General features: G+C 56.3%; 1 protein-coding gene across 1 annotated transcript; it reads right to left on the reverse strand.

Annotated features, from left to right (window-relative positions):
- Window positions 1–28,378: 28,378 nt before the first annotated feature.
- PPRC1 (PPARG related coactivator 1) lies at window positions 28,379–42,486 on the reverse strand. The gene is given in 16 exon segments (XM_059821346.1): window positions 28,379–28,612; window positions 28,939–29,090; window positions 29,227–29,348; window positions 29,588–29,651; window positions 29,820–29,993; window positions 31,543–32,341; window positions 32,502–32,569; window positions 32,952–33,012; window positions 33,421–33,474; window positions 33,889–35,599; window positions 35,726–36,790; window positions 37,168–37,284; window positions 37,727–37,879; window positions 38,006–38,149; window positions 42,098–42,346; window positions 42,349–42,486. Coding segments are annotated over 16 exon segments (5,175 nt in total). The 3' UTR covers window positions 28,379–28,508.
- Between the last annotated feature and the right edge of the window lie 13,235 nt (window positions 42,487–55,721).

The raw sequence follows: 55,721 nt of genomic DNA on the forward strand, positions 1-55,721 counted from the left end.
TGAGGGGTTGAGAAAATTTAAAGTCCTGTCTGCTGTTCTTATTTGGAGCACAGAATTCAGTTCAAAGTACAAGCAGCAGGAAGATACGAATTCAAGATTAGTCACAGGCAAACAGATGATTTCGGAACAAGAACCAATCTGTTTGTTACAGGCAAGGCATGCAGCCTCCATGGCAAAGTAGACTACAGTTCTGCAACATCTTTAACTTACTAAGTCAATTTTTAATCTACTTTGAAACTGAGTAACTTGTTGAGCAGAGTAACCTCTGAACTCTATATTCAATTTTGTACTGTTAGTGCACTCAGTCTGTGACTTCAGCTATGGTTCTAGTAAAATACAGTGAGCTAGAAGAGTGGTCAGGATGGAGACTATTTGGGCTTTGATATCCAGAACAGCAGTGCACCTAGGAATTACCAAACAGCTTAGTGCCCATGCCATATTCTAAATACCTTCTAGTCATTAAAATAAATAAATCCATGTCCTCTTGAGGCCAGAAAGTCAGTTTACCTGTTGTTTCAGGGTATCTGCCAATGCACAGCATAGAGACTCGATCAGTCTACGCTCAAGCCTGTGTATTCAGTTCCCTTCACAACCATGTAAGGGAGGAGTGCTAATGAAATCTTTAGATACAACACAAAGTCTGTAACAGGAGTTTGGCCTTCACAGCAAGGTTCTTGGAAGGGCAAACACAAACGGCCTGAGTATAGGGAGTACCGCACTTAAAAATAGACCTACTTAACGCCACTCTAACCTTTTTCCAGAAGTTAGCTTTCAAGTTGAAGTTTTTAGGGGTTAGTCTCCTCCATGACACCCATTTTCGGATAAAATATACTTTTAAATAGTTAGGTATGAGAAGAGAAAGGAAAGATAAAACTCAATCCTAATCTAATAGATGACTAAATATCAGCTCATACTCCTTAACACCTACAGCCACTTTGGAAAGGAAAAACAGCCCTTTGTTTACAAATCATTTAGAGCAGTACTTTTCAAACTGTAGGCTCCTGAAAAGCATAAAAGACCCCACACAATTTAAACTATTGGCAATAGGGTTGTTTTTCCGCAGTTGCTTCTTGACAACTCCAGGTTGAAAACTACTGATTTAAGAGAACCCTGGCAAAACAAAGTTCTTCTCTCAACAGTTTAGGCTTGTTCAAGAGATAAATACAGCATTTGTGCTGAATTCAAAAGATCATATGCAAAATGGAACTGTCAACTAAGCACTGAAGCCGTTCACCCCCAAATCACAGAATCACTAAGGTTGGAAAAGACCTGCAAGATCATCAAGTCCAACCATCAACCCACCACCACCACACCCACTAAACCATGTCCCGCAATGCCACATCCACACGTTCCTTGAACACCTCCAGTGATGGTGACTCCACCACCTCCCTGGGCAGCCTGTTCCAGTGTTTCACCACTCTCCCAGTAAAGAAATTTTTCCTAATATCCAGCCTGAACCTCCCCTGGCACAACCTGAGGCCATTTCCTCTTGTCCTGTCACTAGTCACTTGGGAGAAGGGAACAACACCCACCTCTCTGCAACCTCCTTTCAGGTAATTGTAGAGAGCGATAAGGTCTCCCCTCAGCATCCTCTTCTGCAGACTAAACAACCCCAGCTCCCTCAGCTACTCCTCATAAGAGACTTTTACACTTCATTTTTACAAAGACTCCATACACCTGTCTTACACAACACATTTTGAAGTATGGATACTCATCTAAACCTACACATAACCAACATTTCACACTTAGTTTTTCCCCTCACACTTTTCAGTCCTTCCCTCAATCTTGTAAGATTGTAAGCTACAGTATATGCAGATAAATGATAACCACTAAGGTCAGTGAAACATTCCACTTCCAGCTGAACAGGAGTACAACCTTTCCAAAAGACATTTAAAACCAGCAAGGAGCACTCCCCTTTCTTGATATAACTGACCTCACTGCTAAGTAACTATCATCGAAACAAAAGTGCAGAAGTTTTTTCTAAGAGAAGTTTTCTTTGCTGCCTGTTTCGGAAGTGAAGACTATCAGATGGCCAGTTTTTTCCATAAGAAATAAATAAGACCCTTGTGAGAAACCCTAGAAGAGATATTATAGTATCATATAAACTTAAGTTTCACTAATCACTTCAAAATATAAAAGGGAAAGCTAGGGATAAGGTAGCTATGCTCCTCCTTTTCTAAAAGATGTAAATTGAATCACTGCTTCAAGAAGACTGCTTTTAAGTTTTCTTAGGTCAGAAAAAGAAGTTACCTCCATGCTTTTCTATTGCTTTTGCAGAGCAAAATGGAAGTTATTAAGTGTTCACCTCTGCAAAAAAATTTTGCTTCACATAAACGATACTACAGCATGTTTTCAGAGATGCATCTAGAGATCATGATGAAGCACCGCCTAGAAAGCAGCTTTCATCACTTTTGCCACAATTATGAATCTTAACCAGGAGATGACCAAACTTGAGACAAGGTCTGCTTTAACACTAGCTTATCTTCAACTTGTTCATGAAAAGGACATAATAACTGCCAAAGAATCCAAGAGCTATCAAGCCAGTTTGCTATGAGCATTTAAACAACGCCAATCCATTTTGTGTATTCCAATATATTTATACATTTCTTAAGAAGCCCAAGACTGCAGGACACAAAGCACAGGCTAAGAGAGCGTTCTTCTGGCCACAAGACTCCCAGGCTGAAGCACAGAAGCACATTACTCTGACAAATCTGTAGCTATCCCACGACAAAGCTTCAAAACTGACCCAAATGGTTACCCACACATTAAGCACAGGCAGAATATGTAAGAACTTTGTGCATATGAATTGCTGTGGAGAGTTTAACAGTTGCAGGACTAGCCTGGCCTGGCAAGGCAGGAGGCCGAACTCAAAGTCTATGACACAGTTAACATAGTAAGCTGCTCCCCTGTAATATATACACAGTAGCAAAGGGAGCCAAACAGCACATTGCTGCAGCTTAATGACTGACACCACTACTTGTTCAGAACAGGGTGAAGAGCATTAGCATTATGTACTGCCCTGGAAATATCAGAGTGAGGAATTGCAGGCTGTGGGCTGAAACTTTCACATCCTTTTGTTGATGTAACCAATGCAAAAAGAAATCAAGAAATGAAGAACTCTGTAGCTTGACCACCTGTTCCTCTTCCTATTGTCGGTTACTCCACTTTTGAAACACAACCACCACCCTAACCTAGTAACAGCAGAGGGCAAAAGACCGCATCAGATAGACTCATCTACACAATTCTCTCCAGCTAGATATTGAAATGCCTGTACTATAAGTGTACGCAAAAAATGTTCAGAGAACCAGGAAACTTTTCATTAGTAAACTCAACTCAAGAGTTAAGATTGCCTGGTGGCCTCTGATGTCTTTCCACACTGCTGGATTCAGCTTCTGAAAGCTTCCTTTGTTGATGAATACTAAGCTCTTGTCCAGTCCTCTTTTCTCCCCCTCTTCTCCCTCCCATAAAGTATCATGGTCCTCAGGGCATAAGGAACATCCTTTGTCTCCCTGCAAGTCTTCCCTGTGCAGCCACTTTGCCATTGCTTCTGGAAAACGCAACAGGAATGCCATCTTTTCTCTTCTTTGTAAGAAGAGTGGAAAAAACAAATGGAGACACCATCTAATAGCAATTTTACTATGTAGGAAGTGGTGTCCTGCAGAAATGTTGAAACACCATAACCTCCACTTCATCTTTCATGTGCCAGCAGTGTTGATGTGTAACTTAAATCTACTCAGCTTTGAGAGCTGAATTTGTCAACTGAGCGTAAAAGAACACATGATACTACACAGCATACAAGGCAAACTAAATCTGAGGTAAAAGGTAAATGACTTGAAGATGTCCAGAGAAATAACAGTACAGCATTCTTCAAGAGAAAAAGAATGAAGCTGAAGCTCTCATTTCCCAAAAGAAGCTGAGGCCACATGGATTTATCAGAGAGAACTGAGGGACCCCAGAGGCCTGCAGAGATACTGGGGAGAGGTGGTGTAAAGCTGCAACTTATTAATGGAGGTACTGGATGAGAGCATCCAACATGGTTGGGAAAGCAAAGCCCACAGTTCATTATCAGGGAGAAAGCATGGTATAACCCACAGTGCTTTGAAGAGGGAGAATGAAGCAATCTTCCTGCTACTGTAAGTGAACACAATGCATGCAGAAATTAGCACTTATTCAGCAAAAGACAACTTGGATTTGTGCATGTGTGACAATACCAGCTGAACAGCCTCAACTCTTCATTCTCTGGCTCTCCATGCTCTGCAGATGTTGTAGCAAAAAAAAAAAAAAAAAAAAAAAAAGATTGTTTTCCAGTCAGATCTAGTCAGGGAACTGATTCACCAAGCTGCCACACATAGTTGTGCCAGCACAGAGGGGACTATTTAAACCAGCTTAGACAGCACTGCTGTCAAACATAACCACAGTCTGTAGTGCAGTTACAAGACAGAAGATGCAAACCAGATTCCTAGCTAGGACGACTCAGGTTACTAAGCATCACCAGAAGATTAGCTGGTTTTACAGTCTTCAGGCAGTTCAGTAAAAACAAGTACTACCACACCTTTGGGCCAGAGGTAGAGCCTAGATTGGCTCAGCCCATCCCGTCCAACCTTGCCCTCAGAAAATCCCAGAAGTTCTGTATTTCTCAGAGAATTAGAAATATCCATCCCAGTAACCTTCAAGAACCAAAGCTTCATCCTCTGAAGAGTGAAAACATACATACATAGGAGCATTAGGAAGAGGATTGGAAAGTCCCATGTAAAATACTGCAGTAGTGTCCCAATCAGTATGACAGCGCTACCTTTCTTTAACCCTATTAAATGCCTATTTTTCCTCAAACCTTGCCTAAACTGACTTTCAGGAAGTGTTCTCATTGTTATTTTACATTAACCATGAAACAACACAAGTTCTCAGACAAAAAAAAAAAAAAACAAAAAAACCCAACCAAAAAAAACCCCAACAAAACCCCACCAACAACACACATGACAGTACCTGTCTGGATGTAAGATAGCCTAAGATGGCAGAGCATTAAGCCATTTAAGTACTATGCAATAAGGATTTAAACAACTGAGCACAAGAATTGGGATTTTGTATCATCCATTCTTAATTAAAGTGCAGTTATTGTATTTCTGTACGTAACAGGATTTAGATTATCATCAATATACAGCACCAACTGTCAAAAAAGGCTTAAAAAAATGTGAACAGTGCTTCAGGTACTCTTTTAAAATGGTGCCATACCACAAAGCTGTAAATCTGTAGTATATATATCTCAATATAAATACTACAAAGATTTTATCTAGGTGGATTTGGACTATTTCCTGCATGCACAGAATGGATTACTGTAATTCATTTTAAGAAGTTCTATTAAAAGTGGATGAACTCTGAATGTCGTTAGCTCTTAGTTAAAAGTTAAGTCGAAAAACCCTATACTTCCTGCAGGTTGAACATATCCCAAGAAGGAAGCCTCCCACCTTGCAGTGACAGTTATTACTTCACACAAATTAAAATTTATTTTTGTTGAAACGCGAAACAAACCAAGTAATTTGGCCTAGTCCAAAATTTCATGTTGCAGCCACCAGAAGAAGAACTCAAGATGGTATAATACGAAGTGATTATCAAGATTTTTTTGAATATGCGTTTGTTTGGTTGACATTGTCCCTTTCAGGGTAGAAGTTATTCTTTATTTGCCAACAGGGAAACAAGGGCAAATCTGAAGTGATTTATGGTGAATCCAAAGAGATATTTGAAACAGATCTAGATTCGTCCCCCGCAGTTCAACTTCTACTGTTCTTCAGATGCATACCAGCCTTCCATGCACATTTAAAGTAAAGCTAAATATCAAGCTGTAAATTTCACTCCTTACAACTAAAGATTTTTATTTTTAAATGACAGCTGCTTCAATTTTTTTCCTGGCGTATTTTTCTTATAAAAGGGTAATTCTTCCTCCCTGTATCCATCCTGCCAACAGGCAAAAATGTTTGTGTGTAGACCAGATCTTCTTGAACAAGCCTTCAGCTACTATACTGTAAAGTTTCTGTACAATGGATTTATGTTAATAAAAAGTTGCAAGCTGCATCTACATTACATGCAGGTTGAAATAAGGCAAATAGTACCACTTGCACATTTGCTGGGGACATGGCTAAGGGCATATCTAAAAAAGATACCAGTGTAGAATAGTCCTACACTGGAACTTTTATTTTAGCACAATTCCAGCTAACTTGCTTTTTATTACTATTTTTCCATCAACATCAGGGCTATAATAAGCTTTCTCATTTTGGAACAAAGAAATACAATCTGCCCTTTGAACTAGAACTATGTTAAATGCTTGGAGACTCAAGCCTACTTCCAAAACAATGAGATAACACAACTAACTGTTTGGAAGCAGCAGCTAATTCATATCACATTCAGGCTGGAACTATACCCAAGCAATAATCAAGATAAGAAAATGTAATAAAGATTTCAGAATTATTCAACTGTTACACACCTTCTCTTGATTAATACTAGCTTCTAATACTTCCTGATGTATCATATTTCTTCCGCAGGGTCCACACTTCAGTCCTAAGTATCTAAGGTCATGGAAGACCACCACCATTTAACAAATTCGTACATAGAAACAGATCAGGTACTCAGGTTGCAGTTATTTCACCAGCAACGATCATTTTAAAAAAAAAGGAAATTACTTCAGCTTATTTTGACAGCTTAAGAGTAAAATCAACATCTAAGCAGCGCCTCAGTGAGACACTGACAGAGCTCAAGATGATTGGAAATCTTATGTGAATGTTACAGGTTTTCCCTTCAAATCATCATTTTGCTCCCAACACGAGGATCACTGCTGAAGAGAACTAATACATTCCCCCCCTGCCCCCACCCCCCAACACAGGCTGTAATTCAGTCAGGGAGTCTCTAAGAGTACAGCTAATATTTAACAAAGGACCAAGCATCATCAGCTAGTAGAAATGCATGCAACCACCTCAAACTATCACTCCAGTAACTACACAGCACTGCAGTGCTATTACTGCCTGTATAAAAGGTGTCAGGAGGGTTTCAGGGATCTATGGGTTCTCTCCTCCTTCAAACTCCCCATTCCTTAGCTGATCTGATCTCACCAAACATTTTCAATTCAGTAGGTGCCTGAACAGCAAGTGACTGGAGGCTGGGAGAGGAAAACAAAACAAAACAAAAAATCTAAAAAAATAAAATCACCACATACATTTGTCTCTAGGTATCTGCTTTTGGCCACTGAGAAAGACACTAACACTCAAGATTGGTACAGAGAGCACATATGTCAGCATCAAATAGTTATCATGTGTATTGTGTCTCTAGAATCAGAGTCCTACCAGGGTATCAAGCGTGCCACCCCTGGCTACCCTCCTGCGCTGTGGTTCAACAACTCAATGCATTTCACTGCAAAGAAAGCTTAGACACTCCTTCTCCACACCTCCCTCCACCTCTGGGCCACGGCATGCTGCTCCCTCAGTTGCACCACTGCATCAACAGAACTGTTTGCAGACCTGTCCCCCACCAGCTGCACCACCTCCCTCCCCCCAAAAAGAGACCTGAAATGCTCGACAAGGAAGGAAGATTTAAGCCGCATCAGTTCCTTGAGCTATCTCCCACAAAAAGCTGCGCTGGCACAACCAAAGGTGCAACTTTGTGACAGTTCAAGATGATCTACGTCTCTGCTGCTGCATTCTCACGCCTCCTTTCCACCAGCTATGCATTCTCACCCTCTCCCTTGTGCTGGCACTAGTATTTGCTTGACCCAACAGCGAGCCAGTTCAGGGAGCTATACTAGCAGAAAATTATTCTACTTCCTCCAAAAGATAATGATTTCTGCTAGCATACCTTCCCTGAATTGGCTCTCTGAGAGCAAAGGTGGTCCTTCAGTCCTCCTCTGTTTTTGCTCCCCTTGAGAGCACAAGCTTAGTTTGACAAACTGTCATGAAGCCACAGTCCAACAGAGCAGCTACTGCAGAGCAAGAAACAAGAGGGGAAAGTGAATTACTTAAGCCATTTTTATTGCCAAATGCACTAGTTCAAACCACAGGCTTTATTTTTTCTGACTACCTCACTGTGTGGTATTGGAATTACTTTTCAGGGAATGATGCTAACACAGAGAATCCCACACACCTCAGATTTACTTTCAGAACTAAATATGAATGGGTATTTCCGAAGTTACAAGAAGGATTTTCCCATACTCTGCTTCCCCATTTTTACCTATCAGTATTTATTACAGGAACAAATTATTAAAGACTTCTACAAATGGCCAAGGTGAAACAGAACATCACATCATTTAACAGGTCAACTACCAAATCTCAAGGAATACTGTCAAAACTCACTTAAAAAGACAACAGAGATGTATTTGGGGAAAGGGGTTAAGATCACAGCATAATTGCAGCTGCACATCTGGGGCTAATGCAATAAACCTTTCATAATTCTATGAAAAAAGTATCAGAATCAAAAAAAGGCGACAATTAACACTTTTATATGACCAAACAATTTATGCAAGATTCATACTAAGAACAGGGCAGGTCCTGAGATCTCATAAAGCCGATCAATTTGAGGTTGAAACTATTTATGACATAGTGCCATCAAGATAAAAGTCACATAGCACTGTTACACTTTGGACTTTATTTTTTTTTAAAAATGGTTTTGTACTTTACCTCCAAAAAATCCCAGTCAACCTCGCACTTAATAGCATTCACAATACCTTTTGTTAAATACACACAGAGGGACTTTCACAGAGCGAAATCTTTTGGAGGAACAAAACGTGTATCAAATTTAAGCACGAGGAAGAGATACAGAAAGGATAGAGGAGAAAACAACTTCTCCAGGAGGTGGCAATTTAAATGGCTTTAGGGAAGTGGAACAGGGTGTGTATAAATGGGGGTGGAGGGGCGGGTGGTGGTGTTTGTTTTAAGTTTTAGCACTTAGGGTTGCTAAGAAATTTAGTAACATAGTGTTTTCTAGTAACATAGTGTTTTCCTTGAGTCTGTAGATAACACAAACTTTTTTAGCTACCCAAGATTTTCCCAAAGAGCAGCATAATGAACAGACACAATTCTTGCATTTCACCCCAACACAAGATCTTCAACAGCAGCTTTAAAACTGTCCCTTTTTTAAATTTATTTATTTCTCCCCCCCTTCACTCCTCACAGCTATCTGGTTAAAGCCTGTGCAGCAAGACAGCTCCACCGGAGGACTGAAGGACCCAACCACAAAGCAGCAGGGACCGAGAGGAAGACAAGATGACATGCTGCAAGTAGGGAGTTTAGAAAGGACTAGAACAGGTGATCCCCAGCAGCCGAGTTAAGAGATGAGAAAAGGAGATAGGAGTAAAATAAATCTGGTTCAAGCAGAGGTGGAAGCCAATAAAATGTTCCTAAGGTAGCAAAGCTAGAATCAAAATAAAAGCCCATAAACTGGACCTAGAAGCATCAATAATTGGTTGGAAAGAAAACCCAGCACTTCCATGTAGAGGCCGAGTTTCTCAGCAATGTACTGCCCTTGAATCGCTTTATGCTTAAAACAAGTTAATTGCTCATATTAATCTGGAGTTAACAAGCATCTAGCGCACATTTTTGTATTACCGAAATTTAAATATTTAGATGAAGCCAAAAATATATATGCCAGCAGTTACAACTCCTTGTGTAACCAAAAACGGTGTTTCAAATCCCTGATAATGAACTAGGATGCTGAGCTAACTGACAATAAGAGGTTTAACTCTGCACACAAGGAACTAAAGTGAATCTGTGAATGTTATTACAGATTACCTACACTGAACAGTCACTGGCAGATTATGGCCATATTTGCATATTTAAAAATAAAATTAGGAGTTGTGCTCAATTAGAAGCAGGAGGCCAAACAAGGAAAGGCATACCAGTGTTCTGGTTAGAGATTTTTAAGATTATGCTGGAAGTTCATAGCCTACTGCTGTCAAACCTATTTTACTATTTTTGCAGACACCCACCAAATTCCTGGCCTAGAGCGGGCGTTTATGTGTATTTTGGGACGCATAGAAAAGGCCTCGATTTCTCACTAGGGAAAGAGAAAAGGGTGAAATTTGTATTTTGAAGAGAGAAAGTTACTCAAGATGAAAGGGCGCCGGGGACTTCTTTTTCAAAAACCCCAAATATTTGATAGCAAGGAGCCTGCATAACAACAAACGCGCACAAGAGAGGAGGAGGAAAAAAAAAGGGGGGGAGAAGAGCAAAGCAATCACACATCCTTTTAACCCCCGCGGCCCCGCTCCGGATTATTCACGGCGTCAATCCAGCACCCCGATCCACAACTTTCCGCCGGCCCCACCACCGTGCTCCCCCCCCCCCGCCCCCCCCAGCCTCCCCCCGCTGCTTCGCCCGCTGGGGCGCGGGGCGGGCGCGCCGCCGCCGGCTCCGCGGCCTCCCTCCCTCCCTCCCGCCTCGCCTCACGGCGAAGGGCCGGGGGCAGGCGGGCCGGGCCGGGCTCGCCTCGCCTCCCGCGGCGGCGGATGGGCAGTGACAGACGGGCCGCTCCCCGCCGGCGGGCGCGGCCGCGGCCCCGCCGTAAACAAGTTTGAAGGGGCCGCGGCCGGGCCGGGCGGGGAGGAGCGGGCGCGGCGCTGACAGGGGCCGCACAAAAGGGCAGGGCAGGACCCCCCTCCCGGCTCCCTCCCCGGCGAAGGGCGGGGCCCGGCCCGGCGCGGCGCCGCTCGCCTCACGGCGGCCCGCGGCGGCGGGGGGAGGGGGGCGGGCCCGCAGGCCGCGGCGCCGCTCGCCTCACGGCCCCCCCCGGCGGAGCCTCCCCCCCCCGCGGCCGCCGCCGCCGCAGGGCCCGGCCCGGCCTCCCCGCCGCGCCGCCGTCCCTCACCTACACAGTGAATGAGCTTGTGTCGCCACGAATCGAGCTGGTGGCGGACGCCGCGCCTCTCGATGGAGCACTGCTGCCGCCCGCACGGGCTCGCCATCTTCTGGGCGGCGGGCGGGGGTGGGGGCGGCGGCGGGCACGGCCAGGGGGGCAGGGACGGGAAGGAAGGGCCGCGCGCCGCGCCGCGCCACGCCCACCCGCCGTCAGCGCCCGCCTCGCCGCGCCACGCAGGCGCCGCCGGGCCGCGCCCCGCCCCGCCCCGCCCCGCCGCCGACCCCTTCCCGCCGCGCGCCTGCGCCCGCGCGGCCCTCTCCCCCCCGCCACCCGCCCGCACGTGCGGCGCCGCCGCACCCGGCCGCTGGGGGGCGCTGTCCCCTCCGCCGCCTCCCGTCAGGCAGCGGGGCAGCGGAGCCTGCCGCTGTGCCCCGGCGGTAGCCGCACCTCGGCCCGGCCGGAGGCTGCGGCCCAGCGGGGCCTGCTGCCCCTGAGCGGCCGTCCTGCCCCTGAGGGGACGTCGCAGCCCTGAGGGGTCAGTGTCGCTGAGGGGACATCCCTTCCCTGAGGGATCACCATGCCCCGAGGGAACATCCCACACCTGGGGGATCACTGTCCCTGAGGGAACATCCTGCCCCTGAGGGGTCACCGACCCCTGAGGGGACATGCTACCTCCAGGGGGGCACACAGTTTTCTGTCAGGAAGAGTTGAAATCTCCTCATTCACTCCTGGTGTAGGTAAAACACTGGGTCTATTGGCGGCCATGACGAAAAGGAAAGACTCGGCTGCAATGGCAGAGGCCTACTGGTACCACAGTGATGGCTCCCCGACACAACCACCTCCCGTGTTTTCACGGTGTCCATTTACCCTTCAGGTTTAGACTACAAGAACAAAGACTTTGCTCCAGCATGAACTCAGACATTGTAAGGGGGTTAATGATGCAATAACATCATTTCTGATGGCAAGCGGTAAGCGTGTTGATAGGCAAGGGACAGGCGTGGTACTGCCTGGTGCCTGTGCAGGAGGAAAACATCAGCACCAGCGTTCCGCAAGCTTGGGGGGTGAGCTGGGAAAGGTGAAATAAAGCAAGACCAGAGACAAAACGCAGGAGTCGTGGCCTTTATTCCCCCACTCTAGCCACCGGAGCCGTTACCCTCACCTTGCCAAGCCACACAGGATTAGGGAGTTTGAAAGGCAGAGAGGTCAAGCTGGCTGTATGCAGATGTGGTAGTGGGTTGCCCCAGATATTTCCTGTGGAGATAGAGAAGTGTTTAAGCCGCTGTTCAGCTGCAGTCACAGCTGCAGTAAGCCAGTTGTCCTATTCAAAGGGAACTCCAAGAGGCACGGAGCAGGCTCTTGGTGCATATAGGTAAGAGAGCAATCAGCCTGTCCTACAAAAAGAGACCAGGACAGCTCAGTTTGCGTAGTCCAGCAAAAGGAAAGCAAAACCGAGGTATTATTGCTCTGCCAGTGTACTGGAGAAGCCCCAGTGGGGAAAGGGTGTAAATTCCAGGGAGGGAACAGAGCTATCTGAAGCCCAATGGTAGCAAAAGGACAGATTATTAATTGGCTCTTAATAGCCTTGTGGAGAAAGTCAGAGGATGGTTTCTAACTGTAGGAGGTGGAACTTCCCCAGAGCAGACAGCAACTAGAGTAGCAAGAGGCAAAAGCCCATTTCAGGATGCATCTTGTGAAGAGGGCAACGTGAAGCTTATTTTCATGAGTGGAGCCAACAGGTTTAGTGACCAGGGAATCCCAGTCCTGGTTTGAAAGCCATTACCGGTGGAGAGAAGGAAAGCATGACCTGTGGAGAATTTTTCTGCCACAAACGGCGGGAAAGCTCTTTGGGCACCTCTACTCAGGAATGCTCCCCTTAGCTGCATCTCACTCCAGTTGTTGTTGATATCCTGGTCTTTGTTTCACCCCTTTTTCGGTGTGATGAGCCATTGGAGCCTACGTGTCTTCATTTCCAGAGTCCTTGTGTTGGCAGTGGGGAATCTTCCTTCCGCTCAAAGTCCAGACATGCGCTTGCTAGAGCCAGTTCAAAAGTCTGTTAGGCACTGTACTAACCAGAGAAGCACTTCTTCCTTGAGAGGTAGGTGATCTAAACAAAAGGATATGAATGCTCTAGACTAGACTCCATCAGGGAACTTCTGTCTGCAGTCTGGATGGTAGCTAGAACAGCAAGCGGACAAGCTGCTAAAGAGGCTAGTGATTGCTGACCTTGCATCTTATCAGTCCAGATACACCAGGACTAGTGCCTGCCCACGATGGTCTTCATGAGAGCCTTCCTGCAAATTCTTCCTTGCAAGATTCTTCTCTTGCTCCGATGCCCACAAAATAAACTTGGGGGCGGTGAGCTCGCTGGCAGCATGGCTATCGGCCATCAAACTGTTACTATCTCCTCGTTTCTTCTGCACTCAGTTCGCATCCCTGCTGTGACAGGCAACTGGGTCATATGATGCCAGTCTTAAATTTATCAATCTCTGTTTCAGAGCAAGTTTGCTTTCTTACTCCCAATAACTCCTTTCAGGAGGCTTTCCCCAAATTTCCCTTCCCTAGTGGCTGCAGACCCACTCCTAACATACCAGCGGCCCATGTTCCCCAATCCACTTACACCCAGGCAGTGCCGAAGTGCTCTTCTAAGCATCTTTTCCTCCCAGCCTTCCCCTAACACAATTCTGTGCACAGCCTCTATGTGGCCCTCCTTTTTTTAGGGTGGACAAGATAATTTTCCATAGTTCCTCCTTCTGTGGCAGTTTGACTATTGCCCGGATGGCATTAACTGTCCTTCAGTGCGCCTGATTGGTTTTGAACATACTTTTCTCGAGCAAGCATGAACAGAACTACGTATGCTTTTCCACAAAGCGCACCTGCCCTCTGGAGAAAGTACCTTGCCTGAAAGTCACATGCTACAACTTTGACTCATGAGCCTTGGTGGCTTCAGCTGTTTTGGCTGTGCCCTCCTGCTCTATCATCTGCCCTGTGGCTGGAGGTTAGCACTCCCATGGCAGAGCTAGCAGGAAGGAAGTGTGCGCTGGCTGGCACACCTCGCTGTGGTTATATTATCTCTAATCTTGACCCCCAGCACTTTATTAATAGAGAGTTCCAGTTTTGTTGTTCTCTTTTTTGCAATCCTCTGTTCCTAGGTTGATGTTTAGATAGCAAACTCTTCGAGATAGCCGCACGTTTCTATTCTGTGCTGGTGCAGCACCTACCAAAAAGCTTCTGATCTCTGACTGGGAGACATATGAGCTGTGGTAAAACAAGCAGTAGGCGAGTATGAAAATTAATTCATTTTCCAAACCCTGCTGTCCCCCAAGGTTAATCACAGATTGTCAGTGTGATAAATACCAACAGTTTGGATTTCTCACCCACCGCCAGAGCAGAGAGGAAGAGGAAAGCATGAACCAGAGAATCCAGTACATAAAGCAGGAGAAAGTGCTTCAGAGCTAGAAGAAGGGAATGGTCCTGTAATCTAAAATATGGTTTAATTCCACAGGCCTCCTGTGGGGAAGGGCAGACAGAGGGTCGTGGTCCACTTAAAAAAAAGGCCAGCAACATCTGGAATCACTAGCCAAAGCTTTTGTGTTCAGAGGGATGGAGAAGGGCGTAAAGAACAGCGGGGCTGGCCTCAGGAGACCCAACAAGAGCGACAGCTAAGTGAGCAATCATGAACGTACCAAGGTGATGGCAGATCTGACTTGATCCCAGAATTAGGCTGGACCGGGTCTGATACACCAGAGCCTGCACCATGCTGCCACCAACACCATCGGACGGTTTTGGTCAAACCAAAAGTGGACCTGCTATTTTCTTGGCCAACACTGTCAGCAGGCCCCAGCAGCCATTCCCTGTGCTCGCTCCTGCAAACATCTCAGCACAAAGTCTCTAGCTGGGACGGAGCTTTGGCCTCCCCCCACTTCCCCACCAGCCATGAGACTTGCTGCAGTGGGAGTGTTGTTTTTCCCCTGTTTCACAGTGGCTCCCCTTTGATGTTAATTGTTTGCAGGCAAAGCTTAGTGGAGAACGTAGCTGTTCTCTGGTTCATCTGCTGGTTACTACTGAGCTGCCCAGACCAGTGGAGAAAATGCTTTGATGTTAATGAGCTGCAGACAATTTCACTTAACACAGGGCAGGGCCTGACATCTTAGAGGTAAGACTTTCAAGCAGATCCTACAGCAAGTCTCTCCAACATCCGTTTTGCCATAGGAACAGAAAATATTCAGAAAGACATTAGAGCAGAAACCTGTCTTCTCACCCGGTCTTGCACCAAACCCGGTATCATTACAGCCCCAGCGATGCCAGAGGCCGGGAAGTAGTGGGAATAAAAAATGGCCCCATCGAATCACGTGGCCTTTATGGGATTCACTGGAACCAGGATTTACCCCGGCACACCCCCTGTAAACTGCCTGCCTCTCTGGTCGTGCAGTACAAATACACAGAAATGGGAGAAGAGGATGGACGGTAAATTGCTGATTTGCAAGAGTCTGGTTCCTGCGTGGCTGGTGCTCACAGCAACCCCGTTCTGAAAGTGGCACCTTCTCCATCAGCACAGCAGATGTTGGAATGAAATGGGCCAGCTGCAGTCAAGTGAGACTTGCACAGGCAGCCTTGGACTATCCTCTTTCTTAAGTGGATATGCCAGCAAAACACTTTTCTGTAGATCTGCTACAGGCAGCAGCACACTGCCAAGCACATGCAAACCTACAGGTCAGCGATGGGTCCCCTCAGAGGCAGGGTACGAAAGAGAACATAGACATGTGGCAGCTTCCCAGGGTTCAGTCAGCCTTTGTTGTGGGCCCCAGACAAGAAGGTGGGGACTCCTCCATAGGGTAGCACATCACGCACTCAAGGGAGAGCTCAGAATAGGCAGAGCTCCTACTGTGGAGAGATGGTGTGGGAAGCAGGGAAAGGTGAGAAAGAAATCTGCCCAGTGGAAATGTGGGGTACCACAGCCTCAGGAAGGCACAAGTGCAAACAAAGACAAGTGAGAAAAAAGGCACAAATTCAATTTTGTAACCCTCTGCAAATTGTATTTACCACATCACACAAAGTCTGCTTTTATCCACACACTGTGAGCTTTTGAATGAAGAAGTGAGCGACCTAGTCCTCTGGGGAGCTCTCAGCCAAGCAGAACCAAATGCAGACTACGTCCTGTCAAATAGTGCAATAAATGAGACCTCACTGAAGGTTAAGGAGAAACCTGCCTTATTCTGAGGAATGTGGCTTAATTCCAATATATTGCCTTTGTTAAATGATTTATAGTAACTAGAGAGAGATTATCTTCTCAGTTTTCTTAGTTTTCTTGCCAGGACAGGATTGTTCCCTGCAGCAAATTTTGGATTACAAAGGTAAAATAATGCAAGCCAAGACCAAATGCTTGTCCCAAGCCCATTGCAGGGAGGAGGTCACACAAATGTCTGTACTCCATCCTACACTGAAATAAAACCTAAGAAGGTAGATTTTTTTTTTTTTTTAACTGGAATTAAAAAAAAAAAGAAGTGAAATCGTAGAGGAGACCATGACTCATCACAGGCCAAGGAGACAACCCTGCAGTTTGGAAAGTCTATCCAAGTCAACGGGAAGAGACACAAAATTAACTTTTGACAAGGCATTCAGCACTTGCTGTGCAGCAAAAGTCAATCCCAAAAGTCACTCCATCCAAGCAAAGCTTGCGGGACATGTTTTGACGCTATTGATACAACCGCACATCCTGCAAGAGATGAGACTGGCAGATGAGAGGCAGACAACTTGAGGACAGCACAGAGTGACGCACGCCATGGTCCACAGATAGTGGGAAGGGAAACGTTGTGATTTACACTGCTGGGCAGTAGTCTGCAAACCACCATGGAGTGCACACAGGATGGATGAAGAGGGCAGCAATCAGATCCCTTTTTCAGAGGGTTTTAGTGTCATGAGCAATAGTAGCTTCACTAGAGACAGACAATCAGCCTGAAAGCAAAGGAGATACTAATTAAGTTTAGGATAGATTTCAGTGCACAAGACAATGTGTTGTCAGTAATTGTAGTATTAATGTAAATAGAAAGCAATAGATTTGGAAGGTGGACAGGAATAATCTGGGGTTTACAGCCGGGAGTTTATCCCCATTAAAGGAACAGGAAAGCTGAAGGGTTGAATAAATGGACTAGAAAAGATCACCTTTGTAATAAAAGGAAGGGTGCATGCAGCAAGGTGAACACTAGGTCAACCTGTAACTGTTTTGAGGGGATAAGGACACATTCACCTGAAACCAGGATAGAGCTGGAAGAGACGAGTTGTCTGCAGCAAATATGACTTGAGATAGTTCTTTTGTCTTTAAGCAGAGGCTAAATGTAGATAATGCTATGCCTTCAAAAGCCTCAGGATGGGTTAAAAAACAAACAAAAAATAGAGAATGGGGATACTGTAGGAAGATAGTAGATAAAGCCCTTCATTTACATGCAGATGCCCTCCAAATCCAAATAAATACATACAAAACCCTCAAGATGAGTGTTGCTGATGAATACAACACCGAATATTTTTCCACCCTGGATGTGTCCACAGGATTTTACAGCTGCCCTTAGTAAAGCAAAGCAAAGCAAAGCATGGGATCACTAGATACCTTTTCCTTAGTTTGGGGCTGTGTCTGGCACCCACCATGATTTAAAGAAAAGCAGACTCGGTTCAGTTCTGTATGCTTTTGCCCCAGTGCCACTGTCCCTTGCACACATGAAGCATATCTCCTCTGCATGACACTGATTTTCACACACGACAGCACAGTTGGTCATGCACGTGTGCAACAGATGAGCCATTTTGCTGCTAAAGGAACGGATAACTGCTGGGTTCTGCTTTTCCCCCACTTGAGGGGAGAGGGCCAGCTATCTTTCCTCTGTGCTGCTGCTGACTGTCAGGGAAGTTGCAGGAACTTAACCAAATTTGGTCTGATTCAGTCAAATTTGGAGGAAAGGTGACAGTTTCAATACAGTTCCAAAGCTCTTAGCAGGATGATTACAGCAGACAACATGGTCTTGTGGGCGTTGGTTCATTAAGGAGCTTGGCCAAAACAATAAATGCTACAGAAACAGGAAACAACAAAACATTAACTTAACTAAGCACACAGGTAGGTCAGAGGAAGGCTTGGTGCATCCTAGGACAGAAGCAAGGGGAACAGACCTTACGAGCTTTCCACACCAGCAACCTGACACAAAGATGCCCCAAAATGAAGGATGCGAAGAGTTTGAGAACTTCAAGTTGCTCATCAAAGAGCCCCAAATGTGATACACAACAACAATAAAGGCAGCACTTACGAATGGCTTCAGACATTGGTGTCCTGCACTCACAGCCACGTTCAAAACTACACTCAATGTTAAGTGTGTTTGTGGTCACTGCGAAGGCGTGAGGGAGGTGCTGGAGGCTCAGCAGCAACTGACGAATTGTGATGGCACTTGCCCAAGAACTTTAAAGACTTTCAGATATGAAATCACTGAGTTATTTGATGCAGTGTGCAACCTTCTGCTTAAGCTGGCCTTGGTAATCAAGAAGTGAAAATTGGCAAATATAGGGACAGTTTCTGAATAGAGATTGAGGAAATTAGGGAATTATTACCATACCCATCACCCTGGCAAGAACTCTAGTATGGGTATAAAAAGCTGAAAGTCTTTTATACATGGTAAGCTGACCTTAACCAGCAATGACCATAAAATGCTTCATGTCATTGCCGAAGATGAAGGGGAGCACATGCAGCTAGAAAATATCTCTGCCCTTCTCCAAGGTGATAAGAATTTTCTTTTCAGTTACAAATGTACATTCAGCAAACTGAAAAAGGAGCTGGTGAAGTAAGACATTTTCATGGAGCAAAGCCCAGAGCTAGACATTGAACAGTGGAATTTTATTTTAAAAGAAGGAACAACAACAACAAAAAGCCCAGGCCAGTGTAAGATCTTGTCTTATTTCAGTAGGAAGATGATTGCCAGAGCGGCAGCTCAAGATGTGAAGCCACAGAAAATGATTCAGACTATTAGCACAGTATTCGTCCAGGTTCCAGAAAGGAAAAAAAAAAAAAAAAAAAGAGGGGAAAAAAGAAAGGGGGGAAAAAAGAAAGCCTGGGATTTTGTTTAAACCACCAGAGATCCATTATGTTTTGACATGTGTCTAAGTATGAGCATATACTATTGACTACCTGATTAGGATAGTGGTATGAAAAACATCTGAAGGACTTTAAGAGGTTGTCAGGGGAGAAAACATAATGATAATGGGAGATATTAATTACCCCCATATAGACCATGTCAAAGAATGATGCTAAGGCTGTATTTTTAGCCCTGATAAATGAATAATTCTTAGAATGACCACTCAGAGGAGCAAAGTGGAGGATGAACTCTTGATTTAGTCACGAGTAGTACATAGGAGGGAGCTTGAAAGGTAGTAGTGAACAGTCGCTTTGTCATAACGAACACAATGTGCTCAAATCCAATATTACTGCAGGAGAGGAAAAAGCAACAAAAAAGTATGCTGCAGTGCAGTGTAACTTAAAAGGGAGATGAGTATATTCTCCTGCAAATGAGAATAAGTATAAAAGTTGGGAGAGTGATTAAGAAGAATTTTAAAGTAGCTGATGAAAGGACAAAATGCTTGCAATGACACTGAGTCCCTGTATTTAAAGCTTTAAATATGCCATCACTCAAAATACGCTAACAAAAAAAAAAAATCTCCAAGTCTGGCACAGTTAAACAGCTGAGCAAAGAAGACATTTAGAAGTAAAAATACATCCTTCAAAAAGTATAAGTTAAGGCCAAAGAAGAAATATAGAAAATCCCAAGTTCTGCCAAGTTACATTAAAAAAAACCAAACACACAACACACACTTAGGCCAGCCAAAATACTTTTTGAACAGCAGCTTGCTAAAACCATGAAGATTACTAATAAAAACATGTTCTACACAGTAGGAGGAAGCCTACAGGGAATCAGGGGCCCAACAGCAAGCTTTAAGGGAAGAACAGTCAGAAAAATGACCTTGACTAGAGGCTACTGTCACCAAACAGTTACGCACATCCAAATGCTTTTTGCTAGGTATTGAGCATCCTGCACTGCCTCCCAGGCAGCTGCGGTTTAACAGGAGTGAGTATATGTATAATTTCAACTGAAGTTTGGGTCCAGCCTTGTAATTGCCTCACTCCATTATGCATCTTCCAGCAAGCTGAAGAAAATACTGCTGGAATAATAAGGTGGTGACTGATGGTTTCAGACTGGATTTAAGTCCCTGTTAACTTACAGACATTTCGTTAATAGATGACTCTGAAGAAAATAGTCAAATGGGAAGCACCGAGGTCTGAGGAATTAGCCACTAGTCAAAGCACCATGAGAGAGAGGCAACAAAGACAAAACTGAGCCCAGCTTGTGGTTCTGGGAGGGGTTACTGCTTCACCAGCCTTGCTCTCGCATGGAGATGTTTAGGGATGTTGACAAAGATGGGGATTAGGTGAACAGCTGTCCATAGCAGTAAGCAGTGTTGGCTGCTGTCACCTCTTTCCCTGGTTGCTATTGGCACTCCAGAGATCCTGTCCTGTTCTGACCTATTCCTTTTATCCAGGCCATTAATAGCATTGCCTTCTCTGGAGTCTGCCTCCACCAGCATCCGGAGGACTCTGACTTATTCATTTTCCTCCAGTGGCAACTACAATTCACAACCAGATACATCCTACAGGCCTCTTCACTCACGCGAGATTGTAGGTAGCACTCCCAGTCTTTTCCACTGGTGAAAATGGACCGAAGTGGGATCTAACTGTCCAGTAGACAGGCTTCAAAGCTGAGAAAAGGCCAAGCATAGTCTGAACTAGTTCCTCATGCATTGTACCGTGTGTTTCCCCAAAGGTTATGGTCTTCTGTTACACACTTAATGTGCATTTTTTTTAACCAATTAAGTATTTTGCCTACATGCAACGTGCAACCCCAGGTCTTGGAAGTTCTAAGGCCCCTATGCTGAACTCTGTGTGCCCTGAGGTGCTATACACAGACACTGCCCAGTCTGCACTCCTTCATTGCACAGCACCGTGAACATCCCACGTGCACTTCACGAGATCTTTGATGGACTATAGACATCTTGCTTGTTAGCCTTGTCAGGCCATTTGAGTCACACTGTCAAGCATGCCCACTCTTGGGCTGCATGGCTAGAGCTGTTAAACTTCTGTTGGCTAAGCCTGTGCACCATTGCTCTAGTGAACAAGTGGTATTCGGGAATCCCTTTGCCCCCAGGTACTTGAAGGAGAACTTCTTTATTTAGGGACAAGTTCCAACTGTCTCTAGGTAACAGAGAAAGTATATTTTCTGCTGCTTCTCTACATACATCCTGCCTCTAAAAATAAGCTATTTAAAGATGCACTTTCCAATACTTACCAGTTCACCTGGGAACAGAGCTTGTACACAATATCGATATCGTACAAAATTTCACAACCTTGTAGCCTACCCGTTGACTAAACCTTCTAGCTACACTCAATTTAACTTGCTTAGCATTTTCACATGGACTTGCGGGTCTCCCTTGAATTAATCTGAGAGGTATTAAATCCATTTGTCCTAGCAGTGTTATCTCCTAAGGCTTAGTTGTCACCTAACCAGAATCTTCTGAAGTTAAACTAGAAACACCACAACCTTTATCTCCCTCATCTATTCCCGGTACAAGTTGTTCTCCTTCTAAGATTTTGTGACAGCCTGTGGCCACTGGCTTTGTAGGTTTCTCCACAAGTTTTGCTATTTGCTTTGGTCACATCAGGCAAGCCAGAATCTTGGCAAACTGGCAGTATGATGAACCAGAGGATGGGGCACCCCAGCACGTGCTGGGACGCTCAGCGAAGGCAGAGCATGCCGCCTGGAACGAAGCCGCAGAGATAAGCACGTGTGGAAGCTGGCTGGGAGCACCCGGTCAGTAGGAGGAGAGCAGGAAGTTCTGAAGCACTGCTAGTAAAACAGGTCATTGTAAGGACATAGAAGGGGATGACATGGATATGTCCTGAGGAGGTGTGAGAAAGGGTGGTAAAAAGGGACTGGCACAGGTATTCTAAGGGGTTGGCTACAGATGCACCAGATACAGCCTTGAGTATAAACTGTTCTGTCTCTAAGGCTACAAGAAGAATAAAGAGTAGAAATTGTGCAATTACAGGAGCCTTTAATTTCCCAGTGAATGCCAGGCAATAAACAGCACCAGAATAGCAGGGCTCAGGTAACCTCCAACAAGACAGAAAGCAAATTTCTTTATCGATTCATTGTAACGTAAAACACAACATTATCCCAGACATGGTTTTAGCGAATGGTGAGACTACTCTATCAGTCAGGCAACAGAGCTGCAGGGAGGAGCAAACACCCAACGTAGGGAGAGCCTGCAAGAAGAGGGGTGGGGGAAGATGAGACATGAGCCAGCTGCGGTCAAAACCCAAAAGTGGCATTTACTCTGTTTCGGTAAAGGCAATTAGGGGAACACAGGGAGCGATGAGATACTTAATGAAACAGGAAGAGGGCAATAGAGATTATACTTAGATGAGGCTGCCAGTTTCTTAGATTAAGACACTCGATTTGGAGTTAAAGATGATGCACTATGAACTGGGAGAAACTGCTGCTGAAGGTGAAGATGAGTCCCAAGGTTGGCAAGGAGATACAGTAGAGCCTGCCCAAGCTGCATCAAAAATGAGCATGCCCAGGCTGCAGGAAGGATATTAAATAGGTATCTTGGGAATAAATTCAGGTTAGTAAATCCGTTGGTAATTTCAGAAGAGCCAAGTGTGAGCTCCCAAAATGCAGAGGCAGGACAGGCTTGGGAGGGATTGCAAGTGCTGGGAGAAGTTGTTCCTCGTAGAGGAAGAAAAAGGGAACCTTGACCTTTTCCAAGGGATGGGGGAAATAGGGTGAGATACAATAGCAGAAAGGGCAAACTCAAACACTTGGGGAACAGCAATAAGGACATTTGCTATAAACTGATGAAATGGAGGCACTGAAGGAATAAAAAGACCTTACTGCGCTGAAGGATGAATGTGAAGCAGCAGCGTGATGCTTCTGTGAAAAAGGAATGGCATGATGCTAGGATGCATCAGACAAGTTATTTTTAGCAGAGGCAGAAACATTCCTGCCGTTGCACAAGGCATGATGAGACTTCTTCCAGAATATCCTTGTAGCTCTGCATCCAGGAAGGATAAATTTCCACTGCACAGAGAAAAACTATTTGGATACCAAGATAAACAAGCACCAGCTGATTAAGATTTACTAGAAGAGTTTGGCTCTTTTGTCCTGGCCAGACAGAGGCTGAGAGGGGGGGGACACATGTATTTCTCAAGAACCATTGAAAGAAAATATTAAATAAGAAAATGTTAAGAAAATCTTTAAGACATATGATAAAGACAAAATAATGAGTAAGTTTAGATGGTGAATTGGAGAGTTTCTAGCCCCACCAGGAGTGACGTTCTGGACCAGCCTTCCAAGAAGGGGAGTGGGGCAGAGAAACCCATGGCAGTTTCACTTACACCTTGATAAAACTCCCTCCATAAACTTCTAAATGGAAGAGCCCTGGAGATGGGCAGTTCAGCCTGGGACACAGCTCCTGGCTGGCCAAGGAGTCAGCAGAGCTAGGGTCATTTGGAGGAGGTGCTGCTTCAACCCCAGGCTTCCAGGTTTCTGCTGGTCACTGTGAAGATGAAGATTAAACAATTTTGAGCATAATTTGCTTTTAAAGGTACTGGGGTTTTCCTTCTTCCGGAGCACTAAAGACAAGCTCTGGGTCTCATGCATTAGTGCACCCAGTGCTACAGTCCCAGAGGTCTGCTCACACATTAGGCTTAACGCCAGGTTAGGGTCAGGAGGGAATTTTCCTGGATTGATAGAAAAATTGTGGTTGCATTTTTTTGTGTGGTTTTGGGGGTTTTTTTGGTTTTTTTTTGCTTTGGGTTTTTTTTTTTTTGCCCTTCTCCAAGTTCACATCTATTTTCTGGATCCTATGTAACCTATTTCACAAATTCTCTGCCATTGCCAGGCTGCAGACTCGATGGTCCCTTAATTTCCCTGCTTGCTTCCTGTGGCATGTTACAGCTGCAGCTTTTTTGCTGAGAGGAGTCAGGAAGCATGTGCAGCACCTGGTCTGCAGAGTGTCCAGTTTAGAGGCAATGGCAGAACATTCATTGCACCTTTACTCACAACTGCAGGACGCTTGACTATGGGATGACCCTGGAGGAATGCCCCAATGGGAACACAAATACACACGATAACTGCAAAAGCAGCTGTTAAGAGAGAACATGGGAATTAAGCCAGGATCTCAGCTGTACAAGCACAATTCAAAGCACGCACAACCACTGTCTAGTCTCCAGGCCTTGCTTGCAGGCAGGTGGGGATTTGGGGTGAGGGATGTGTAAGAGAGCAGAGAAGGTGTGAGAGTGAGGGAGCCCCAAACCAGCAGGCTCTGCGTGCCATAGGGGGATGACCGTCTCCCGCAGCTCTCAGGGGCTCCTCTGAGCCCACGTTTCCAGTGATCCCAGCACCAAACTCCCACAGCCCCTCTCTGCAGGTACCCTGAAGCTGGGTACCCAGGTGAGGCTCCCAGCGCAGGGACCCCAGGCTGAGGAGACGCAACCACGACACAGCAGCAGCCTCTGCTTTGGGTCAGGGCCTCTGAGCTCTTGGATGCGTGGAGTCAGTCTGAATCTCAAGGACTGGTGATCCCAAGGAAGGGAATCGGTGCAAACAGCAAGGACCACTGTGTAGCTAGGTTCGTGCCTGGCACCTCTCCCCACAGGGGTCCCTGTCAACTTTCAGGATGAGCACACTGCACATCTTAAGTTGGATCTTAAGTGTGAACATCCCAAGTGTGGAAAAGCACACCCACCTCATGGCAATGTGGGTGCTTGGAACCTGGCAGCATCCAACTCCAAGGTCCCAGAATAACCTTTCCTGAAGACAAGTGGCTTTCTAGCTTGGAGTTCATGTTCAGGACATACTAATGCAAGAGGGAATAAGAAGGGAAAGGGAGGAGGAAGGTGTGAAATCAGCATCAGTCCCTTGGGAGTTTGTTCCAGCAGAAGGGTGCAGCCGGCCGGGTCTGGTGCAGGGAGGGTTAGGGACAACCACAAGAGAGTGGAGTCTGCAGCAGGAACAGAAAGGGAAAGGTTGAGAGTGCCTTGAAGAGAAACAGAGTGAAAACCTCAAGCTCTGCTTAGTGACCCCTCAGAAAACACCCCCTATGTAGTCCCCAGCCATGGGCTGCTGCAGCTCGGGGCAGAGCCACTCACACAGACAGCAAAGGATGCCAAAGGATGCTACAACTTGTAGGAGGAAGGTTGGCTGTCCTACATGCACCGCGTGCCTTGGGTGAAGCGGATTTGCTTCTAAGAGATTCCCCCCAGGAGCTGGGGTCCCTACAAAGCCCCAGCTCTGCCCCTCATCACCTCTGGCATGCCTCTGGCAGGGGAAACCCCCATGGGTACCCCTGATGCCAGCAGGGCAAAGGCTGTGCATGAGCTGCACCCCCGTCTCTTCCAAAGGGCATCTGCAAGCTGAGGGGTACTATTCTGGGCCAGTGATACAGCGACCAGCAGGACTTACCTATCGATGTGCGCAGAGGAGAGCCAAGGCATGGCCCTGCCTTGGGAGCTCCAGGTCCAAACTCCCAAACTGGGCTGTCTGCAGCACAGCAGGGTGGTCCAGCTGGCATGGGGGAGCACACAGAGCTGGCAGCCGTTGAGCCAGGGGCCGTCCATGCACGCAACAACTCCAACAAGAGTCAAAGGCAGGAATGTCCCACCTGTGTTAGAGCTCAGGGGATGCATCCACGCTGCCCTGCTACCATGACAGCTACACTCACCTCTGTGGCTGCAGGCTTCCCTGCTGGCTGCAGGGCTGAGCAAGGGACATGCTCCAAGTGCTGCTCCTCACCGCTGTCCCCTGATCCTCTCTAGACAGCTCCTGCCAGCACCTACACTTCCAAAGAGCTGGCTGTGCACTGCTTCCTGCTCTCCTGCCTCCTCTTTGCAACGGTGCCTTTGCCGCCGGCTGGGCGGCAGGAAAACACCTTTCTGCAACTCTCACACCCTCCACAACAGACCTTAAATCAATAACCCCAGACACAGAGCCAGGTTATTGCTAACGGAAACCATTAAACTGTAACACGGGGGGATAAAGCCAGCCTCTAACACTTGAAAGATTTATAGGGCACAACAGCAGGGTGTTAATTCTTTTGGCAACACAAACGCTTTCACACCCCCTGCCTTTCCTCACTCGCAAGGAATGAGGAGAGGGGACCATGTGCAGCCCAGCCCCAGGAAAGCAAGGACACAGTCATGCCGCACTGCGGCCAGTGGCACACGCATTTGGGGTGAAGCTGTGCTCACAGGGCTGCCCAAATGCACACACCTCAAGTCCATGGGGTAGCACATCCCCCCCAGGGTCCCAGGGGTTGTTCTGCCAACAGACGTCCCCCATGCCCTGCTCCAGCTTCCCCATGACATTCCCAGTTCCCGTCTGCCTCCAAAGCTGCAGCAGAGGTTCAAGGAAAGCCTGTGAAGAAACTTTGAGACCAGCTAAAACAGTTGGAGAAAGCAACCCAGCTTTTGGGCTCATGAGCCTTTCTTCAGACCTGAATCAGCCTACAGCTTGCGAGTGTTTTTGCAGCTGGTTGAACAGGCGCTCTTCCCTGCAATGCTCTTGCTTGGATCCACACGCCCCCAGCGCTGCTGTGGCAGCTCGGAGACCAGGGAGACGCCTGTCAGTGCCACAATCAGCCCAGCTGCCCTGGGCGGGAAAGAGGCTGCATGTGTGCTGCAGCAATAGGGGTTTGCACAGAGTCCCTGAAAGGGCCACTCACATCCTACCCCCAAGTCCCTGCCGGGCACTGGCTTTCACCCCCTCCTGCCAAGCCAACGTTTCCGTGAAGAGCTGCATTACTGATTAACAGCCCCCTGCCTGCCTCCCCCCGCCATCCCTTTGCCTGCAGCCGCCTCCTTGGACCCTCCTTTGTGCAAAGTCCAGGGCCAGGCAGAAGAGGACAGGGTGGGAGCTCACCCTGGGGCTCGCCCCGCTGGCAGCCTCACTGCACCCTACGTACCTGCAGTACCGTGGAGGCCTCCTTGGGCCGAGCTATGGAGTGGCACAAGTCACCCAGCATGCACGCAGGAGCATCCCTCTCCATCCAGGGGAGCAAAGACGGCACAAGTGGGCACCATCCACTGTGCTAATCCCAGACCACAGGACTGCTGCAGCACCCCAGACACACCCCCAAAAGGGCCTCAGAGGCCTGAGCATGATCCAGGTGGTAGCATCAGCATCAGCCTGGCTGAACCCCCTGACCAGACCCCTCCCACTCCAGGCACTGTGAGGAGCCCTAGCGGGGGTCCATCCCCTGCCCATCCCTTCCCTCCACGCTCCCCCAGCTCTGCAGAGCCCAGCGGGGTGGCTGCAGGATCCCCCACCCCAGGGTATGCTGAGAGGGGGCCCAAATGGGTACCACTGCACCCTGCCCAAGACTGTCCCAGTCCCAAAGCCGGGGTGCTCAATGCTATCTTGGGGTTTCCAGCCAGCAGTACCAGCTCAGCCCCACTCCAGTGCTGGGGATCCCCAGGCTTGTCCCAGCCCAGGAGCAGCCTGCGGCAGGGGATATCTCTGGCTCCCAGCACAAGAGTGGGGTGCAAAGCCCTGGCACTGCTGGCTCAGGGAGAGGTGCAGGCAGCAGGACCAAGCATGCTCCCTTGGGCCCTGCCTGGGATCGCCCTTCTTCTTCAGGAGCCGCAGTGCACGGAAGGGCCTGGACAGGCATCCTGCATGCCCTCCCTGTCACTGTCCATCCTTCCTCTGCCAAGCACCATCCCGCTGCGCTCTGCCCGTTGCGGATGCCTGTAACTTCTCTGCACTCACACCAACACCTCTCTCTTGGGGGACACCCAGAGCTGAGATGCCAGAGATCCCTCCCCTTCTGGCGAGTGGAGCAAAACCAACCAGCAGGCTCGAAGGGGACAGGCAGATGCCATGGCTGTGCATGCTGCCCTCAGAGCAGGCAGACCCCTGCCCATGCTCCTGCCAGGGGCTAAAGCCCCCTGCACTCCAGCCCGCAGCAGGGAGCCGCGGTGGAGGAGGATCTTGCACTGCCCCTCCGTGGCCACCACGGGAGGTGCAGGTGGCCCCAAAACCCAGCCAGGCGCCTCAGGGCTGGGGTGCCAAGTCCTTGCTCCAGCAGAGCCCAAGAAATGGTCAGAGGGGTCTGCGCTGCCTGTCCTCAAAGGGGTGATCACCCTGTGCCAGGCCATGTGGAGGCTGCCACAGACCCCTCAGAGCAGCTCGGTGACCCCAGTCCTGCCCCACTTTCCCCAGATGCCCCACTCCCGCATCCAGTCCCCAACCTGTGCTATCTCTCTTGGGGCAGACCCAAGCATGGAGCCCCCGGGGTCCTGAGGGGGTACAGCCCGAGCCCACGCCTGGGAACAGCCCACATGAAGGAGGAGACGAGGCAGCACTGCTGTTTGGGCATCCGCATTTATTACGTGGCTGGGGCAAGCCTGGGGCTGCCACTCGCCTGGGCCCTTCCGGTCAAAGGCAAATGACCCGTCCTCCTTAAATATTGGTTATAAAACAAATTTCTTTTTTTCCTTTTTCTTTTTCTTAAAAACCCCATCTCTCTCTCCATACTTTTTTTGTCTTTTGTATTTGAGTATAAAAGTGGGGGCGGGCGCTCCGCCTCGCCTGCCGCTACCTCCGCAGGCTCCGCTGTGCCTGCCGCAGCAGCGTGTCGAAGTCCAGGGAGTCAAACTTGCTCTTGACAGGGGCTGGGTCGAAATCTTCCCGGTTTGAGTCTGGAAGACACACAGGAAGAGGCTGCCTTCAGCCACGGGGACACCGGGACACAGTTCTGGCCATCCCTGCAGCAACTCCTTCCCATCTCGCTTCACGTGCCAACCTCCAGACCCAGAGCTGGGCTGATGGAGGACTGGAGCTGGCCTCCATCACAGCACTGGAGGGATGGGGAGCCCCTGTCCAACCTGCCCTCGGGGCAGGACTATCCCTGGACATGGCCCTGCCCAGCCAAGCCTGACTAACCCCAAGGATGGGGATGCCCCCACCTCTGGGAAGGAGAGTGGATCCAGGTTTCCCCCCCCAGCTCAGGGGCTGCATGACTCACCCAGATCAGCATAGTTCCTCCTGCAGAACTGCCGGCGGCCGCCGAAGCACAGGTCGAAGGGCTGCTCGTCTGGGCGCCGCAGCTTGTGCCCGCTCTCAATGGCAGCAAAGGCTTCCTCGGCATAGCGGTAGGTGACAAAGCCATAGTTGTCCCTGGAGCCAGAGAAGGAAGAAAATCAGCAGCAATGCAGTATGTTTGTCCCCCCTTGGTCTGCACCATCCCCTTGAGGAATGGGAAAAGAGGAGCCATCCCTGGAAAGGGGCTGCCCCATGTCCTTGCAGCTCCTACCCCTCGGAACGGAAGTGCAGGGTGCACTCCTCGATGTCCCCAAACACAGAGAAGCGGTGCCGCAGCTCCGACCGCGTCATCCTGCTGGGGATCTTGCCAATGAACACAACTCGTCGCTCCTCCTGCGGGCAAGGATGCACCGTCCCGTGAGACAGGAATGGGAAGACTCAGCACCTCCAAGCCCTCCCTGTAAGCAGGACCTATCACACAGAGCGCCCTCCCTGCATCGCCACCCATTACACCATGCCCTGGCCAGAGCCTCCCAGCAATGCTGCCTGCCAGGCTGTGGCTTTCTGAAGTAATGGAGGGGCTGGGGAGCCCCAAATCCCCAGCCCCAGCTTCCCAGCCACAAAGCACTCACTATTGCACGTTCCTTCTGGAGGATCCTCTGCCTTTGGTAGTGGTCCTGCGCATCGTAACTGTATCTGGCAGGGCAGAAACCAGACACATGAGCTACAGGGTCATGGGGGGTGCCAGAAGAGAGTGATCCTGGACACAAGGGAGATACTCAAGGAGTGGGTCCACCCCTGCCCAGGACACAGGAGGAGATGAGTCCAGGGAAGCTCACATCCCTGCAGGGTGGCCACACTCACCTTCTCCGCCTATTACTCCTCCTGCGGGGCGAGGGGGAGCGGGATCGGGACTGGCTGCAGGATGTGGACCTGGACGAGTAGGAGGACGATGAGGATGAGGACCTGTCCCGGGACCTGCCACACGAGCCACAGCTGGAGCGGGAGGAGGAGCTGTGGGAACATCTTGAGCGGTACCTGGGTTAAGGAGAAACACAGTTCAGCATCAAGCACTCCCTGTGCCTGACACCACGAGGCTCTGGAGAAAAAAAAAAAAGCCTTCATCCACCCCAAGGTAGCCGGCACCCCACTCAGACAGGGCCCATCCCCAGGGTGAGCGGGGCTATGGAAACCTCTGCCCGAGTTTGCTGGGGCAGTAACAACAGTACAGAGATGTTGCTCCACTTGGCTCCAAACACCACAGCAAAAAGGGAGCAGGCTGACACCAGGCACAGCCTCTGAAGAGCAAGAAATAGTCATGGAGGAACCGTGCAGCACATGGCCACGGCTGGGCAAGGGCCCAGGAGGGGCCGGGGCTGCTGTGCTGAGCCCCACATGGTGCACAGGGCGACACTGGAGCCATCACATCTGCGTTGCACTCAACAGCCATGCAAATGGATGCCGCACGTGCCTTGAACCACACCGAGGGATGGGGCATACACTGTGACAGGGCTGGGCTTCTCTGCCCAGAGCCCCCTGCCCACAAGAGCTTCTCTGGCAGAGCCAGGCAAAGCTTAAGGGCAGCAGGACGGAAACCCCTCTGGGATCAAGCTGTGCTGCCTCCAGGCAACAACAGGGTCCCTCTCCAAACATGCTGCCCACAGGTAATCCCCGCCATAGGCAAACCCAGGCCCCAAGCGGGGAGTGCTGCCTGGTACTGCCACATATTCTCCTGGAGGACAGCAGGTCAGTCCATGGGGATATTCCCAGCACAGGGCTGACTGCATTTGCTGGAAAGCCAAGCCAGATGGGGCAAGTCCCTGAGCTGCAGATCCCTGGGGCACAGCACTATATACAAGCCTTTTCCTGCTCCAGCCTCCACACCTATTAGCCACCCATGGAGGGGCCTTGGTTGGACAAGCCCTTCATGCCTGGTGACCTGGGATGTCTCCAGAACTAGCTGAACACCCAGGGAAGGGTGGATGAGGGATCCCTCGACAGCTCCAGTGCCTCCCACGCCAGCTGGGACAGGCTGCACATCACTCAGATGAACAACGACTCCAAAAGAAACACATTCCTCGGAGACCAAGCCGCCCCACTTTCCTATGCAGCCACTTCCATAAGGAGTACAGGGAGCTCCTGAGGCAGCCAAGCCAGACAGGTTTTTCTCTGTTTGCCTCCAGCAGCTCCCTGCTGCTACTGTGGCTCCCCTCACTTCTATACCTAGGGCTGCACCAGCCCCACAGCACAAACACCAACACCTGCATTAATACCCCAGAAAAAGCATCCAAAAGTCAAGGTGCAGCCAAGGACTTGTACCATGGTGCTCCAGGAGGGGTAAGGAAGTCTGGCTCAGAGGTGGCTTTACAGGCATACCTGCCCAGACATGGGGTTCAGCCAGACACCCACTGACAGGGTTTCACAGCAGCTCCCCTAGTCTCTGCAAGCCAGGCACCCCTTCAGGGGGACCACAGGGACAAAAAGATCAAATACAGCCATTAGGTAGGTCCATAAAGAGGTGTCTGAGCACCCTTGCAAAAAACCAGCCACCAGGCAGTTGCACAAAGAGCAAGCAGACACCGCTTACCTTCGCCACCGCTTGGGAGGCGGGGAGAACGACCGTGACCGGGATCGGGAGGACGAGGATGAAGATGAAGATGAGGACTCGCTAGCTCCATCTGAACTGGAGCTGAAAGAACGGCTGGCACGGCTCCGGCCAGCCCTCCAGCTGCCAGCAGAGGGGCTGGGTGAGTCCCGGGGTCTCCGGTAGCAGCGCAGGGACCTCTTGGCAGTAGCACGGCTGGGCTGGGCACTGGGAGTCCGCACCTCCTGGTCACGGCAGGGAGACGCGGCTGGAGACAGGAGCACTGAGGTGGGGGGGCTGCTGCACCCAGCGGTGGCCTTGTTGGGGACACTAGTCCGATAATCCAGGGGGCCTAGGCAGGCTGTCCCCAGGGGCTCCTGGCTGGGCCCCACGGTGGTGGTGGGGGCTGGCGGGGTGGGCTTGGGCTGGTCCAGCGTCCGTTTGGATAAGGAGGAGATGGGTTTGATAGTGATGTCCCGGTGGTGTTTGACGTTCCAGCGGGAGCCGCCCTCAGCAGGGGGCTGCGTGCTGGGGCTGCTGCTGCTCTCTGGCCGCGCCGCACCCGGGATGCAGTAGTCGTGGTCTCCCGAGCAGACGTGGCTGGGGGCTGAGCTGGCAGGGGCCGGTGCCAGGCTCTTCCCCTGGAGCTTGCTCTGGGACAGTGGCTTGGCTTTCATCAGCTTGGCCGTCTTCTGGGGCCCTTCCTGGGGTGCAGACCCGGGCGATTTGGCCTTGGCGAGCAGCGAGACAGCAGGCAATGGCTTCCAGAGCTGGTGGGGAGGCGTCGCTGGGGGGGTGAGGCCTGCGAGAGCACCGGAGGGCTTTCAAGAGCAGCCCCTTGCTACAACCTGCCCACCTGGGGCTCCCTCCCAGCCCACCTCCCCTCAAGCCCTGGGGTCTCCCCCAGCCTGACAGCCCCTGCCTGGGCATGGCAGGCTCTCCTGCCTCACCCTGGGCATTACCTGCCACGTTGGCCAGCTCAGAGGCCTGCAGGCTGTCCGGGGGCTTCCTGTCTTGCTGGGTCTCAGGCCTGAGAAGGGGAAAGGAGCTTTGTCAAACACAGTGGACAAAGCCCAGCCCCAGTCCCCACGCCTGCGGCACCCACCCGAGCTGCCCCCCCTGCCTGGACAAGGGGAACAGAGGATCCGAGAGAGCTGCAAGGATGCAGCTTGCACAACCCGGTCATGCCCATCACTGCTTCCCCCAGTTTTTCCCCCCCTCGGTGCCAGCTTTGACACCCAGCCCAGCAAAGAGCTCAGCTCCTCCTGGGCTGGCGGGTGCAGCCCCCAGCACAGTTTGGACCCTGCCAGAACCAATGCTGCCCAGCTGCCCCATGCCCCTGCCAAAGGGAGGGCTCAGCCCTCTGCCAGGCTCCATGCTGAGGCACAGGCTGCAGAAGTCTCGGTACTCACCCGGAGCTCCCTGCCGGCCGCCTGTCCTCGGGGGGCTGCACAGGAGCCTCCTCCTTCTTGGCTGAAAAGAGAGAGGGTGGGTGAGGGCAGTGGGAGGCTGGGGCTGGAGGTGGGGGATGGACCCTGCATACAGGGGGGGACACAGAGCACCCTGGGCACAGCCAGGGAGAGGTTTCATGGTGCCCCAACCCAGCTCCTTGCAGAGAGCTGCTGCGCGTCCCCTTTCCTTCCCAGGCTCTTCACCATCCCCTCAGCCGCCCCAGGGACCCCTGGCCGCTTTCAAAGGCCAGGAAAGAGATGGGTGCAGAGATACCCCTGGCACAAAGCACTCAGGCAGGGTAACACCAGCCTGCAAGCAGCAGCATCCCAGCCACCCAGCTCCCACCCCGTCGCAGGGAGCATGGGCAGCCCAGGGAGGCTGGTGTGGTATGGAGGGAGCCCCGCAGGGGACGGTATGCTGGATCCGCACCTTCAGACTTCTCAAACTGCTCCAGCAGGCTGGACAGGTCGGTGGCTTCAATCCCTGGGCCAGGGAGAGAACACAGCAAGTCAAGTCAGCCAAAACCCTCCCAGCACCACAGGGATGCACACCGGCCCCATCCTCCCCCTGCATCAGCTTCCCCGGGTGATGGGGCAAGTGCTGGGGAGGAGAAGCAGCAGCAGAGCCTGCAGCAGCTCTGCATCTCTCATAGCGAGGACAGAAGCACCTGGCTCTGCAGCCCCAGGAGGGACCAGTTTGGGCACAGTCAGCCCAGACCACCCACTGCAGGCAACATCCTGGCAGAGCACTAGGAAGACTGCAAGCCCACGGGCGCAGCTTTGCCACCCTTGCCCCCAGAAGTGCCACAAACCGGTCCCACTACCCACAGCTGCTGGCAGCACCACAGCCTTGCCGACTGGTGACGCGCACCCAGCACCCTGCAGCCCTCCCACTCACCGATCTCGCTGATGAAGGCTTGCACGATGTCCTTGCTGCTGTCACTGGGCTGTGCCGGGCTGAGGAGCGGCTGGTGCCTCCACAGCCGCACAGCAGGTGCCTTGGCGGGCAGGCTGCTCTCTTGACCTGCTTTTGGCGGTGGTGCCACAGCCTGGGAGGTGGATTTTTCGCCAGGCGGCTCCTGCCCAGAAGCTACCTTGGGCTCTGGCAGGGCTTTCTCCATTGACCCCTTGCCCAGCCCTGCAGCCTCCTCCGTGGCATGGGTGCCAGGGGACTCCCCAACAGGGCCAGCAGCAGGGGACACCTCCATAGGGCAATGAATGACAGCTGGGGGGGCCTTTGGGAGCTGGGTGGGGGCTACAGGCAGGGGCTCCTCGGGAGGCTGGGTGGGGGCAGCCTGGGGGGCCGCTGTGTGCTGGGCTGGCACTGCAGGAGGAACCCTGCTGGGCTGGGCAGCGGCAGCCGATGGGGCTGCCAGGGGCTGGGCAGGGGCTGGGGCCAGAGGGGCCTTGGGGAGAGAGCTCTCCCCTGCCAGCCGTGCCTGCCTCCTGGGGTCCGACACCCTGCCAGTGGCCGGCCTGGCCAGGCTACCTGCTGCCCCCGTCTCACCAGGCAGGGCAGCAGGCGGCTGGGTGGGGAAGGCTGGTGGCTCCAGGCAGCTGAGTGCTGGGGCGGCGGGAGGCTGCCCGTGCAGGAGGGCCGTGTTGGGGTGGCCACCAGCCGGGAAGGCGGCAGCACCCTGCAGCGCTGCTCCGGGGTCCCCGTATGCCAGGGGAGGCACCGGAGGCGGCATGGGGATTCCTGGCCAGTAGGATGGCGGGGCCCACCCTACCGGGGCATAGGGGCCCCCAGGGCCAAAGGGAGGTGGGGGTGGCACAGCTGGCGGGGGCCAGGCCATGGCTGGAGGCGGGAGGCCAGGCACCATGTGAAAAGTACTGGGGGAGCCAACGCTGGGCGGTGGGGGCAAACCATGGCAGCCCACAGGCTGCGGCCCGAAGCAGGGCCAGGAAGGCACTGGGGGGTAAAGGGCGTAAGCACCAGCAGAGGTTGGTGGCATCCCGGCGGGGACTGCCCCCGTGGCTGGGGGCATGTTTGGTGTGACAAAAGGCATTGGTGTTGACAGGGGTGGTGGAGCCGTGGCAGGTGCCGGAGCCACGGCGGGTGTCGGAGCCGAAGCCGGAGCAGTGAGAGCTTTGCCGGTGGAAGGGACAGCAGCAAGGCTGGCGGGTTTCTCCGGGCTCTTCTGAGTGCTGGCCACCTCAGTGGCAGGGCGCACAGGTGACACCAGGCAGGGGATCTCCGCCAGCTCTTTTGGAGGCTCGGGGACACTGGGCCACTTGCTGGCCGCTTGCTTTTCTCCATCCTTCCTGCCACCCGGGCTGGGCTGGCGGTGCAGCATGCGGATGCGGTATTCCCGCAAGCTTAAGGCCTTGGGCTTGGCTTCCTTGGGCAGGCCCTCGCTCAGCTCTGCCACCGGCAGGCTCTGGGGGGTCTCCAGCCCCACGCATCGCTCCGGGAGTGGAGAGGCAGCCTCCAAGACCCCGTTGCCCTGTCCAGCAGCCTGCTGTGCATCCCCCTCGCCTTCATCCTGGTCTGCTGGGCCATGCTGGGCTGCTGGTGGCAGCTCCTCCGCGCTTGGTGCAGTCTTCTCCAGAGGCACCATGCTCTCAGCCTTCTCTGGGGCCATGCTCACCATTTCTGGCGCCAGCTCCTTCTGTGGCTCCCGCTGCACTTTCTCGGGCTCTGGGGCCATGCTCGCCGTTTCTGGCGCCAGCTCCTTCTGTGGCTCCTGCTGCGCTTTCCCAGGCTCCGGGGCCATGCTCGCCGTTTCTGGCGCCAGTTCCTTCTGTGGCTCCGGCTGCGCTTTCTCGGACAGGGAGGCCCCAGCCATGCTCCGGGGCCTGCCCCGGGGCCGTGGCGCCCGCTCAGCACGCAGCTCCATCTGCCCCTCCTTCCGGGCTCGCTCCAGCTGCTGTGCCAGGAAGTCCGAGACCTGGACGGAGGGACGTGCTGCCCGCCGCCGGCTGGTGGGCGGCTGGCCCGGAGGCTGCCCGGAGCCAGCCGAGCGGAGCCGGTGGGCCACACAGTCCCTGCCTGGCCTGGCCTGCTCGCTTTGGTCCTCCTCTGCTTTCTTTTTCCGACTCTTCCTTGCTCTCTCACGGCCACGTCCCTTCTCAGTGCCCTCACGTTTGCTGTCTGCCGGTGACTCTGCGCTGCGCCAGGACCTGCTGTCAGGGCTCCAGGCTCCGGGTGCTGCTGTCTCTGGTGGCAACATGTTCTCTGGGGTAGTGCAGGAGGGCTCCTTCCCAGGCGGTTTCTCCTCCTTCATCCCGTTTTCCTGGGCTGGAGCTCCTGGCAGCTCCTCTCGATCCTCTGGGGTTGACTCTCTGGTACCCTCCTCTGCTCCCAGGAGCTGGGATTCCTGGCTAGGGAAGCTGGGGGCCAGTGGCTGCAGCACCACGGGGATCTCCATGCTCTCCCCCTCACCAGGCACAATTTCCAGCAAGACGGGACCACTCAGGAGCTCCTTGGCCACGGGCTCTGCCTCGGGGTCCAGGCACACAGTGAAAGTGGGCAGGCAGTAGGGGTGCATGGACTTCACCAACTCGCTTAGGGACACGTCACCCGTGTTGATGATGCAGGGGTCTTCACGCTCCTCCAGCACTGCCCCGGCCCCACTCACGCAAAACTCTGCAGCCTCCATGCTGCTGTCTAGCTCTGGGCTCAAGGCAGCCTCCTCCTCCTCTTCCTCCCCGTCGCTGCGCTGCGGCAGGGGCTGCTCTCGGGCCCAGTGCCGGCCCAGCTTCCTCTCTACCCTCGGGGTGCTGCAGACTTGCTTCTTTGGCAGTGCCAGATCCTCGAGGCCATGAGTGGCACGGTCCCAAGCCAGGTCTGTGTCAGTCTGGGAAGGGAAACCAGAGCAAGTGTCAGCTCCTGGGCTTTCACCTGAGCCCCTGAGGCACAGCCAACTGTGGGTCTGCTGCAACTCTGCAGCAAAGCCCCTGGGTGGATGAAAAGCTGAAACACATTTGACCCCCCCAGTAAAACACAACAGAGCTGGAAACCCACCACCCCTATGGGGACATTAACAGCATCCCCAGTCCCACAGCACCCATCAGCCAGGGCAGTCTCTGTTCCCACTGCTACTGGTGCCCTGTAAAGGCATCGCTTCTGGGAGAGTATGCCTGTGCCCGGTGGGCAGGCAGGGGCTGGGGGGCAGCAGCAGGAACACAATTACCCCAGCACCACCCCGACACCACTCCTCCCTCAGCTGCTCACCTTCCCAACCACAGAGAGACTGCTGTTGCTGCTCAGAGGCCTGAGAGCCTTGGGCTGCTCCAGGGCAGGGCTCTCGCACTCCAGTGATGGCCGGGATAAGCTGAGAAATTTCTGAAACTAGAGAGAAGGCAGACAGAGCATGAGGCAGGAGCAGGTTTCTGCTGCTGGAGGGGACAGGCCAACCCTGGCCCTGCAACAGCCATGTATGTCACCCCACGGAGCCCGGGAGCAAGCTCAGCCCTGTTTCACCCACGGCACACACAGCCCCACTTGGTCATGGACAAGGGGACATGCTGCTTCTTGGAGCCTCTGGCACATATCTGGCTCTACACCAAGACCCAAGGTGAAGGCATGGCCCCCTGAGACTGCACGGGAGCCCCAGTGATGTCCAGGGCTGGCTCAGCCCTTCTTTCATGTCGCTGGTCACAGGGATTGTCCCAGGGCACGGGGGACCAGGGTCCTACCACCTCAGGGCACCCTCGTGCCAGGACCTGACAGAGCCCTGCTGAGCATCTTCCCACCTGTTTTGGGGTCGGGCTGGCTCTGCCCTGCAACTCACCGAGGGATTCTCCCGCTCCCGAGGAGAGGTCAGCAGCTCTGCATCCATGATGGTGTCAAAGGGGGACAGGGTCTCATCGTCAGTGCTGTCCAGGATCTCAGTGATGGCAGTCAGCAGGGACAGCTCGTTCTGCGCATCCAGGCAGGCCTTGCTCTGCTGCAAGGGCAGGGGCGGTCTCAGGGGGCGGCAGGGCACAGCCACGGGGGATGCTGCCGCCACCCCCTCCCATGCCACAGCCGGAGCCAGCCCAGCCTCTGCTTCCCGCGCACGGGCTCCCACCTCACTCAGAGAGAGGTCCTCGATGATAGAGATCACAGAGGAGTCAAGATAGTTCTGCATCGTCCCCAGGATCTCTTCAGCCTCCAAGATGGTTTCTGCGTCCAGCGACGTTAAGTTCAGGTCGTCCTCCTCCAGGGAAAAGCACTGTCGAGGAGCATGAGGAGCCAGGTAAACACTTTGCAGAGCACCACTACCAGCGCCAATCTCCTCCACAGCGCACGTGGGCTCCCGACAGCTTGCGCTGCAAACAGCGGCTAAGCTCACTGCCACACCCCCAGCACCCCCAAACACGCAGGGCGGGCAGGCAGGACACGGCCGCACTGCAGGTCAGAAGGATGACACAGGTGACCTTCCTGCCTTGCTCTTCAGGAGAGGTTCTGGCCAGTCCACCCCACTGCACAAAGCCCTGGGCTGCTTTCAGCCTGAGACCCTTTCCAATTACCAGGGATGCCTCCATACCAAAAACTCCTGCCCAATTAGCTCCACAGTTACAGGATTGGGAAAGACCAATCAATAAATCCCCAGCAATTCCCAGGGTTTGCCCAACACCACACATCGCTCGTGCTGGATGGGGAGAGGAGAGGCAGGCTCCCCCCCACCCCACAGAGCATCACGTGCTCCCTCCAACTCCGGCTGTCGGCGCTTCAGATAAGCCCAAAAACACTACGAAATTCATAACAAAAGCGCAGGAGTCAGCAACAGGGATGCAGCCGGCTGCCACTGCCGGGCCCTACCCTGACACCTCTGCTGCAAGAGGACACAGGCTGTGCTCACGATCCAGGACCAAACTGGCTTTGTTGCTGTTCTTCCTTCAAATTCCCAGCCCCACATCCTTTCCAGACCCCCAGCCAGCTCCAGGGATGTTCAGGTAATGCCGGATAACTTTGGAAAGGTCTTTGCACTGCACTCCAGGATGCCAAACAGCCCAGCGCTGCAGGGCGGTCAGGAAAAGCAAGATGCTGGGCGAGGGCAGGGGCTGCAGCCCCTGGCCGAGTACAGCCACCAGACACAGAGCCTCTGCCAGGAGCAGAGCAGCAGCGCAGGCGTGTCCTCGGCACGAGACAGGATGCGAATTCCTGTTTGCAGATGGGCTTAGGCAGAGATAATGCAGGCAGGGAAGATAAGGGCACCAAGGACAGGGCCCTGGGAGAGCACACCTCCCTCCCAAAGCTGGCAGGGAGCAAGCAGCAAGCCGTCCTCCCCCCGCAGCAGCACAGGAAGAATTTGGCCAAACCCTGGGGGATGTGCACCTGATGCAGCTCATCTGTGTTTCTCACAGGTACCACAGCTTGCACAAGCCTGAGCCGACGCAGGACAAAATGCCCCCCATCCCTGTACAAGACCTGCCTGCACTTTGAAATCCTCTTCTGGCAAGAGGGAAGCTGCACCAGAGGGACAGCAAGCATTTCAACTAAATAGGGATTTCCTAAACTATGGCAGCACCAAAGCCACATGCCCAAACCCCTGCTCCCTGGGGCTCTTCAGAGACTTGGCCCCATCAGACAGAGCAGGCACCTCTGGCCACAGCACAGCCAGGAGCCCCGTGCAACCTCGGAGCACAAACATCCCAGGACCAGCCTGGGAATCAAAGCCAGGACCCCCCCCAGCAATGCCCCACACCCACCCGGCCCAAATCCCCCCAGCCTGTTACTGCATGCTGACATGGCAGCCCCAAAGAGCAGGAGCCTGCAATGGTTTGGGGCTTGGCGGGTGGCTCGGCAGTCCGGGGACCCTCTCCCAGGGCTCTCCACATGGAAGCGGAGCCCACCAATGACACCGGCACACCACTCCACCTCGCCGTGCAGATCAGGCTACAGAGCAGTTTTTGCTCAGCATCTCCAGTCCCCTCCCTCAGCCAGCACTGGCTGCAGGTCAGAGCCCAGTGCAGAGCCCTGCTGAGAGCCGTACAGCGCAGCCTGGCCGCGATTCCCAGCCAATCCTCCTGGAGATACTGGGAGGAGCAGGGAAGCACACCCAGGCTCACACACCCAGCACTGCCAAGCGCCGGCGTGCAGCCCTGAGTCAGCGGTGACCGGTAGGCAGAGGCACCCAGGCCACCAGAGAGGAGCCAGCGGGAGGGAGCTCGTGGAGCATCAGCAGCCAAGGGACTGGCTCACCCCTGCCTGCTGACAGCAAGGGGGTCTGGGGGATGCCCCCAGGGTTGCATGGCCCTGCCTGTCTTGCCACAGGGCTGGCTCTCCCCAAAGGCAGCATCTAATCAGAGGTTTCCAGCAGCGACAGGCGCTGGATGGACGTTTGGAGGGAGGGAAGTAAAATCCTCCCACTCAAACGGCCTCTTCCCGTGGCTCCTGCCCGCAGCCCAGGAGGGAGGGAGGGTGGGCGATCTCCCAAGCCCTCCTCAACTCCGTTGACTCAGCGCCTCGGAACAAGGAGTCCCACAGCCATGAGTCACCAGCGAAGGAGGCTGCGTTCCCCCAGGACTCCCTTTGATCCACCTGGGGCCGGGCACCTCCTTCAGCCCTCACCGCTTGTGCGTCGGGGCGGGGGTACGAACCAGCCTAGCCTGCTCCCACATCCCTGCCCGCTCTCCTCCCTGCCGGAGACCCCTGTCCCCCCCTAGCTTGGGGGGGACACCCTCCGTGCCCTCCCAGCTCCCTGTGTTTGCTTTATGCTCAGCAGGGAAGAGGCCACGGGTCACGGGGACATTCAAGGACAGGCTCGGGCCACACCGTGCCTGAGCAGCCGGCACTGCGGGGGAGAAGGGAGGATGCCCGCAGCCCTAGAGTGAGTTTTGGACACACGGGGAGCTGGGATTTGAGCCAACAGCTTGAGACGGAGACGGCCTGAGCGTGACCACCAGCTCCTGTGGCACCCAACCAGAGCAGGGGACGTTGCGCTCGCTGCTGTAGTACCCAGGAGGCACAACTGAGGCCACCGCGGGCAGCTGCCCGTCCAAGCCACGCTGGCGACGCACGACACGACACGTGTGCCCAGCGTGCTGTGCCGGGGCTACGCCCCAAGCAGAGGGCGGCCATCCTCCCTGCGCTGGCCACGGGCAGGCTGCCAAGGCAGCTCCCACCTGGTTGGAGCTGCCAGCAAGGGTGCGGGGCTGCTGCCTGCCGGGATGCAGGGCGAGCCCGGGAAATCAGGGGGCTCCAGCCAGCTGGCGCAGCAGCGGCAGAGGATGCTCCGCGGATTCCTCAGCTGCTTTTGGGAAGCACCAGGGGGGAGCACACCTCTCCTCCCCAAACGCAGACCGCTCCCTTTGCGTCAGAGAAGGGCAAGACGGGCTCGGTGTCCCCCTGCCCGGGCTTGGGGTGGGAGGGTCTCCCCCAGAGCCCCCGGGGCAGCCTCCTGGCTAGGCAGGAGCGCCCTGGAATAGGCAGAAGCGTGCGGCTCCCCAAAATCCCAACCGATGCACAGCACAGGCGCACCCCCGCACTCCCCGTCCAGCCAGCAGCACACCCACACCCAGCACCCCAGCCCGGCACCGGCAGGGTCCCAGCGGGGCCGGTGACACCGGCGGTGGCAGGGACGCGGCGTACGGGCGGCAGCATGGCGCCCCAGACCTGCCGCGGAACGGCAGACGCTTTCCCCGGGATAAGCCCCCCGGTGCAGATGGGGGAAGCCCCCCGGCCCCGGAGCGGGCCGGAGCACCCCGCGTCCTCCACCGGGAGCTCCTGCCACCGTAACCGGCGGGTGCCGGTGTCCCAAACCGCCCCCCCCCCGCCCCGCAGCTGCAGGTGGCGGAGGGCGGCGCCAGGGTGGAGGGACCGCGGGGGGCGGACGACCCCGCCGGCGCACCCCCGGCCCCCACTCCCCAGGGGCTGGGTGTCACGTCCCGCGGGGTGCACCGAGACCCCCGCCCTGGCAGGTCCCGGGGCCGTGCTGCGGCCCCCCCGCCCCGGAGGCTCCCCGCGCCGGTGCCGTCGCCACCCCACCCCGGTAGGAGAGCACCGGGCGCCACGCTCCGCCTGCAGGAGGGGCGCCCCCGGCCCATGCAGGGCCCCCCGCCCGCCGCCGGCGCGGCAGGCCCGCTCCCGGCACACGTGGTGCCGCCGCCGCCGCCGCGGGAGCCGCCCCGGCCTCCACGTGTCACGGCGCGGCCCGCCGCGCTCCGCCGCCACCTACCTGCAGGGGGCTGCCGGCGCGGAGGGGCGGCTCGCGCGGGGCTCCGCCGCCCGCCAGCCCTCGCGGAGCGGCCCTGGCCGCGGCGCCGCCGACCACGGCCCCAGCCGCGGCAGGCACCGCTCCGCCCCGCAGCGCCGCCATCTTGGCGCCTCCGCTCCCAGCGCGGCCACTGCCGGGCGCGGCACGTGACCGCCGCCCGCCCCACACTACAGCTCCCGGCGGCCACCGCGCCGCCCCGCCCCGCCCCGCCCCGCGCGAGGCAGGCCGGGAGCGCACCCCTTCGCCGCCGGCGACGCGCCAAGCGGCGGAGGCCGGCCGGCGGGGGCGCCCGGCCGCGGGGGGCGGGCGGCCATCTTGAGGGCGGGCAGGCCCTCGTGCTTCGCCGCCATCTTTGCGGCGGGCGAGGGCGAGGAGGGTCGGCCCCGCCCTGCGGCGCGCGGTGGGCGGGGCGGAGCGGGCGTCACTGGCGGGAAGCACCCAATCGGGGCGGGGCGGCCGCGCGTTTTCCCGCGGCGCCGGCGGGGCCCGCCCCGCTGCCGGCTCTGCCGCACACGTGGGCGCGGCGGCCTCCGGCGTCCCCTGGGCTCCCGGGAAGCGGGGACAGAGCTGTTGCAGGAGCAGCGCCCGGCCGGGGCTCGCTGTCCCCGAGCTGCGAGCCTGCCCTGCGCCGGGGAGGTGCCTTTGCAGCAACGCAAACGGTGCTTCATCGAGCCAAACCTCGCGTGGGGTCGATGGGGGGACACGCACGTGTGGTGGGCGAGGGGGAACGAAACATCTGTCGGGGTGAAAGGCAGGATGGGCACCGTGAGCTGCCCTGCAGCCACTGCGCATGGCCGCGGGGCAGGACTGGGTACCAAGTTAACAGCCTGGGTTTGGGCTTGTGCAGCTCTCTGGAGCTGGCACGCAGAGAGCTGCCTGGAGGATGCAAAGGATGGGATAAAACCGAACTCGGCTCTTTTGAGACAGCTGCGGTCCAGCTCAGCTCCCCGGGAAGGGGCAGGGGATGCTGGTGTGCGTAGCTCTTGGCCTGGCTCTGTTCTGGTACCCCCTGTTCAGTAAGCCCAGAATCTCTTTGAGTGCTGTTACCTCCTGTGGCTCCTCACATGCAGCACCCAGATGGCAGGCTCGTCTCGGGTGCAGGGGTATACTCGCAGCAGCACAAGTGCAGTGTGGAGATGCTGGTAGGAGCTCTGCAGTGCAGGATTTGCCTGGCAGGGGCTAATTGTCCTGGCGTCTCCATCAGGCCCTGGGGGCACAGACCTGCTCAGGCCAGATTCCCTTGGGGATCCACCGGATAGAACTGCTTTGCTCAGCCTTGCGTGCCTGGTCACTGAGCTGGGGCACGTCTGACATGCAGAGCCTCATCCTGCTGCTCTCCTTCCTTCCACCCCTGCCACGAGGGACTTTCATCTGTGATCGCTCGTCCCACGTCACCTCCTGCCTCGCAGGGGCTGCTCCTCCCTAGCAACAAACAGGCTTTCATCTAGGGTAGCTGCTCCCTTCCTCCTCCTCCTCCAGCAAGCCAGCAGCACCTCCCAAGCCTCTCACTGACACCCTTGTCGGGCCAAAACGCCAGTTGAGCAGCAGCCAAGCAGGGTCCTCCTCCAGGGCCATGGACCCATGAACCCATGCGTGAGCACTGGAGAGTGTCCGCTGGGTTGTGCGCGCATGTTGGTAAGGTGGGACGTGGGCACACCCCTGGGGTGCCAGGCGCAGGAGGTTGTGTTGGTTGTAACAACAGGCTCCTCGGACCACTGCTCACCTTTGGCCCTGCAGGGAAGCCTGGGCAAGTGCTCCAGGCTCCATCTGCGACCCAGGAGTGGTTGCTCCTCTGAAAGACGCTTTGCTCCTCCTGAGGTCAACATGTCCAAATCAAGGAACAGCTCACTTTGGAAAAGCCCGTGTGTCTCCGCCGGCCCAAGGAGAAGCTGGTCATGACCCAGCACCCAGGGACCTGCTGACAGGGATGCGGAGCGATGTTCTCCTTGGAGACCTGCAGCTTTCCTCCTGCTCCAAACCCTCCTCTCCCTGGGGCGCATCCATGGCGTGCAGTGACATGTCTAATCACCTCGTTCCTGCACGTAGCAGGACCCCATGGCACTGCAAGGCCGATCCCCCACAGAGCAAGACTAGCCTGATGCAGGTGCTGCACTTGGGGTCCCTGGAGCATGACCCACAGCAGGGGTGCTCTCCTGGCACAGGGGCAGCGGCAGGCACTCCTGCTGGTTTACAAGGAAAAACAAACAACAGGCAGAAAGGAAAATGCGAGTACTGCATCCCAGCTCTGCAACTCCCCTCCCTCCACATGTGGTGATGGTGTCCCCGGTCAGGCACAGCCTGCAAATAGCCTGTCCTGATGCTGCCCGGTGCCACCCAGGCTGAGCCTCTGCAGCAGCCAGAGCCAACAGCTTGCTTGGGGCTAACGGGAACAGACTAAATGAGAGCTCAAACCTGTGTGATGCTTAAAGGACACTCATTGAAGAGGAATGCGAATCCTACCCAGGCAGAAGCATATGGGCAGGTATCAGCCCTTCCAGCAGGGAGAGGGGGCCCAGGCTCCCCCAGGCAGTTTGCTCTGCCCAGGCTGCTGCTCCTGCCCTGGGGCTGCATCTTTGCAGGGCAGGAGAGGGACAGCACCTGCCCTCGCAGACAGGCCCTGCAGCTGGGGTGTTGCTCCCCCTGGGGTACACGGGGGAGGTTTTGGGAAATGGCCCTGCCAGTAGCAGGCGTGCAGGGTCCTGCAGAGCTGCATGTCCGTGGGGCTGGAGGAGGATCCCTCGTGGGGCTCCTCTTGCAGGGGTGATGCTTATGGGGCAGATGCCCCCAGAGAGACCCTGGAACGATGCAGTCATATCCCTGCACAGCACTGGGTGCAGCACAGATCCGAGCAGCGAGCTGTCTCTTGCCTGGCGTCCCTGCCACCTCTGCACAAGGTGCAGCAAACACCAGCCATGAGCTCCCCGAGGTGTGCTACGCACTACTGCAAACCCTCTTCCTTTCCGCCCCCCCCCCCGGCTCTGTGGCTGCCTGGCCCCTTCCCTCCCACTCATCCTTCTCCAGCCTCCCGGGGCTGTCTCCTCCCAGTCCCCCCGGGGCTGGCAGCCCCCACGGTGCCCCAGGCTGGGGGACTGCCAAGGTCCCAAACAGCACTGGCCTCGTGCAGCACCATGCTGAACAGCCACGGCGTCCCCCTCATGTTCCCCCGGTCTCCCGGGTGGCAAATCCCCACTAGCTGCCCTGGGATCCCGATCTCGGCCACGAGCCGTCGGGCTCTGGGTTCGGACAGATGGGGTCATCTGCTCCCCTGGACGTGGGTTCCCGCGCTCTGGTCCCTCCACCTTCTCCCCGCTTCTTTCTCTGCCTCTGGGGAAGGGCGGCCTGGGCGGGAGACTGCTGGCCTCCCGCCGGGAGCTGCAGCCTGGGGCCTCTGCAGGGCCCTGGGGAGAGGCGCTGAGCTCCCCGGGGCTGGAGGGAGCCTGGAGGAGAGGCTCAGCCCGGCGCCACCTCCCCGGGGAAGAGAAGCCCCCACGGGTTACACAGCCCGTGGCCCGAACAGCCCTCACCCACGGGTGTTTTGGGGGCAGTGCCCCCCCCCGTGGGGTCCCCTCGGCTGCAGACCTCGCGGGGAAGCGCCAAGGCCCGGCGCCTCCTCAGGGCTGCGGGGGTCCTTGCCCCCCCCCCCGCTCCCCTCACAGCCCCCCCGGACCGAGGGCCGGGCCAGGTGCCCCCAGAGCCCGACGGGGGCGGGAGGACGAGGCCCCCGGGCCGGGGGCGGGCGCCGGCGCCTGACATGGCGGCGCCCACCCGCCCTCGGAGTGACGCGGGGAAGGAGAGGGGGCACGCGCGCGCGCGTGCGCGGCGGCGGGCGGGGGAGGGCGCGCACGCACGCACGCAGCACGCACGCGCCCGCGGGGTTGGGGGGGGGGGGGGGGCGCCCCGCGCACGCGCAGAGGCGCGCCCGCCCGCCAGCCGCCGCCGCCGCCGCCGGCGCAGCCGCCCCCGCTCCCGCTCCGCCGCCGCGGCCCCCGCCCCGCCCGCCGCCGCCGGTCCGCGGCGCGCCCGCCCGCCCCTGGCCGTGGCCGTGCCCGCGGCCGCGCGGGGCTGCCCGCCGCCCGCCGCGCCGGAGCCCGCGGCGCGCCGCCCATGCGAGACCCCCGCGGCCCGGGCAGCGCGCAGCGACCCCCGGCCGGGCCAGGCATGTGAAGATGTCAGTGGGCTGTGCATGCCCTGGTGAGTGCCGCGGCGGCGGGGGGCCGGGGGCGTGGGGCTGGGGGCTGTCCGTGGGGCTGGGGTCCGGTTATGGGACGGGGGCCCCAATGGTGGGCTGTGGGGCTCGGGTTCCTGCGGCGTCGGCATTGGGATCGGGTTGTGGGGCTGGGTCCCCAAAGCATGGGGACTGGGATCTGGCGGTGGGGCTGGGTCTCCACGGCATTGGTGCTGGGGGCTGGCTGTGGGGCTGGGACCCATTGCACGGGTGCTGGGTCAAGCCCTGGTGCCAGGGTCCCCGGGACACTGCAGCCAGGAGCTGGCTATGGGGCTGGGGTCTCCATGGCGTTGGTGCTGGGGTCCAGCTACGGAGCGGGGGTCAGTAAGGTGTGGGGACTGGGGTCCCAGCACTATGGCGGGGCCATTGGGTCCAGCCATGGGGATGGGGGCCCCATGGTATGGCAGCTCCGGTCAGTCTGTAGGGCTGGAGTCCCCAGAGCATGGGTGCTGGGGTCTGGCTGTGGGGCTGGGTTCCCCATGGTATGGATGCTGAGGTCTGCTTATGGGACTGCCGCCCCACGGCATGGGAGCTGGTGCCCCATGGAATGGGTGTGGGTGCCAGCCCCAGGACTGGGACCCAGCAGGCAGGGTGCCGCGGGGGCGCTGGGCGGACGTGCGGGTGGCACTGTAAAGGATGACCCCAAAACAGCCCTCGTGGCTGGGGCAATAGCTCTGTGGGGTACCCCGCTCCCCACGCGGGTGTGGGGCCCAGGGTCCCTGGAGGGGCTTGGACACACTGCTGGTGGATGTGGGTGCTGGGTGCCTCCCCAACATGGTTATTGTGGGGTGCCTGCTGAGGGGCTTCTTCCCCATCCTGGCCCCTGTGGGCTGGCAGGGCTGCTGGGGGGTGTGACGAGTTGGCGAGGTCTCAGCGCCTGGCAGGGTGCTCCTGCAGGGATGCTCACCCAGATGCCTGGGGTCTGGGGCAGGTTTGGGGCAGCTGGCCCGGCCACATCGCCTGCTGCTGCGTGCAGGACGTCGCTGTGCCAGGAGCAAGGCAGGGCAGGGGTCCCGGAGGGCTGCCGGAACCTGCTCCGGCACCAGGTCCCGGTGGCGGCGGGTGGCGGAAGGGGGGAGCCCTGCACAGTGGCTCTGGGGATGGGGTTCTGCCGTTTCCTTGGGCAGCCGGCACTTGGGGTCCCTGCCAGGGGGATAGTGGGGATGCTCCTTGGCCCAGCTCCCGCCATGGCTTTCCGGTGCCCCGGTGGTCCCGAGAGAGCCTCCTGCCAGGCCTGGACCCCCACGCTGGGGGTCTATGGGGGGCAGCGGGATGCTGTGACAGCACGTGGTCTCTGCGCATTCCCCGAGGCTGCCTCCACCGAGGGATTTGAAGCTGGATCGCCGGGGTGGGGAAGGGGGGTGCCCCTGCTTGGCAGCCCCCCGCTCCCGCTCTGCCTGCGCCTCTCCGCCGTGTTTCCATGAAGGCAGGCGGCCCCTTCCCCCATCCTCCTCCTCCATCTCCCACTGGAAGCTGCCAGAGCGCTGCTTCCTCAAGCAGAAAGTCACGTGAACCTCCCTGCGAGCCAGGCCGAGCAGCCACAGCACCCGCCCCGGCAGGCACCCCACACCCGGGGGGCTCGACCCCCCTCCCCGACACCCCCCCGGCCTTGGCGGGGGTCCCGCCTTGGCGGGGGTGAAGGCAGAGCGGTGACTGATGGCGGGGCCCCGGCACGTCCCCCTGGGAGCTGGCCCCGTGCCACCGGGAATGTCATCGCCATGTTGGTGGGCGCAAAGTGGGGGGGGGTCCTCCCTCGGTGCGGTGGTGGGGGGCCGTGGGGTCGCCCCGTGGCCGGGAGCATCTCTGCAGATGGCTTCGTGTGTTGTGTCCCCCCCCGCCGCCGCTGCCCGCTCCCCCGCGGCAGGGAGGACACAGGGGTGCGTGCACACGCGCGTGTGCCCCCCGCCTCTCCCCCCGCTCCCCCGCTGGGGCTGGGTGGCACATCCAGAGCCTGCGCCCCCCTCCCCCTTCCCCTCCCCGGACTGTTTATCGGAATATAGAAAAAAACAAGCTCTGCCGCTGGCCTCCCGCCAGCCAGAAACATTTAATGAGCCGCTCTGCCCAGGCTGCTCTTTGGGGCTGCGTTAACTTGGAGGAGTTTCCTGCCTGGGAGCTGCTGCCGGGGGGGGGGGTGGTCCTCAGCCACCCCCCTTCAAAATCATGCCCTCCCCGGCGGGTGATATTCTCCCTGCCATCCCCGGGAGCACATCCTGCCCCGCTGCAGCTCCTCTTGCACCTCTCCAGGGATGTTTCCCTGCTCCTTGCCCCCCTCTGCAAGAGCTTTGGGGCATGGGGGGGGCTACTCAGCTGGGAACCTGCTGCGATCCTTGTGCCCAAGGATGGTGGGAGCTGCTGGGATCAGTGGAGGGCTGGGGGGGGACTTCAGTCCCCAGCCCAGAAATGGAGATGTGAGCAGGGAGAGCGTGCCAGGCTCAGAGCAGAGCCGGCAGAGGCCAGGGCAGCAGCCACCCGGTGCTGGTGCTGCCGTCCCCAGGGCCGCTCGGAGCAGGGCCGGCGGCCTGGCTGCTTGGCTCAGCCCTTTGCACCGGGCACGTCTTGGCATCCAGACCTCAGCGGGGTCCTGATCCCCAGGGGCACCGCTCTCCCAGCGTGCTCCATGTTTTCTTTTTTAATTATTTTTATTACTGTCATTATTTTTCCCCCTGTAGTGATGGTGTCAGTGCAGAGAGGGGGAGGAGGGGAGCGGAGCTGTGCTCCCTCCCTGCAGGGCTGGCTTCACGGCGAGGAAGCAACATTTCCGAGGTCAGCACCTTCCCTGGGACACCTTGCAGGGAGCCTGCCTGTGTACTCGTCTGGCAGGAGGGAGGACTTCTTGACCTATATGCTTCAGGTCCCGGGATGGATGTGCCTGGCTGGGGGACAGTCCGTTGCCGTTTCCCTCCCTTCTGTCGAGCTGGCGCCGTGCATCCTCTGCCGTCACGAGGCCGAGCTATGCCATGTGCCTCCTGTGACAGATGCGCTGGGAGAGGGACGGTGGTGTGTGGGGAGCGGGCTGAGCGCTGCGGGGTCGGGCAGCCGACGTGCGTGGGCTCTGGCTCCAAAACACCCCCTGGGGCTGCCTGGGACCTTGGGGCGCACCTGGGCATGCTGGGGGAAGGGAGCAGCAGCGGTCCCAAGGCCTCATCTCGCATGGCCGTGCATTCTCGCCCAGGCTCTCTTTTTCTTGCCAGCGATGCTTGGACGGAAGATGCTGTTTGCCCTGTCCTCCTCTGTGCAGCAAAGCGCTAGCCCGGTAGATGCCGTGTGTGCCACGTTGCCTGCCCACACCTGGTGCGCTCCGGCAAAGGCGGGATGGGGTCACGGCTACCCTGTGCTTGGTGAGGTGGTTCCTTGGGGTTTTGGGTGCTGGTGCGAGGCTGGACACATCGCAGCCCCATCACAGTGCTCCTTGGGGCCGGTGCGAGCTCACTGTGCTGCTGGCTTGGCTTCGCCCGGAGAAACGTTGGATGGGTTAGCACTGTACCAGCGGGCTCAGCGCTGGGTGTCTGTGCCGGGCTCCGAGTTTGCTCCAGAAATGGTAGTGTCTGCTCAAGACAAAGCTGCTGTGAAAGCTGCTCCCTTGGGGAGTGGGTGGGTGCCGGCCAGCAGGATGGGACCCCCGGGGCAGGGAGGTGTACCCGCAACCCGGCATTGCTTGTGTCCAGTAATGCGCTGGCGGAGTGGCTACATGCCCCCGGGCAGGGCAGGAGTGGCAGCAGCCCAGGCATCCCCGGCCAGTCCCATGCATGTTGAGCTCACTCAATCCAGGCCACCCTCTCTGCCCCCCTCTGCTGTGGGATTCCCCAGCCATATCCATGTGGCTTGTACACACAAGGCACGGGGCTGCGTGGTGTGCCGCGAGCGCGCATGCCCGTGCACGACGGCTGCCGGTGCGTCCTGGGGCGTGCTGCACCGCCGGCACAGCCTGAGAGAGCCCCCATCTCCCTGCGGGGTGATGCGGGTCCTGTGGGGCTGCCGTTGTGCCCGGTGTGGGTGCACCCCTTCTCTACCTCGTGCCTGGGGAGCAGCGGGTGTCGGGACTGCTGGGTGGGTGCCCCCTCCCCGGGGCGGCGGTGGGTGCAGAGGCAGGATGGGGCTGGGTGACCGTTATCGGCCCGTGTGCAGGCTGGGGCTGTGGTTTCCTGCCGGTGCCTGGGGGGAGGGTGCTGGGGAGCCGGCAGCGCTGCCAGGGGGCTGCCAGGCCCCACCTGGAGCCAGGATGATGGCAGCCGTCCGCCCGGGACCCCTGGCCCCTGTGCCGGGGGCTCTGCTAGGCAGGGATGGGGTGGCCGCAGCAGGGGCGATGCTGGCAGGTTTTGGGGAGGTGCAGGAGCAGGGAATGTGCACCAACGCGGGGCGTCCCCCTTGGGCAGGGGTGCCAGTGGGCACCAGGAGGGACGGGACCCCCCAGAGCTGTCAGACCATCCTCTCAGCGCCGCTCACCCCCTTCCCTCCCAGGCAGGTCACAGATCGGGGTGAACGTTAGACCAGGGTGTAATCTCCCCTGCCGCAGGCACCAGCCCCTGCCCGGCCCCGACCCCACCCTGCCCGCGGGGCAGCTGATAACGCCCTGCCCACACCGGCCACTTTCGGGGGGGGGGGGGGGACGACGACGGCCGTGGGGTGCAGCTCCCACCCCCCCTTTGCAGCGTCCAGCTCTGCCACAGCTTTGCAGGACCCACAGGCAGGTCCCGGAGGTCTCCCTGCACCAGGGTGAGGGTGCCTGCCCGCGGTGCGGCTGGGGGGGGCGAGGGGGCCCCCCCTGCTTTCTGCAGGAGCGGCAGCCCCGGCCCCCTTCCTACGCGCCCAGGGCTGGTGCTGGGAGCGCAGCCAGCTTTCTGCAGCGCAGCCCAGGTGGAGCTGCTGCCTGAGCCAGGCGGGGACGCCGGCCATACCGGGGACCGTGATGGGCGAGGGCTGGCAGGGTGTCAGCCCCCCATGGCGGGGGCAGCTCCCGCGCCCCCCCACTCTGCAGCAGCTGGTTACCCCAACCTCTGCTCTGCCACATGCATCCTCCTCCGGGCAGGGTTGTGCACAGCCCTCGGGGGTTCCCCTCGAGGTCAGGGGCTGCCCCTGCCTGCTGCAGGCAGCTGCCCACTCTCCCCCCCCCCGCAGAGCATTGGGTACGAGCTCTTGCCCACCCCGGCTCCTGCCTCCCCGCCAGCGGGAGCAGATGGCAGCACGCCGCGTCGCAGGCACGCAGCTCCGCCGGGCATGGGGCAGGCCCGGGCGCCCCGACCTGCCTGCACCGACCAGCCCGGGGTGAGCCCGGGGCAGCTGCGGGCAGGGGCAGGCAGGAGCAAGGCAGCGGGAGATCTCTCCCTGCCGGGGATGGTAGTGCTGGTGTGGCGATGCGGAGCTGCTGGAGGAGCCCGGCGTGGGGCAGCGGTACCTGGGGTCAGGAGTGGGGGTGCCGCCTGGGCACGGGGGGCACCAGGCTGCCAAAAATCCTTGCGGAGGGGCATTTCCGCGCCGAGGCTGGGGAGATGCTTTCACGTTCCTCCCAGCTCAGCGGCCCCTGCCAAATCCTTTGGGCAGCCACAGCATGCCGAGGTGCCCTGCCTGCTGCCAGCGCGTGTGCTGCAGGAGGCTCCGACTGGTGACGAGGTCTCCCCCGAACTGGGCTGCCCCCGAGCGCGGTGGATGGGGCTCGATGTCTGCTCCCTGCAGGCGCTGGACCCAGAGCTGGGGGAGCGGCCGTCCCTATCCCGTGGTGGTCGTGTCCCTGCTTGGCCTAGCTGGCGGGGAGGAGGCGGCCGCTAACAGGAAGGACACGCATGTTAGCAACGAAAACACGGCAGCGAGAGGAAGCAGAAGCGATGCATTATTGATGGAGCTATTTGATGCTGCTATATTCGGAGAGCCGCTCCAGAGCGCTCGGCAGCACCGCGCAGGGGATGGCGGGGGGGTGGGCTATGCTGGTGGAGACTTACCTGCTTCGAGTCAACCACGTGTGGCCATGGCCCTGGGAGGTTTCCCTTGCCTTCTCCTGGAGGGCTTCCAACATGGTGACATGTGGGTACCAGGGGGCATGCCAGCCCTGTGCTTATCCCTGGTGGGTGGGGGTTTGATGGCCGGCAGCTTCCAGCCTGCAGATCCCTGTGGGGATGCTGGGGGTCCTGCTGTGGCTTGGGAGGCAGAGGGAAGGGAATGGAGGAGGAGCAGCAGGCCAGGGACAAGTGTGCTCTCCCAGCTGGAGCTCCAGGACTGGGTGTTGAGGGCCATCAGAAGGGGGGCTGTGCCTTGGTTTCCTGGTTTTCCTTTTAAGCAGCAGTGCCTGCTCCTTGAGGGGGGGTGAAGGTCTTCTCGAGGGACAGCAGGATGCTGGGGCTTCATAGCCATGCTGTGTGTCACCCCTCCCCGCCTGGCAGCGCTGCTGGGACCAGCCCCAGGCCAGGAAAGGGGCTGTAAAATGAACCATTCTTGTAACATGAGAGAATCCACCTGGAGCCTCCGGAGCTGTAAAACCCAGCAGCTCTGGCAGGCTGGCCCCGGGCTGCTGCCAGAGGGGCCGAGGCTCGCTGCTGCTGGTGGCCACGCTGGGGCTGAACTTTTGCAGGACGCGCGCTGTGGTATCTCAAGGACAGCACAGGAACACTGCGGGGCATTTCTCTGGTGCTGGTGCTATGGGGAAACCCCTTGCCAGGAGGACCTGCCAAAGCCTTCCCCTTGGAGCCTGCGGCCAGCCGGGCAGCGCTGCGGCCAACCCACCGTGTCGGAGCAAGGTGTGATGTGAGGGCAGACACCCCGTATGGACCTCTTGCACTTCTGGGTCCTGCACCCTCCTGTAATCTTTCTCCACCTCCTCTTGTTTTGGAGGGGGTGGGCGCAGATGCATGCACATGGTTGCTGCTCGTCCAGTGCTTGCGTGCTCAGATCTTCTTCTCCGTCCCCTGTGGGATGCTCGAGATGTGACCCCGCAACTTTCCACCCTGCCCTGGCAGCCAGCTTTTCCCCCAGCCCCTGGGCTTTCCTCCTGCCTCTGGGTGTCTGGAAGTGGTTCTGGTTTTGAAGGGTTAATCCCAGGCACCCCCAGGATCTGCCGCCTGCCCAGCATGACTCACCATTGTGTTTCCAGCCTCCCCCAAGCATCTCTCCCAGGGAGAGATGGAGCCCTGCCTTCTCCAGCCAAAAAATGGGGGCCTTCCTGCCCCAGACCCCACCTTGATCTGGGCATGCATTGCTTTAGGGGTGACAGAAGCCCCTCCTTGAGATACCGGGAAGCAAAACATATCTCTGTTTGAAAGGCAGTAGGATTTGGGAGGGATGACTGTTGTCTTCCTGAAAGGGGGACTCTGGGGCGCGTGCTGTGCTGCACCGTTCGTTGCAGGCTGTGTCTGCGTGCGTGTGACGGTGCCCTGGTCTCACCGCTATTTGGACAGGTCCAGGAGGTTTGGAAGTGCCAGGCCAGTCCGTCCCCCTGTGCAGCCTGTGCAATTTGCAGAGCTAGCAGATTTTTATTATTATTATTTTTTATGTAAGCGTGCGTCCGCGTCCCTGCTCTACGCCTGCGCCTGCTGGGGCCCCGGCTGGGTATCAGCGCGAGCGTGCCCTGCCTCTGCTGCCCTGCTCGCCTGGGATCCTTTACGCACACTCTGCGGGCACACTGAGCCCCGGCCGCGGGGATCAGAGAGACCTTGGCATCCCCCAGCTGCTGTGGTCCCCACCGGGCTCTTCCCATCCGCCTGTCCGGGATGCATCCTTGTGCTCACTCCTGCTCCTGAGCTGCTGCCGGTTCCCTCGCTGAGACCTGCACCCGATGTCGGAGCAGGGCTGGGCTTTGGGGAGCCAGGGCAGACGTGGGACCCTTGCTAGAGGGAGAGTGGAGGCTGGGATCGGGGGGATGCGGTGCCCCATTGCGAAAACCTGGGGAGCTGGCATCGCCCTCTGCTCCCCCGCACTGTGGGCGTGAGCACATCGTGAGGAAGGGGCTCCCCCCACCACCGTTGCCGCCACACACGCTTCCCAGCTGCATCCCAGCCCTTCTGCTCTCCATCCAGCATCTATTTAATTATTAACTCGGCTATAACCATAAACAGCTGGGGCTGCTGCAGCCACGTGGACCAGTCCAGTGCTGTCGTCAGAGCCAAGCAGGGACACGTGAGCAGTCCCGGTGGGCTGCTGAGCCCCGGGATAAATTGCTTGGGGCAGGTTTGCCATGGATGCGCCAGGCTGTGGAGCTCGGGGATCAGTGGGGGCTCCTCTCTGATCCCCCTGGCCATGGCACCGGCGCTGGGAGTCACTGGTACAGGGACAAAACGCCCCTTTTTGCAGTGTTTCGTAGTGTTTTGCAGTAACAGCGTGGTGTTGAGCGCTGGTGGCTGGCTGTGCCTCGTGCATCCTTGAGCCCTGGAGCGGGAACGGGGCGCGGGCGGGCTGTATTTAATGGCCTGTCTTGACCAGGAGTGCTGTGCCATCCCGTAGCTGTCACTGGCGTTCTGGCCAGCGTGGTTTATTGGCCTAACGACGACGGGTGGCAGCCTGCCGCAGCCCCATCTTGCCTGGTGCCGCGCAGATGCTAGCTGGCAGGGGGACGGGCAGCGATGGGGCAGTGTGTCGGGGCACTCGCAGCACCCCCCGTGCCCTGCTCCCGCAGCACCAACAGCTGCGCGTGTCTTTCTCAGAGCGGGGTTTCACTGAGGTTTTTGGGTTTACAGAGTTTTTCTTTCTGTTTATCTGGGTTTCACAAAGAGTTTTTCTCTCTGTTTATCTACGTGCCCCCAGAAAGCGGTGCTTGCTGCAGGTTAGCCAGCAAGGGGAAGGGGAGATTATGTATGATGGTGTGATGGGGACCAGCGTGGGGATGGAGCCTTGCTCGGCCGAGGGGCGTGGGGGACAGAAGCAGGGTGCTGCTCTGCTCGGCAGAGGGGTGCTGCTGCAGAGCTGCTCCGGCCTGTCTCTCTTTGGCACCGCTCCCAGCCAGCAGCACATGGGATGCGGAGCAGGGGGCTGCCCCCAGTCATCGGGCACAGCACTTTGGGGGTACATGGGCATGGCAGGGAGGACACCCCCGAAACCTCGTGGCTGAGGTTTTGCGGCTGCCATGCGTACACTGTCGGGGGTACGAGCGTGCTCAGCAGGATCCGACCGGTTGTGCCTGTGTTACCCCATGGCTGCTGTTTCAGGGATGAGGCGCAGGCCCGGCCGTGCGAGCAAGGGAGTGTGGGAAGGTGTGCGTGCCCCGGGCGTGGGCGCACACCCGGCCGGGGGTGTGCCGGCAGGCATTTGGGGAGACGTGCAAGCGCATGCCGGCCCGTCAGTGTGCACGCCGGTCTGCGTGTACACGGTGAGATGCACCAACGTGTGCGTGTGTGTGCCTGCGACAGCCCTGCGTGCTGAGCCCGGCTCTCCCACCCGGAG

Source organism: Gavia stellata, chromosome 9, assembly GCF_030936135.1.
Source record: "Gavia stellata isolate bGavSte3 chromosome 9, bGavSte3.hap2, whole genome shotgun sequence".
In the NCBI taxonomy this organism is placed as follows: domain Eukaryota; kingdom Metazoa; phylum Chordata; class Aves; order Gaviiformes; family Gaviidae; genus Gavia; species Gavia stellata.